Raw genomic sequence first — 60,757 nt, 5'->3', positions numbered from 1 at the left:
GGATGTCCCCATGACGTCACCAAGAGTATAAATTCCAGAGATACCTTTCCTCATCGCCCCTTAAGGCCCTGACACACCAGGCCGACGGTCGGCCGTCGGCCAATGTCGGGCCGTCGGCAAGCGTCGGTGTCGGTGCTCTGATTGGTAGTTCGTGTTTTGCCTCTGGATGATTGGACTGATAAATTCCTTCAACATGTGGAACTGAACAGGAAAGAGCCGAGCGAAATTTTTAAAATCGGAGGTTTCATTTATCTCCAGCTCTCGACACAGGTTCGGGAAAGCCCCTTGAGCCTGTCGCTGGAGTAACGTTATCCATGATTTCACCCATTTAGTGCGGTTTCTCCTTATTTTTCGCCTCCGCCTCTTCCTTTCTTCTTCCACAACCAAAAGACCAAGGGCTGACAACGCCAGTGCCATTTGCAACTTCTTATCAGACATAAGGTATGGAGAGTTATTTCAACTCACGCAGGCGCAGAACGTACGTGCTAGTTGGCCGTCGGGTGTAGTCTTTGCGGTGTGTTCAAGTGCAACTTTTTGGACCAGACGCAGGCGACGTGAGGCGACGCAACAGTCGGCCTTCGTCGCCGCTGGTTCTTTGAAGTCGGTTTGGTGTGTCAGGGCCTTTATTGCGACCCCGTTGCTAAACAAGGTGGTACCTGAAACGTTCGAACTGTTCTTTTGTTTAGCCGAGGCGCAGTCTTCAACTCGCGGGACGAGACCAGACTGTTTAGTGTTAGCCCACTGTTGGATCCAGAAGGATTAGATTAGCTGTTTGTGCATCTAACTCCTTACACGCACTGCCGTGTGTAGCAGACCTGCAGAAGTGGACTGGAAGAGAATACAGCTAAGGACACTCCTTCCCTCCAAGAAGACAACATAAGGATACGTTTCTTCAACCAAGTCGACTCCTGGCTGACATCTTCGCTGCCTACGAGGGAAGCCAGCTGGCCGGTGTTCCGTGCACGGAGAGATAATGGTCCCGCAGATTCGCCTGGGAAAACCCCCTCGGATCGATAAGACGGACTCAACCACACACCAATCACTCGAGAGTGATTCCCAAGTAAGAGGCTTTGGTTCTGGGCAGAGACTAGAATAGGTGTGTTAAATAAGCTTACTGATCAGAAGCTGTAATTGTGCGTATTGGGAAGCGCATCGGACCGCCGCATCCATATTTATGCTGTATGAATAATACCGCAATCATTACGCTTGCTGCTTAATTTGATTGTGTTAATGTAAAGCTGATTTGTGTTCAATTGCATGCCGCTGAGCTTGCATCCATGTTAGTAGCCACCGTATAGAGCCAATATACTGCATTTTACCAGTTCAAAGACCAGTAACCCGGCGTACTATTTCCAAGTCGTACCCCGAGTTCCTGTGTGGTAAAAGGCTATTGTTGTGTCTCTAGACGGCGAGTAGAACCTCTAGGTTTACCCTGAGTGTTCCCCCCTTACTCTCTCTCTCTTTCTCTCTCTCTTACTAACCCACACACACACACCCACATCTCATTACACATTCATTGCTACCTAAGAATTAGATGGTGTTGGTTTAGCTGCCTAACTCCAACTCCATCTTGGTTCCAAAACCCCCTTTGTTCAAACTGCGTGGTCACAGCCGCCATCTTGAACTCTCGTGAGACGTTCCACTCACGTGGTCACGTCCTAACCCATCTTGCCTTCTCTCTCTCTCTCATCTCTCTCTCTCTCTCACACACATACACACACACACACACACACACACACACACACACACACACACACACATACATACGCACGCATCCATACGTGCCATATACTGTTTGTGCCTTTATGCTTGCTAGTTAGACCTATAGTTATAGTTGTATAATAAGTTGTTGATTAACTGCAGTGTTATTGATTATTGATTGATATTGCTAAAGTTAAATAAAGTCCATTATACTTTTAAAGAGAAGTTGTCTGTGATTCCTTGTGCATGTGTGCTGTAATAACGGCTGGTTGTGAGGGCCTGTGTACGAATTCACCCTTCACTGTTCACTCATAAATGTACAGTGGTACTTAACCACTGTCATTTGGGGGTGAACAGCCATTTTGAGACTGTATTGAAGGTTCGGTTATTGGTCCCTGATTCCAGGGTGGTGCCCCGTTAATATTGACTCCCGTCAATAATTTTATGAATATTAATAATTTCACGATTATTAATTATTAATTGCTAATAACCAAACCTGCCCCTATCAAAGCCCAACAGCGACTTACAACGTTGAAGAGGATCTGGGATTGGATCTATGTTTATTAATGAGGTCATTGTAATACTTTTCTCTTGCCATTTTCACTGCTTGATTAAAAGTCTTCATTAGATCCCTCAGATTCTGCAAGTCCACAGGCCGACTAGAACCCCTCAATTTTCATTCAGACCTGCGACATAACTGCTTTAGGGATCTTATGTCATTAGTTAGCCAGGGCTGAGGTGTGGTTTTGGGTTTTCTAGCTCTTAAGGGAGCCAGCATGTCCAGAATATTAGTACATATAGAGTTAAAGATATTAGTGGCATCATTAATACTTGTGCAGAGACAAAACCTGTCAGAGGAGGCAAAGGCGTCGCAGAATCTAGCAGCTGAAGTGGAATTAAAAATGCGAGAATAGGACAGGTCTGTATTATTGATTGCATTATGGACAGAAGTGGTGGTCTGTATACTAGTATACACAATGTTTCCAAGGAACCTTTTAAAAGAAAGCACAGATGCTCAAAGGATGAGAATATGCCATGGTCAATCATCAAGCATTTAAAGCAGTTTTTATAAAACACTGCCACTCCTCCTCCCCTGCCTGAGGCTCTAGGCTTGTTTAAATAAGAGTAGCCAGAAGGTGACGTTTCAATCAGTGGCAGTGTCATCTATTACCAACCAAGACTCAGTAACCATAAAAAAGTCCACATTGTGGGAAGTAATAAAATGGGAGTTGTCTTCACTGCTCCTATACAAATTTTGAGTTCTCTACTGTCTATACTACTGTCTATACTCTATATTTATCTATCTGTTTGTAGATTGTATTTAGCTGCTGCATCACAGACTTAACATCCAGAGCCAAAGGAGGATCTGGTCGACGCTTGATATATGTATGCTTATCAATTACTGTCTCTCTGCTCCCCATTCATAACCTACAACTGACTATTACACTCAATACCTTTTTACATTTTGTTTCAACATCCATTTATACATGTCTTTATTTCATCAAACCATAAGCCAAGATACTTAAATACATTTATCCTTTCCACAGCATGTCCACACAAGTACAATTTTACGTTTTCAAGTATTTTGGTTTTCAAGTAAAGAACATATAACAAGATTTTGTTATAGTCTGAATTCCCACCATTGTTCAACCTTAGTGGCTTTAAGATAAGATAAGATAAGATAAGATAAGATAAGATAAGATAAGATAAGATAAGATAGCACTTTATTAATCCCCTTGGGGAAATTCAGGTGCCACAGCAGCAACTGGCAGACAGTACCAACGAAAACAAGTACAGTAAGTACAATAAGATAAAAAAAAAGAGGTACTAAGATAAAACAATAGAGGTAATGTACATAATATAGAGACTATGGAGACAGTGCAAAAATGCAAATAATAATAAGAATAATAAATGCATATTCTTACATATATATTCTGTATATATACATAATTTCTGAATACCTGAAGATATATGGTTAATGTTTTTCCCCCTTTTCCAGATAGCTCCATCATCTCCATATAATGATGTGTTAATAGTCAATCCAACATCTTCAAAAATATCATTAATCATTATATTAAACAATATAGGGCGTTTTGCACTCCCTTAGGACACTCCATTTTCTATTTCAAATTTGTCTGAGATATCAACTCCTACCTTTACTATGTTCGATAAGTGAGAAAATAATATCCAGTTATACATTTTTCCACCAATGCCCATCCTCTTCATTTTGATAAACAGGCCCTCTCTCCACTTTGTATCATAAGCCTTTTCAATGTCAAAATGGACGATACCATAATTTCTTTCATTCCAAGTCTTTTCTATTTTCTTTACTAACTTTAACTAGAGTTACGTTTATTTATATAGCCCTTCATCACAAGCATGTCTCATACCATATCATACATCTCATATTCCATACTATATTTCATCATATACATATCATATGCCATCCTACGGGCAATTTGAGTCTCCAGTTCACCTCACCTGACCTAAAGCATCCAATGTAGATCTATCTCTACGGAAACCACTTTGATAAGGGCTAATCAAACCTGTACATTCTAAAAAAAATAAGTCAATCGATATATTATTCTTGCTTTCAACTTACCTAAATGAGAAGTGCAATTGGCCTGTAACTTCTTGCTTTAGAGCAGGGGTCTTCAACCTTTTTCAGCCCAAGGACCCCTTGGTCGATAGAGAAACAGAGCAGGGACCCCCTAGATTTAAAAAAAATAAAATTGTGTTGCATTTTAAGCCTGGCCTATAATAACATATTTATAATCCCTTATTAACCTATTTATATACTCAGTTATTATGCTTACGGTTGCTAAAACGTTTATACATCATTATTATTGATTATTATTATTATTATGATTATTATTGATGAGGCTTATACTTTTTTTTTTTTTTTTTACAACGAAACATTTAGCTTAACTTTAGCTTCAGGATGACACATAGGCCTACCTCAGTGAGATGACTGACCCTGGTGAGTGGCACACAGCTTGTCTATTCTGGGGGAGATGGAGGTTGTCAGGCAGAGCATCATATCATCCTCAGGCTGCAGTCTTGAACGGTATTTACTCTTCAGGTAGGTGAGGGAGGAGAATCCACTTTCACAAAGATAAGTTGTTGCAAAAGGCAAAAGGCTCACCATTGCCTTTGCTGTCAGCTGGTGGAAGGCTTTCTGGCAATAGATCCAGAACTGGATGATAGGCCTTGACTCATACACATTCTTGTGCGTACTGTCTGTGGATAGGTCGATCAGCTGATCTTCCTCAGAGGCTGTCAAGTTTGAGCCGTCCGATGCATTGTGTTTGAATGGAAACTGTATCCATGTCTTGTCCCTTCTCCAGGACTCAGCCTCAGAAAAGTATTTTTCAAATTGACTTTCGAGTGCCTCCAAGTGTCCAGCAATTGCACATTTCACGTCAGGCGAGAGCACCGCAGAATCAGCCAACTCCTCCATTGACGGAAACATGGAAATGTTACCTCCCCCGATTCGATCTCTCCATCTTTTTGTTTTCTTCAGAAAGCCTTCCCTCTTGTCATACAGCTGAATGGCATGTGTATTGCGGCCCTGCATAGAACCGTTTAGTCTGTTCAACTCTGAGAAAACGTCCGCCAGATATGCCAGTTTAGTGACCCAGACATTGTCATTGAAATCTGCAGCCAGCTCTGCACGGTTTTGACCAACTAAAAACTCGTGGATACCTGTGCGTAACTCGAACACGTGTGCCAATACTGATCCACGAGAAAGCCATCTGACCTCAGAATGGTAAAGGAGTGCATTGTGTTCCTCTCCCGTAGCATCGCAGAGAGAAGCAAAGAGACGCGTTTGCAAGGCACTCTTCTTAATAAAATTGACAGCCTTCACAACAGTGTCCATAACGTCAGCAAATTCAGCACTCATTTCTTTGGCAGCGAGAGATTCTCTGTATAACATGCAATGAGTCCACAGAACTTGTGGGGCGACTTTTTTGACCAGTCATAGCTCGTGCACCGTCAGTGAATTGAATTGAATTGAAATTTTTTATTGACAATATAAAAAATATATGACCTATATATATATAAATAATATATGCACAGCCTCACCAGGAGGCATCATATCTTTGTACAATATTTGTCAAAAGGATAAAACACAATAAAGCCCAAGAGCCTAACCCGTAAAGATGAATTGTTAAAGCCCAGAGCCCTTAGCTTGATCAAAAGAATATCATGATTTACAGTGTCGAACGCCTTTTGGAGATCCAACATAACCATGCCACAATACTTTCCCACATCTACTTCTTTCCTAATGTGATCTGTTAGATAGAGCAGACAGGTATCTGTAGAATGAGATTTTCTGAAACCAGATTGGAATTCATACAGAAGATTGTGTGATGATAAATAACTGTTCGTGTATGACCCTTTCTATTACCTTTGATAAAGAACACAGGATGGAGACAGGACGATTGTTACCATGTTCTAATTTGCTTCCCTTTTTGTATAGAGGAGTTACTCTCGCCAGTTTGAATTTGTGAGGAAAATTACCTTGTTCAATGGACAAGTTTGTTATATAGGTTATGCAGGGAGTGATGACTTCAGCGGCATCTTGTAAAAATCTGGTGGCAATGTTATCATGACCTGTTGCTTTGGAAGGGTTCAGGGCTTTAAGCTTTTGAAGTACATTATTGTCAGACACTTTAACAAAAGAAAATGCATCAGCCTGGACTCCTTTCTGTTGGTAAAACAACTGTACATGTCTTTCTCCATAGCACCCTGAGTGACTAGACAACTTATTTACCAGTGTGTTGGCTATAGTTGTAAAATAATTATTTAAATTGTTTGCTACTTTGAATTTGTCAGATATAATTGTGCCTCCTATATCCAGGTTAAGGTTGTGTGTTTTTGTCATAAGTCTGTTACTGTACCCTAGCTGTTTCAAAGACTTCCATAGTTTTCGTGGGTCGTTCTTATTCTCTGCTATCTTCTCATTGAAGAATTCTGTCTTGGCTTTCTTTATCATTCGATTCACCTCATTTCTAAGTTTTTTATATTCGCTGAACAACTGTTCATCCCTAGATTTCCTATATTTGGTAAAATAGTCATTTCTTGACTTAATGGCCTTTAAAACATCAGCGTTAATCCAAGGTTCTGTTCTGATTTTAATTCTGACTAATTTAACTGGGGCAAGTTTGTCAACAACTGCCAAAAACAATGATTTAAAACATCCCCAAGCTTTATCCACCTCTGCACATTTAAAAACTGGAGACCAATCCATATTCCTTAAAGATCTAGTCAGTGCCTCACTACTGTAATCCTTTAGAGATCTGATTTTGATTGAGTTATGACAATTAAATACAGACTTCTGAATCTTCCGTGTGCAAAAAATAATAGAGTGATCACTTAGGCCATAGTCTATAACCCCGCTTTTTGAGATTTTGGATTGGTCTGATACAAAAACTAGGTCAATGATGGTTTGGGTAGAAGCACAAACCCTTGTAAACTGTGGAATCTGCTGATGTAAATCAAATAGATGGCAAAAATTCCTTAGAGCTTTGCAAATAGGAGATTCTTTCTTTAGGACATTGGTGTTAAAGTCTCCAATCATAATCACCTCAGATTTAACAAAGTCAACAGAGTTTGCGCAGGTCTCTTCTAATAGTTCATAGAAGTTGTTTTGATCCGGCGGTCTGTAACAGGCTCCAATTAAAATGGGTTTGGATTTAGGTAATAAAATGTTGAGCCATACAGCCTCTATGTTAACGTGATCTAAGTCAGATCTGACATTAAATCCTATGTCTGATCTTACATAAACACAAACACCGCCTCTTTTACGGTTCCTGTCTTTCCTAATGACTGTATAGTTTTCAATTTCTATCTCAGCTGAAAAGTAGTCGAATTTCATCTATCTTATGAATAAGACTTCTTGTATTGAGGTGAAGGATATGCAGTCCTCTGGTGGAGAATAACTTGTCCATATATTGTCCATCAGTTTGGAAAGATGATTCTTTGACGTCGGGGCACAGTCCAAATCCACTCGGGTTGTTGTCCAGCAGCGCTCTGGAGGCTTGTGTGCCCTACTCCCCGCCACCGTCCTCCGCTTTCGGTGTCACGCTGAGTCGGCCCTTGGGTCGGTTACAGCTGGGGCTCCCATCGGTGTTGTAATCTGGTGTTTCAGAGCTCGGACAGCAGATGCGAACAAGGGGATTAGGTTGGATGTCATAACCAAAGCCAGGGGATTCACTGCAATTCATACATACCTGTATAGCAGGATCAGTGCGCGCGTCCCCATAGCTGGTTCTTCCGTCAGGAACAGGGCCTGGCCCCGGGCATGGGTGTATGTCACCCGATAATAGCAGGCAGAGGGTTATAATAAAAACTCCTCCGTCAATTTTATGTTTGGTTCCTTTCTTGTTTTCTATATTCCTACTGTTTAACCAGTAGGGGTACACAAACGAGTTGAGGAGCGCATGTTTCCTGAAACCAAAGTGTTTCGTTCCAACTTGCTTATCAAATCGAGCCAGTTGATTTAAACCATAAACCTCAAAAAGAGATTTTCCTTGGTATAAATTGCCTGTTTCAGTAAACGTCAGAATCATCGTATAACCAAACAACGCCAAACTTTCCTGCACCAAACTTTCCTGCTGCCTTTCCTGCTGCCATCTTGGCACGTGATGATTGGATGCAACTTGATTGAGCTAAAATGGAGCTTGAGAAGGAAGAGCAGCTCGCAGCTCTCATTGTGTTTGTAGTCATTTGTGCTTTGAAAACCAGAATGACCAGTGTGTCTCTTCTGTTTTTGTACAAATCGCAACACATTTTGCCCAGATTATGTCATTTTCTCTGAAAAAGTAATCAATCACTTTGAAAATTTCAGAACTTGTTGTGCGTTCAGGAAGCTTCTTACAAAACAAAAATTCCTCACACATTTCATTTTGGTCAACAAAACGCGCAAATGCCAAGAGCTGTGCGTCTTTGGACATGTCCACAGATTCATCCAACTGTAATGCAAACGCCTCTGCCAATTTTAGTTTCTCGATTAATTGCACCCTCACATCAGATGCCATTTCACCAATTCGCCGAGCAATCGTTGTGTCTGACAACGGGATAGTCTTCAGTTTATTGTCTTGCACATATCACTGGCCGCGGGCAATATCAAATCTTCTGCAATTGTATATGGCTTTTTACATTGAGCAATGCGAAGAGCAACTTGATATGAGGCTTTCAAAGCAAGCTCTCCAACTTTCGCTGATTTTCTCATCATTGTCTGTTGGCATTGGAGAGAGTTCAGACGAGCCTGAAAGTATTCTAGTGTTTTATCTTGCAAGTGGCTGTGATTCTTCTCCAAGTGTCGCTGCAGCTTTGATGGCTTCATGCTTTCGTTTGAGAGCGTCGCCGAACAAACAACACACACTGGCAATTCAATCCCTTTGGTTTCTTTGAAGGTAAATAAATAAAGGTTTCTGAATATTTTCAGGACTTCTCTCTTTTGCGTTTACCCTCTGCCGCTGGGGCAGGTTCACCTGTGGTCTCGGACGAGGTGGAAGGAGTAACGGTAGGATCCCGAGCTCGAGGCCTAGTTACTGTTACAAAGCGATCCATTCTACTTCACATATTAACCTAGTAGTAGGCTAGTTATTAATTATTTTAGCACCGAACTGCGTTTTAGCCAACACTTAGCTTGCTAGCAAGCCAGCTATTTTTTTTCAATGGCGGTTGGTCACGTGTTAGGTTCTGCATCACGTACCGTGGTTGCATGGGAATTATTCATTTTTTAAATCGTTTTTGTCAAAAGTAGCTTATTATTGCCTATTAATGCTTGGAGTTTACTCAATATTATTATTTTTGTCTAAAATAAATTTTTTAATTTTTCACATAAATTATTTTGACAAAAATTGGCGGACCCCGTGCAGTACCTCCGTGGACCCCCTAGGGGTCGCGGACCCCCGGTTGAAGACCACTGCTTTAGAGGAATCTTTCCCAGGTTTCATAAAAGGTAAAATTATTGCATTCTTCCATCCTGAAAGTACTACTCTTTCATCCTAAATCTTAGTGAAAAGATCAACAATACTATGGTGAATGCTTAAACATAATATAACACAAATGATCTTTTCCTGAAACTGTGATTCCACATTTAGAGAAAGCTAAATTGAGTTTAGATGAGCTGAAGTCAACAACCAGAGCATATTCTGATTGTTTATCTGTCTTGTTTCTTAAGTATGTCCTTGTTTAAATAAGAATTTCCCTTCTCCTTTGTCTATATTTTTCATCAAGATGTGACCCCTTATGAACATGTTTTCTTTCTCTATCACTACCCATTTATCTCCATCAATTAAAACCAGTAGCCTACTTGCTTTTTTGTTCCGACCATTCACCTTTTGACAGACCATCCATCTTGTGTACATATTTCAGAGTTAATCAAACCAGAAAAATGATCACTCCATATACTGGTATCCATAGACATTCCATTTACATTTCTCTTATTACTTGAGTTTTCAAAGTTTTGCTCTTTGACTTAAAAAAAACTAATCTGAAACAGTTCATCAGCAGGTTTAAGCATTTCATGAATTTGCTCACAAATATTGTTCTGTTCCCAGAAACTCTTTTGGCTGCCGCTACTGTTGTGTTTATCCTTGCACTTTTCGTTTTCTGGTGGTAAGTTACATTGCTAACCTTTTCAATAAAAGAAACAATCTTGGCCTTATCTACAATCAGACATTCATTCGTTACAGGATATTAGTGTGAGTGTCAAAAATGGCAGGGGCTCTACAAACTGATAATGCCACCTATGAGTTTTTAGAGAAATTTCTATACTTTCACCAGTTCTATGGACCCCAAAGAGGACAACAACTAGAGTAGTTTAAAAAGCAAAATATTTTACAGTAAATCAATGAAACAGTTTAAAAGAATCAAATCGAGTCCCTAAAAGTTCATAAGAAAATACTCAAGGTCCGAACTGAATTCGGATCTTGAGTATTTTCTTATGCATGCAGTGTCAGTCCTGGCTCATCTCAGATGAGTCACCCAAAGCAGTCCAGAGTTCAGCACAGACAGGATGAAGGTCCTCCCAGGGGCAGTGTGGTTCCTTTGGTCCACTCAGCCTAGGGGACAGAAAACAAGTCGCGAGTAACTGTGCTTAAAGAGTAACTAAACCCCAAACCCAAATCTTTGGTGAAGCCTGACACCTAATGGTGAAAAGTAGGGTACTGAACTGGCCTTCTCCTATTGTCTTTGTGCCAGGTGATGTCACCACCTGTTGTACTCTATAGAGGGTGACATCACAGGGCACAGAGACCAGCCAATAGCAGATGACCAGTTCAGTACAGATTTAGGTGGGGTTTAGTTACTCTTTAAAGCTACACCAAGCGATTTTTTCTGACCACTAGAGGGTGACAGAAACTGCAACACATTTTGTAAACACACACAGCGACGGAAGCCCTTAAGGACAAACCGTGCATAAAGGCTAATGGCTAAAATAAACATAGAAATATCGCCGGTTACCAGCCTTGCTTTGCCAGATTTTTCTCCCACTGAAGGTTACATGTCCCACAATGACAAGTGAAGAGGTAGGTAGTAAGTTTACTAGTTGAAAACATTTACTCACTCGCTTCATCGATTTGCCATTACTCGGGCCGACTTTGACAACAAGCTTTAGGAAAGAGGTGAAAACAACAACACAGCTGGTCCGCGTGTGTGACTATTTGTTTATATCATTACATCTCATGGAAATCTCCACGTAGCACACGTTAGTTTCAGGATCGGTTACAGGGTCTAACATCACTTATTGCAGGTTTAAATGAAGGGCTCAAACTTCTGCCCAGCTAGCCTGTCAGGCCCAACCAGGTCAATCTGTCTGGTACCGCTCTGGAACAACTGCCGCAGCAGCACACCACTAGGGCATTACCAGGACTCGCAGCCGGCACCTTTGCAGTGTCCCACCCACACACCCATGTCCCAAATCCACTACTCACAATGTTCCTGGGAGATAGGCTCCAGCCCAGGGTGTGTGCCAAAGGCCTTGGTAGGAACACTATGCTGCTGCACTTCTGCTGCCCCTCCCTTGGCTGCAGTCCCTTGGCATGGCAGTGGTCCTGAGGGCTTACTATAGTGCCCCCTATGGACCAGTCAGTACCATTCTTTGTGTCCAAGTAGCAAGTGACCAGGACTATGTGCCAAATTAGAAAAGCAGTTACCAATGTATGGCCAAATTATTGGACCAAAATTGCAGAGAAATAATAATAATAATAATAATAATGATAGGATTTCCAGCAATAACAATTCCATATTTTATTTTACATCATATTTAGTAGACCTATTTCAATAGTGCTAATTCTAAACAGGTCATAATTTGAGTTGTATTGTAAGGGTAGGTGAACATTTTGACTGTCTATGGTGAAATTAGAGAGATTAGATTAAAATATCCGAACTATAAGAACCATTTCAGATGTAGGCTTGAGCTCATATGAGAAAAACGAGCAATAACTAATGAAAGAAAGAATCAAAGTTTTGTGTGCACCAGAAGATGACGCTGTTTAACCAGTTTTGTCTTCTCACAACTGAAATGATATGCTAACACTAACATTAATACTAAAATATTAATAGCCTACTAACATCAGTAGGCTACTAACACATACACTGATAACACTAATAAAAATAGCCTACTATAATTCTAACAGTAGCCTACTAATACTAATAATACTATTACAAATATTAATACTAGCACTATAGTACATAATACTAACGGTAATACTAGGCATACAAATTAACAGATTAGATCCGTTCAATCCATTTATCTAATTTTAATATCTAGGCCTCTCACCATCACCACCAATCAATCTCTCTCTCGCTCGCTCGCTCGCTCGCTCTGTATAGGCTATATATATTTCCAGCTGACACTCAGTGAGGCTCGACACTAGCCAGCCAGTCAGACGCCAGCGGAGCCGGAGCCAGAGGAGCGCGAGCCTGCACCGCCACCAGCTGTCTATTCGTTCTTTATGTTGTGATATTAATAACGGTAACCGACGTAAACGGTGCGCGGTGTGTTGCCAGGCAGATTAGCTGAAGCCACAGAGGACTGGAACCGAGGCTGGGACTTAATTACATCACTTTCTACAGGTGTTAGTCCATTGGAATACTGGGGTAGGACTGAATAACGGAATCGGCTACCAAAATCTGAATATCAAGTATAAGGACTAGGCCTAGGGCCACCGTTTGCCTTGAGAACATCTTAAGTCCTACTTGTCCTGATGTCATGAACTGTAGTGGAATATTGGAGCTTTCTTAAAGAAGGAGAGCTTCCGATTCTTTGAGGGATGAAAGAGGAGTTGCCGTAAAGGTTCAATGATGTTGAAATCTGCTGTTTGGTGAGGCCATGGAAAGAGTTTGATTTCATCCTGCTGTTCATGAAACCAGCAGTGTGTATGGCGGCATTATCATCTTGAACAGGAGAACATCAGCTCCAGTCCTCCCTGGACTGCTGTCACCCAAGCCCTGAACTGTGTTGTTATTGAGACTGGGTCAGTTTTGTGGCGTTTACCAACTGTCCTGTGAAGTGCCGTCTAACCCTGTCGGTGAGCTTCCACTTCTGACTGTTCCCCTTGACACATCGATTTTTTTGTTTTGTTTGTTTTTGTGACTAATCCATCTGGAATTCAAACACCAACTATTCGTCTTCTGTGTAACTCTGTTGACCAAAAATATTGGACACATACCCTACTGCTGATTGGTATTCAACTTAAGATTGGTCAGTGTAGCTGCTTTTGGAATTGTGATTTAGTTACTTCAAAGTTTAAGTTCTTTTCATGTGGTGTTTCCGTTATTTTGTCCAGCTGCTGTAACTCCACTGGAGCAGCTCTGTGCTCAGTGTGTATCAGTGTGGGTTATTCACAGTGCTGCTATGCAGACTGCCTGGAGCCACACTCAGACTGCTAGACTGTAATCCAGAGTCTGAACAGAGGCTGGGACTGCTAAAAACAGACAGAAACCTTTACAACTAATAAGGAAAGAGCTTTCTGCAGGTGTCAATCCACAGGGACAATTTGTGCGGAATAGCAGATGCTACACAGCTTTGTGTACCAGTGTGGATTATTCAGAGTGCTGCTATGCAGACAGACTGGAGCCACAGAAAACCTGCTGGTAAAGTTACAGCAATGTACAAAGCTCTGCAGCTTCACTCAGTGCAGTTAAATAGCTTCTGTTTTACAGCAGGGAGCTGAAAGTTTTGTGATTTGTCATTAATGGTGGGTTGAGACTTTTTTATTGAACAAAATAAATACTTTGCTTGTATGTAAAATTGTGAAGACTCACCATATAGACATACTGAAGCCAAAGGTTGAGACTGAGACACTGTAAGCAACAGAAGCCCTTAGATTATATTACCATGATGATGCTAGCAGGTGAAAATTCAGTGAAATTTCTCTTCTGTAGTAAGTGAAATTTTGTGGAATTGAGACTTTTGTTGGAACAGCTCTGTGTTTGAAGCATAGGCCTGTGCTAGATGGAGCTAAATGTCTCAATGTCAATGCAAATGCTGTTTGCAAGATATTCATGATGCTATACTTTTTATAATAGGCTATTAGCACAATTATCATGTCTGCATTGCTATTGCAAAACCGCAGTTTCCTTTAGCCTCTTAAACTTAGTTAATTGAGATACATCAGCTGTCAATTAGGCATAGAGTGACATAGAATCAACTTTAAAGTTTAAGTTAGTTGAGTTATTGAATACATTTATTCAATAAAGAGGACTATGGATGAAAATTGGCTCATCTATGATGTAAGCTTTTATTATTGATATGTGTCATAAATATAGGCGGGTGCAACATTTATTGTGTCTAGTAAGATGAAAATGTACAGGTTTTTATTTTTTATTTTTTCATATTATAATCTGACACATGGTACAAGGACCACAGTGAATGACATAGAATAGACAGCAGGCTGTACATTTGACAGTGAGTAAAAATTAAAAATTAGTTTAGCAATTGATACATGTATTATTATTTGTTTTAGTTTTATTTAGCCCAGTTTAGATTAGAGTAGTTGTTAGTTCTGTTAACTTTATTTCAGTTTAGTTTTGTTAGTTTATACTCGGTGTTGAAAAATGAGGAACCCTCATCTGTTGACCGATTCCTGGAATAAATCAATTAACAGCAACAAAGCAGACCCGGTACTGATATCTGTCCCAGGCATTAACAAGAAGTTCAAGAGGAAGTCTCGTGAGCCCAAACGGCTGTACAACAGCACCACAGACCCTGTGGGTATGAAAACCTACCGAGCGGACATTGTGGATGAGGATTCAGCAGAGGAGACCCATAAAGAACCATCTAATGTCAGCAGGTTGGCTCCAGTACAGAGACAGCTGATGATGCCACAGGAAGAAATGCCCAGTACTACCGGGATCCTACCAGGATTACCAGAGGGCAAAGTGGCTATATCGTCACATAGCACTCAGAGTGGTGCTATAGACATGAGGATTGGTAGTAATGTTCCTTCTATCACGGCAAAACTGACCCAGTTACCTGTCTCTCAGTTCCCTAACACACAGACATCCCACTGGCCCTGTACCATCTCCCAGCCCCAGTCAAACAGACTCAAACTGGGCCTCCAGTCCTCTTTCCCCCCTCTGACAACAACCAACACCAGTCACAACCATCCATCCATCCACCATGTCTTCCCCCAGGACTCCTCTCTGTCTGGCCAAGCTGCAGCCCTGTCTGTCCCTGGAGCCTCCCAGACCTCCCAGTGTAATGGTCATGTTATGGAGACCCAGGTCCATTCACCCAAGGTCAGCTGATCTCTGATCACCGACTTAAATGATGCATTTTACCCAGACTTTCTGGAAGTGCACAGCAAGCAGAATCAACACTGTATTGAACGGATTATTCTTATGGCTGGATGACATTGCTGTCTAACCCTGTTGAAATTAATAAAAATTTTTACTCAAACACAGTTCTTACATTTTAGTGGGTGCTTGATGAGAAAGGTTTTCATACTGTTCAATACATTGAACTGTTTCTAATCATATAGGCTAAAATTCTTAAGACAGCATTAGAAATGTCAGTGTTTAACAGTTGAAAATAGTGAATTAATCTTAATCCTAATTATTAATTAATATTTAGACTGTTGAAAAAGCAGTGAAATTAAATGACAATATCTGTCTCTGAAATTAAAAACAGCAACAACGATTTATACAACACCAATTGATTAGTGCATCACTAGTCACAATTAAAGTCGTAACAAATGGGAGTCAATGAACCTGACATTGAAAATATTGTTGAACTGTCCTTGTTTTCTACTCCTACTACTGTTTTCTGCTTATATCAGTTTGACCCCTCCTTGTTTTCTGCTCCTAGCAGTGTGCTAAGGTTGAGTCAAGCTTTATAACCCTGGAACACAGTGGTTTTCAATCATGGTCCATCGTGACCCAAGCGTCTGCAAGTTTGCATCACAACGAAACGCTACATCAGCTGATTTTACTGATAGGAGTGAATTAGGCAAATCAGCTGCTGTAGTGTTTGGTTGGAATGAAAACCTCTACTGTTGGACCTTGATGGGACATGGTGAAACCAATTTGTCTAGATCACAAGTTCAATCCTAGTCTGTTGTAGTTTCTTCCTGTAACAACAGTGAAACAGAATAACACGTTAATGACATCATTGTATAGTCGTCTTTTGACTGGTTCTATAATCTGACCCTTCCTTGTTATCTGCTCCTAGGACTCTCCTAGGAAGCGGGCGGGGATGAGTGCTGATATTCCTGGGCGTCTTCCAGAGGTCAAAGCCATCCAGCAGACCAGGAGGTTGCTGGCCAATGCCAGGGAGAGGACCCGCGTCCACACCATCAGCGCTGCCTTCGAGGCCCTGAGGAAACAGGTCAGGCATCTCTACTGAAAATACACACACACACTCAGCCACACATGTATACACCCAAATATATGCATACACACAAACTCTATGTCACAGCCTCGCAGAGAACTGTGCAGTAAGTTAAAAGGAAGTGGTTTAAAACGGTTCACTAAAAAGTGGGCCACGGGAGGAGGCCAGGGAACAACTGTTGATGTGCTTTCCCAAACTGATTAGCACATTGGTGCCATCACTGGGGATGTGTTGGTCTCTGGCATTGTTCCAGATGGGGACAGTATCATCATGCCCAGCACTGAAACTTCTCACCGGCCAACGGGCTCAAGGGAACAGACCTCGTCAGATTGTGGGTTGACTGGTCAGCACATGAAAATGTGCTAATTGTAGATGTTGTAGATGCTATTTCAATGAGCTTAATTGAAATAGAATCTACAACAAATTGTTACTTAAATAACAAAAATATTTAAAATATTGTTTTATTTATGCTGGGCATACGTTCAAAACAGCCTATTTAACGTCCAGTTTCATCAATGAATGAAAAACATTTTGACGTAAAAGACGAACTGTGAAGTTTACACACTCTTTACACCTACAAAAAAAAATTGATGAATATCCAAACGTGTAAAATTTTCCCTCTACTAATGTTTATTTATTCGTTCTGCTCACATTTCATTAATTAGACCCAGTCACTCTCAAACAGAAACAAACATAACACACAATGTCAACACAAAAACCTCTTGTAGAGAATATTATGCTATGAAGCTGTCAAAGAAAAATCTCTCAGCCTTCCACCTCACCGGTCCACCCCCTCACCAAAACCCAAATGATTATCTACATGTGAATGTCCATGTAGGGTGAATGTAGCGTTTTTTCCAGCTTTTTTTTTTTCAACGGCACTTTGGGAATCTCACTCAAGGAAATAGCACAAATGTTGAGTACCAATAAATTTAACCAGGTAATATTTCATTGAGATTAAAAAGGAAATCTCTTTTACAAGAGCGACCTGGCCAAGAGGGCAGCATTGAACAACAGTACAAAGTTACATACACGGAGAACATAACAGCATAACAACAGCAACAGTTAACACACACATACATATTCATTTAAAACAGGTCAGGTAGATTAGATGCTGTCTTGTCCAGTACATTTTAGGTATCCTGCAGTATGTTTCGAGAACACCTGGGTCTATGAGTGGTTTGCAGCTTTGGTGCTCCCCAGCTTCCACAGCAGTTTGTGTAGCAGTGACATACTTTTTGATCACACCTCAATTACTCATGTTCCAGACCCAGGGGTATACCAGAACCAAGCCTAAAGGTGGCAAGATGGTAGTTTAGTAAAAGGAAATTTAAAGCAGCAAGTTAGTTGAGTTGCTGCATACCTTTCTTTGATGCAAAACTGCAGTACCAGGGAGAGAAAATCCTGAACCCATTGCCTACATGCAGCCTATTTAAAGGGGAAAGTCAAATCGAGTAACCTTACACACCTGGTGTGTGCCAATTAGTGGGTGTGAACCACCACCAGGGGTAGCCTACAGTATGTCTCCCTGCTACAATCGGAAAGTTGCCTAATAGCGCTGGTCAAAAAATAAAGCCTCTGTGTGCCTGTAATGGTCATGCATATGTAAATTATATGTAAATCTCATTATTTTGGCCACATCATATTTATTTGTAGGCAAGCAATGCAAATCGAGATTGCACCCAATTCGATAATACACCAACTCCCCAAAATTCATGAGCTAAAGGACCACACCATCAACTATGACACTGAATGAGGATGCGGTGGGTAGTTAATTGATGAAGCATGGACTGTCTTGGTTGCAATGTGATATCATCATAATGGAGTTGGCTGTGGTTTTAGGAAGGAGTTGGGTGTAGGATGTTGCCGGGTAGCTGCCAGGTACAGTGACTCCCCCAGTGACCCACATGGGCAGCATTCTGAGATTGCTTTAAATAAATAGAATTTGCCAAGGGCTCAACGGAACTTAAGTAGGAATTGAGTTTGAAATAAAAACAGGGGATTGGGTGGCCTGTCTGGGTTGTTGCGCATCGTTTGAGGCGAAAAACTAGACAATAATAGGATTGGAAAGACAGGTCTGAGATGCTTGGCTGTCAAGATGGATCAAATTTGATTGAGGAGGTAGTCAATTTGGAGCATTGTAGAAAACTGAAGAAGATGAGCAGGAACATAGTTTCCAGTGTATGATCGACCTGGGGAAAGCTGTATCAAGAACAAAGGGTTTAATACAAAGGGAAAGAAGATCTGCAGTTAGCGAGAGCCAGTGGGGTGAAGTGATAGACTCTTGATGTTGAAGGCCTCTAACAAGCAGAGACATTTGAGGATGGTTGGTTGGGGAACCAGACACTAGTTTTGAGAAAAAGTTATTTCTGTCAAGGTACGCTTTGATGGTAGGAGTCATGAGTGATCATGAGGAGTTTTCGTAAGAGATGAAGCTTGTCAAAGTAACAAGGTCAAAAGACAGGAAACAGAGGCTGAATCATTGGTGAAAGGATTGGTAAAATCCTGTACTATAAGAGGAAAAGGTACTGCAGGCGAGACTATTGGTGATTGCGTATTGAAACTCATGGATCAGATGTCCTAGCAAGGGAATCAGATGTTGAATATTGTTGCTCAAAATGGTAGAACCAGGATTACCCTTTGAATGCAGAGCCAAGCTTCTGAATTTCTGAAAGGAGAAATGAGAAAGAGATTTCTTCGACCATTCATGACTCCACAAGAGAGCAGCAATGATGACTGGATATGTTGAGTATAGTGCAGAAGAGGGATGAAGAGAATCGTGGGAGAGCAAGGAAAACTCAGGTGGCCATTTGGCAAAGAAACATCTATCTCCGTAAAAAACCCTAAATCCAGCAGAAGGCGTAGCATCTGTAGAGACCTGGATATCATTTGGATGGTGGTCGTCATAAAAGAAGGTGATGCTATTCCAGCTGGCAAGGAGGTGTTTCCAAAAACAGGAGTGAGGTGGATGAAGATGCAAGAGTGGCCTTGTGAGATGATACACAGGGTGAAGTTGACATGGCAGAAGTGACAGCAGTTGCCTTTTGGTGCATTGTGGTGCAAGGAGGAAGTTGGAGACGAGTAGATTAATTTGGTTTAGCTTTTTGATTGGCATTGGCTCAAGTTCATGGACTAGGGGAGAGGAGGGAGGAAATATGACAAAGAAGTCATTGAGGAGATGAAGAAGATATGGAATTTTGTGGTTGTTTAGGAGGATCCAGCATAGTGCTTTGGAAAGGAAGTCAAAAAGGTTGTGGTTGCTTTTGCAGCCGAAGGTGAGCCTGACTGCAAAGGGATTCAACTGTTAATGCTGGGTGGAATCCTTCTGAAAATCCTTTGATGAGAAATTGGACAAAGTTTGGATCTGGATGATGACGGAGGGCAGCTAGAGCTGAAACATTGACGGGAGTGGACAGGTGCAGAGGTGTGCAGAGAAAGGATATGGGCACTGTTGCAAGAGTGAAGTTGGTGTTTGCTTGCTGGGTGGGTGGCTGGGCTATGGAATGGAGAAGATTAGAGACTGAGGGCATATTTGGGGGGTTCGACGAGGTTGGCATCCCGGTGCCAATGACTATGGTTGAAGGAGGAGACTGTTGGGGGAGAGTAGGATGAGTGTTGAGCTGAGAGAGGGGACAGAGGTGAAAGAGAACAGGGATCCTGGTGCCTGGCAATTCTGCTGGGAGAGAGAGCACACATAATTCCAGTGTTACTGTAGCTGACATCCTGGTGCCAGTACTGTAACCATGCAGTGGAGTTTGTGTGATGACCTTGTGTGAAATTGAACATTATTTTTCTCAGGGGCTGGGCCTCTGCTGTGTGGGACACATGGCTGTGTGATAATGCCCTTCTATGCGTTATCTGGCATGATCACCCCAGGGAGATTTCCTGGTTTGTTTACAGCCATGAGTGTTTCGAATATTTTGGCTTTGGAGCGCTGGCATTTGATACCATTATTTTTTAAAGCCCTTTAGAGCCTAACCACTGTCCAGTCAGAGATTTTTGATGGGAGACAACCCGAGGGAGACCTGGCTGGAGCATGGGAGTGGCGGCTCCAAGTGCGATGGGTGGTGGTGTTCTGCACAGCGATTAGTTTGGCGTGCTCTGGAGTTGGGGAAGAGTGGCAACTAATAGGGTTTAATTGTCTGCCAGAAACTTCTCGGGCAGGCTACTCTAAGGGAATGACTTGGGGACGGGGGTCTGAATCTTGGAAGGAGAATATAGACCAGGGATAGGCAACCGTGTGCTATGGAGTGCTGAGAGTATGCAAGTTTTCATTCCAACCAAAGACTACACCAGTTGATTTCATCGATTAGTTTGTCCTCTCTGGTTGAAGGTGTGCTAATCAGTGACCTGTTGTCTGTGAGCACGGAAGAACAAGGGAATGGAGAGGTAGGACAGGTACGTATTTTAAAGGAGATGGTAGGAGGAGGAGTTGAAATATGTTCCTGCTATTAAAGCTCCAATTATTATAGCACATCCTCTGAAAGGAGGCGTAAAGAGTCTGTCCATTCAGAATGGCTGCTATCATTGCTGCAAGACACTGCTGTCAGCAAATCAGACAGTAAGAGAGATAATTTTCCATCCTAGAACCTCAGATAAGATCAGAGAATACTCTAATTTTAAAGGGGCTTAAGGTTGCAAGGATGCCTGCCTTGGTGGTTTAGTCTTACAACTCAAACACGCTATATGTGTTTGCAATTGGTGATGAAGGGGCTATATGTAAGATGAAAGCTCTGTGCTCTTAGCTAAAGCAACTGAGAAACAAAAAATCTTATCTCTTATCATTTGAAAAAGCATCATTTACCTCCAACCCTCTCCCTCCATCTCTCTTTTTCTAGGTGCCATGTTACTCTTATGGGCAGAAGCTGTCTAAGCTGGCTATATTACGTATAGCCTGCAACTACATCCTGTCACTAGCTCAGTTGGCTGAACTGGACTACAGTTCAGACCACAGCAGTCTGAGCTTCTCTCAGTGTGTGGAGCAGTGTACCAGGACCCTGCAGGCCGAGGGCAGAAGCAAGAAGAGAAAGGTAAGGCTGCACTGGCTGTGTTAACACACATGAACACTTCCCTTCTTAACTCGATTACTCAATAAACCTAGCTTTGGGTTGACGCATGCAGACGTCATAATTAGTAACTTACTCCCATATTAAATGGGTTACTGTAGCATGGAAACATCTCACTGCTTTCACTTTGTGTCAATGTCAGACTCCAGACGTACTTTTGGGATCATCATTTCTTTCCTCTTTATTAGAAGTAAGATGCTATTGCTCATAGAGGGTTTATTTTACTGGTTTATTCATAGTAACAGGGAGACTCAATCACAGGTTAACAAGGGCTCATGTAAACAGCATAACCTGAATAAGACCTTAACCAGTGTATGGCCAGTAGCCAGGTTACTCTGGCATGGAAACATAGCCACTGTGTCCACAGCCCACAGAGGGATCTGCAGAGGTGACAGAGTTGCACTGTGATGAAGCTGATAGGTACTGATCGAATCAAATCAATACTACCGAGCACTGAAAAATTCGGACATTCACGACTAAATCATCAAAATTTGTTGTACTGTCGCTGTTCTCAGCCAGTTGCTGTCAGTGTTATTGGATTAGCTTTGCTTGTGATTTGCAGAGCAGCAACGTGCTATGCAATAACCTGCATGGCTATTGGCTACATGGCAGACATAACCCAGTCAAAACAACTCAAAACAATGACCTAGCATTTCAATACACATAAAGTTGAAATGAAGGAAACAATACAATGGCTATGCCAATTCATGTGATGCAACATGTGATGACTTGCTATCTTGTTAGTTCATGCATCTTGTTGCTGGCTATCCCAAATTCCATTAACATTAGCTCAGTCACATAGCCAGACCCTTTTCCACTTTGTGGGGGTCTGTTCATTCATTGGTCCATCCCTCCATCCATCCATCACACATGGTACCTCACATGGTAAACATGGTATTTTCAAAATGACACTGATTTGCACTAGGGGGGTGCTACAATTACAGGTCAAAAACAAGGTGACATATTCATTACTGATTGACCCAGAAGGACCATTCCGTCATTGGTGGGGGACGAGATGGATATAAGTATATGAGCCCTTATATACCCATAAACAACATAGGTGCACAAGCCTAAAACTAGTTTCAAGCACATTTCACATGCTAATGTTTTCATGTCCCAGACCACACCATTGGTGCGGCAGCTAGATATTTAGTTTCAATTACTGTAAGGGGCGTTTATTGAAAATCTGGAGTGTTTACTCCTTTAGTTTAGTTTGTTTGGCCAAGTGAGAACAATGCCATTTGAACTCAGATGACAGCAAATAACCACACTGAAACACCTGAAAATGCATCTCTCGGTCTTCTTCCAAGAGAACAGCAGGGCCATCACACAGTGCTCTCTTTCACAAAACTTTTTATCAGTTTTTCCTAAACAAACTGTACTTAGGAAACCAAACTTTTTTGCAATTGCCCGTTTTAAGGTGTGACCCACAACAGAGCATCAATAGCACAACATCACCATCATGGAAGGAACTTTGAATTGACGGGGAGGTATCTATTATTGTGACTATTATTGTGTCATGTTATAGCTTGTGTGTCAAATACTTGCCTGGAGATTTTTTCAGCCAACAGAATTTGTGTGTGCCGTAAATTGCCCTGTAATGCTGATCTGAGGTCAGTTTTACAGTTTTCATCTAAATGATTTATGCCAGGAGAAGCTAATCTTATTTGATAAGCAGGGCTTGAAATTAACTTTTTTGATCACCAGCCAATATGGCTACTAGATTTTAAAGTTACCAGCCAATCGGAATTTCCACTAGCCAAAATGTTTTTCTTGAAATAAACCAGATTATGAGTGCCACTGGGTTAATTTAAGCATAAGTATTAGTAAAAATAAAAGATATAGCATAATAAATCTATAAATTAACAGTATTTCACTGATATTCATAAATTGCGTTGATTTCAAATTGTGTGGATTTCATCAATACAAGGCTCTTAACGGTGACACTGTCTTGGCCTGCTTGATTGTGAAGCTCTGGAGGTGGCTCTTTGCAGTTTTCGTGGTCTTTGACACTCACGACCCGATCGCCATTTGGCATTAAATGTCCTCATTTTCACCTTCTCCCCTCGTTTGTTTTTATTTTTATCCTGTGTTGCCAACTCTTTTCCAAGGAAAGTTGCTATTGGCTGCTCAGAAAGTCACTAGAAGTCGCCAGATGACGTCGATAATTTGCACATCAATAATGCTGCACTTGTTATGCATGCCGCGGCGTAGCCTGTTTTAATATAAGTGCTGACTCCGCCCACCCGGGCCAGTTTCAGTGTAGGCCGGTAGAAATTACAAGTGGACCCTATCCTACAGTCCCTGCTCTCAGCGGAGGGAGGGGGCTACGCTCTGTGTGGGAAACGCTCATCAGACTTCTCTGGATTAGACAAGCAAGTAGAGAAAACCGGCATCAGCCGTACCAATTTATTGTCAAATGCTTTTTGGATTCAACACATTAACATTGCTTCCCATGGTCAGAAAAAGTTGCCAAATTTGTCGCTAGTCGCTTTTGAGAAATAAAGTCGCCAAGTTGGCAATACTGCTTTGTATACTCGCGGTCTTGCGCAATCGATTCTACCGCAGCCTGCTTCAAATATTTAGAGCTTGGTTCATCACCAGCCAAATTGGCTAGTAACTTTACAATGTTACCCGCCACAGTAAATTTTTACCCGCATTTGGCGGGTTGGCGGGTGTTAATTTCAAGCCCTGCTGATAAGCCCACTTCCTTTGTAAACAAATGTCATGTTCCAGACTATTGATGGCTAAGGTTTTGGTATAATAGAATTACAATGCACATAGAATCAAAACCTCTTGTCTGTGCCTTAGATGGATTTTAGATGTGCTTTGAGACTTTATTTCAGTTAATAGGAATGTTAACAGACAACCAATACTAAACCTGATACCCGATGAGTTACTTAACAGGTGAACTCAATGAGATGAGGGAAAAAAACCAAATGACACTGGCATGCTCCTTTAATTACATATATACAGTACATTGCATAGTAGAAATGTTTCATGGCCAGAGACCAAGACCATTGAAAGTATTTTGTAAAATGTTAAAACATATGGATGTAAAATAATTACAATCAACCAAATCCTGAAGGTTACGTCTGAAAATAAAATGTGTCAGATTTCTCCTAGTTGATGGTGGTACACATCCACTGTTCCAATACTGTCCCTGTTCAGTCTGCTTCTACATAAAAAGTAGCTGCAGTGTGTGTGTGTGTGTGTGTGTGTCTTCATCAGTGGTCTGATAGGAACAATAGATCAGCAGGGTGGTTAGACCAATTAGCAGCCAGTGCTGTGTTCCTTTGACCAATCAGAAAATGATTAGGACAAATAATCAACAGCTCAGAACTGGATGTATTGACAATGGAGTGTGTGTTTGAGAGTGAGAGAGAGAGAAAAAGTATGAGTGTGTATGTGCGTGCGCATGTGAGAGACAGAGAGAGAGAGAGAGTGTGTGTGTATATATATGTGTGTGTGTGTGTCATAGTGTGCGTGTGTGTTTGCCCCCCTGTCAACTTCCTCCCTCTCACTCACACACACCATACAAGTTGTACAACTTGCTTTTCATCACACTGTCTTGTCTCATAAATCAACATCATTCTCAAAACGCTTTCCACAGCAAAAAACACAACATCCAATTTATCAAAGCATCTAATATTCCAGCACAACAATGTGAAACTCCGACCTCCTTGTCGGTGGCGGCCTCTACTGCCAACGAAATGGAACGTAATGTAACAAGTAATGTGATTAATTTTATAAGTAGTAATAAGTAAAGAGTAATTGATTACATTTTCCGAGTACCTTGCCCAACACTGTACACTACAAGTAGTGCTGAAAGTTGCTAACCTATCGGCTGCCTTTGACATGGTTACCCACCAAATCCTCCTCTCCACACTCACTGAGCTTGGCTTCTCAGGATCTGCTGTCCACTGGTTTGAGTCCTACCTCTCAGGGAGATCTTTTAGAGTGTCTTGGAGAGGGGAAGTGCGTCTGGTCTTCAACCAGCCCAAAAGAGCACATGTCACTCCGCTGTTCATATCCCTCCACTGGCTCCCAGTTGCTGCCTGCATCAAGTTGGGCAGTGGTGGCCTAAAGTCCTACCTCTCAGGGAGATCTTTTAGAGTGTCTTGGAGAGGGGAAGTGCGTCTGGTCTTCAACCAGCCCAAAAGAGCACATGTCACTCCGCTGTTCATATCCCTCCACTGGCTCCCAGTTGCTGCCTGCATCAAGTTGGGCAGTGGTGGCCTAAAGGTTAGAGAAGCGAGCTTGTGACCAGAAGGTCGTCGGTTCAATCCCCCGGACCGGCAGGATAAATCTAGGTGGGCAAAGTGAAAAGCAGCGCTTGCCCCTCCCTCATTACCACCACTGAGGTGCCCTTGAGCAAGGCCCTTAACCCTAACCGCTCCAGTGGAGCTGCTCAGTGGCCAGCAGATCAGACTGTGGTTGTACTGGTCAGCTTCCAGGTGTGAATGTGATCAGGGCGTTCCTGAAAAAGAGAGCATTGCTCTCAGTGAAACTCCCCCTGAATAAATAAAGGTGATAAAAAAAAAAAAAAAAAAGTTCAAGTCCTTGATGCTCGCCTACAAAGCAGCAACTAAAACAGCTCCCACCTACCTGAACTCCTTCATTCAGGTCTACGCTCCCACCCGCCCACTACGCTCTGCCAAGGAGCGGTGCCTGGTGCTGCCACCACAACAAGGCCCTAAGTCTCTAGCCAGACTCTTCTCTTCTGTGGTTCCTCTGTGGTGGAACGAGTTACCAAACTCCATTCGATCCGCAGAGTCCCTCTCAATCTTTAAGAAAAGGCTAAAGACCCAGCTCTTTAGCGAACACCTTCTCACCTGATAGACTATGTAATTAAATTAAAAAAATAAATAAATAATAAAAAAAAAATCTTTATCTGCCTCTATGCACTGCCTCGTGGCTCCTATGTCCTGTCGAACTACAACTTAGCTTTATGGCACTTACTCTTGTTGTTCTCTCCTGACTAGATCCTTGCTTGTGTTGTATTAAAATCTCATCTGTACGTCGCTTTGGATAAAAGCGTCTGCCAAATGGGAAATTGTAATTGTAATTGTAAGTACTACTACAACTACTAAAAAAAACCCTGCTGCAACTGCCTCTAGTGCTACCTCAACTACTTGAAACACTTCAACTACTATTAGTACTACTAGTACTGCTACTGCTACTAAACACTCACACAGACACACACACACATGCATACAGAAACATGCAGAACACCCATCAGCGTCCACACACACACATACGTCCATAAACACACACACAAACACACACGTCAGCCCCCCCACACACATGCATATAGAAATACACTACACACACACATACACACACACACACAAGTCTAGTCTCTAGTCTAGCTCTCTCCCTTTGTCTCTCTTTCTCTGTTCTCTTTCACTACTCCTACACCCGAAGACTGCTTTCAGGTTATCATGGGCTGTTCTCTGGTCTCAGCACTGTACGCTTGAAAGATGTTATCCCCTGTCATTTTAGCTTTTGTTAACAGTTCTTTAAGCACAGAGACTGTACCCTCACATTTTAAGCAGGCCGTTGGTCAGCCGCTTCTTAAAAAGCCAAATTGGGCCCAGATGTCGAGCAACTATAGACCAATTTCTAAACTCCCATTTCTGTCTACAGTGTTAGACTACACAATTTGACAGCTTTTGTAAGTAATCATTCCCTCTATGAAAAATTAAAGTCTGGTTTCCGAGCTCATCATAGCAATGAACCTGCCATACTTAAAGTGTCAATTTACTGAGCTCTGACAATTAGTTTTGTTAGATCTCTCTGCTGCTGTGGATTATACCATTTTAAAGCTGGGGTAGGCAATTTTCTTTTTGTATTATTTGCCGAAAATGTCATAACACCTTTTCAGCTATCAGCAATTAAAATGGTCTGAGATAAGATCAGGCCTCTGTGATAGCCGCTGCCTCTGTTTTCAGGCTGTCCATAATCTCACCGCTCCCGGTAATAGAGGTCTGCAACCTGACCCGAACTCGACGGGACCCGAGACACGAGAGTGTTGTATGTCGGGTATTGGCCGGGTCAGGCTTGGTTTTCAAATAAATAATTTGGGCTCGAGTCGGGTCGGGCTCGGTTGTTGTTTTTTTTCATTTTTGTTTTACTATTTCATTTTCTGTTTTACAAATGATAAAGGGAAAATCAAGTCATTTATAAATGTTGTAGTATCTGCCGTTTCTGACCAGGAAAATGAAAAATGCCTTCTCTTTCCGTTTTTCATTTGTGGATTTTGAAAAGAAAATCAAACCACCATTCGTTTGTAATTTTTTAATTTCTGTTTCTGAAAAGAAAATAGAATGACCAAAAAATACACGGACCATGAGGCTATGACTTTTAAATAGGAACATTTTGATTTTGGGTTTCGGGTCGGGTTTGGGCTTCAAATGTTGCATTACAGTCGGGCTTAGTTTCGGGTCGGGCCTGAACGTTGTGGGCTCGGGCTGGGCTCAGGCTTAATTTCCAGGCCCGTGCAGACCTCTACCCGGTAGGCCTCAACCAATCAGGGGAGCTGTCTGTGAGGAGGCGTATCTACTGCCTGTCAAATCACACACGCATATAGCTCAGTCTAGTCCTGACCTCCCTGCAGAGATAAAACAAATATATTCTCAGACGAGATGATGTGAAACAGCCATAATCAAAACTGGAATCCAGAAAATGGATACAAGGAAAACGGATCACAATGCATGACGGGGCCATGTTGTCATCCCTTATGTAACGATTGATGTAATGATTTTTACCTCATACTGCATACCACATACTAAAACACCAATGGGTCGAGCTTCACTAAACGGGGGGGGGGGGGGGTGGGGGGCTGTGACATCACTTGTCCGCTACATACAACGCTGTCATAACTTCTTTACCTTGGCAATTCACTCAGTCAAAAATACTTATACTATTGTAGATATTCATCCCTCAAAGGAGAATTCAAGGCAGCAAGCACAATATAAGTTCAAGTTCAAGTTGAACTTGAACTATAATAAATAATAAATAATAAATAACTATGCAATTCTGTTCCGTCCAGAGTCCAGAGGAAAGTGAGAGTGCATTTATCAGTCTATATGCTTTGTGAGACTAACAAACACACCAGCTTACTCCCATTCACAACCTGGAGGAAGGGCATCACCATACGGGCAGTTTCACACCAATTCACACTCATGTGACTCTTAACAACTCACATGACTTCATGGTGTGAATCTCCCTCAGAGGTTAAATGCTGGGGAATTCTAGCCTGATATTCAGACTGAATGGCCATTTCATTACCACTCAATTATTCAGCCTGAAATTGCCTCCTTGTTAGCCGTTTTCTGTGTGGGGAGGGGTTGATTTTCCTGATGTATCTGGCCACTCAGTGACACTGAGTGACACTGATGCTGGGCGTTTTTACTAACTTCACCAAAAATGTTGGTCAACCAAAATTTTTTATTTGTTACATTCTGTATCTAGTGCTAGTAACCATTACAATTTTGTTGTTTTTGTTGGATTGGTTTGTCAATAAGTCGCAAAAAGAAATTTGCCACAGGAAGTTGTAATGCACCGGTTTAGTTGTTACCATGATGATGTGAAAAGGGCAAATTTTGGGCAGGTTGTGGAGCGATTTAGTGAAGGCCAGAGCTGGCAACAGGAAGTTGTAATGCACCTGTTTCTCAATGCAGAAGCTGTTACCATGACAATGTGAAAAGGGCCTATTGGCCAAAAGGGGGCACGGTGGTGGGCGTGGCATATCACAAAAAGGCGTATAACTTCCTTGCGGGGTGTTGTCAGACATGGCAGAGGTCTGTGCTCTACTGAGCACATTTTCTAGTTATTAATATTATTTTTATTGTATCCTTGTACAAGCACTTAGAACACTTTGCTATTGTAGTATTCATACAATACCATTACAGTCATAGTTTATCAGGAGTCTGTCAAAGCAAAATTTCTACCTGGTTCACTTCCCTACGCAGTGGCCTCAATTGCCCTTGTTTAGAAACATACACTAGCCAAACTGGGTGACCACAGGCCCGGCTCTGGCCTTTTGCTGCCCTAGGTTAGATTGTGGATTGCCTTAGGCAAGATTGTGGAAAGCTTACTAAATCGAGGCCTACTGAAAATCTGAAACTAAATAAATAGGGAGGTTTTTAAAAAAGAAAAATCATATAATTTTAGATGGGCTAGGACTAGGTTGTCCATGCCAAATAACTTTGTGGACATGAGTAAGACTACTAACTAGCCCCTGTGGTTTCAAAGCTAATTCTGATATTTCCAACAGCACCTTGAAGGCAGCATCATTTGTTAGGGCGACTCAGCTGCAAATTTATGCACAACACAGTCTGTCACTGTCAGCTCAGCATATAAAAGGTGCAATTTACCAATTTACAAAGTAAAGTTGGCAGGAGGAGATGGGCCCCCACCTAGTGGGGGATGGGCCATTTCACGAGCAGCCAGTCGGGCGGAATGTAGTATCACGAACTGTTACAACGCATTCTGATTCACATGGATTTCTTTTCTTCTATATATAATTTCATACATACATGGACCATACAGTTGCAGTTATGAAAATTATGAAATTAGAAAAAGCTTAAAACATTTATTTGAAAAATGAAAAGAACACAAAGATAAATTACAAACGAAATCCAAATATTATGAATGGCATGTAATGTTAGACTAATTGGGTTCGCCAAATAGATCTGTGGAATACAAGTGAAGCAATAAAAAGGTGAATGTTAGCTAACTCACTGGCTTCATATTGTATATGTCATGAACAAGCACATAAAGCACACCTAACCCGAAACCTCAATTTTCTGTGCTCTGTTCTTGTCTGCACATATTAAATACCAGTGGAATACTCTTGCAGAATACTATTTTGATAAAAGCAAGCCGGCACTGTACGTATAGATCTGCACGCTCCCGAAGCAGTGCTCAGATATACGTACTTTGCTTATGCTCTGAGATGACGTCTCACAAAAATATCAGCCTTTTTTTAAAAAAAAATCATCCTTCATGATTAACAATTTCATAATTCAAAGAGTAGTTTTTGGACTTGTGCAATGTCAAAGGTAACTTCTAACAGTTTTAGAGGAGTGCCTTTTCTAATGGCCTGCTATGGGGAACAACCTGATCTCACACAAATATGTGAAATGAACACAGATTACATGTTGGTGGCACGTAAAGTGTGAAAATTCTGTGTTCCCAGCACTAAATTGAGTTATATGAAATAGCAACCCGTTCTCATTCCCAACTTGTCCTATGTTGACTCTGTCAAATCCCTTGGCGTCGCTATAACAACGCTAAAGGTACCCTTTCGCGTCTGTATAGGATGCACCGGGTGTTCCAGAGACTCCATGGTAAAACCTCTCGCCGCAGTATTGGACAACAACTTTCTCTCCTAGACCACGGAACACATAGTCTAGCCTACATTTTCTGGCCAAATAAGGGCAAAAAAAAACAAAAAAACGCTTGCATTTTCAAGTATTTGATGTCACCTGCTAGATAAAAAAATAAATTTGGCTCATAACCTATATATCAAGTTATTTCAGTGGCATCTCAATAAACTCCATAAAAGATAGCACTTTATAACGACTGTATTGTTACCCTCTACTTTACAATAAGCATAATTTAAATAGAAGAACGCAGCCAGGAGTTCCGTTTCTAAACGTTGCATAATCCGTTTCGTCATTGAACATACCTCTTTCTGCCCATGAAACACAGCTGATGAAATCGCAGCAAAATAGCATCAACAAAAGTATATTTTTGTAATTTTTTTTATTATATCCTCTTATAATATCAACCCTTTGGTTCAGATTGTATTGAATCTTTGTAATATTGAGCAGTTTGCCTTTTTATAACCGTAACCTTCCACCCAAAAAACTACAGTTTGCACTGTTTGGCACTTCCTATGATCACTTCACAATAAAAGCCCTGCTGCGTAGGTTTTCTAGTTTTGTTGTTGTTTCTCCCATAGTTGACGTTGTAAACATGGAATTGACAATCTTTTGTCAGATTTGAGCCATCTAAATGGGAAGCAGGAGAATTTCAGAAAATATTGCATTTCAACCCAACTCAGTCCCACCTGCCATCAATAACCCCACTCCCATGAAAGTGCAGCTCAATAGCTTTCTAGAAAAGTTGACCCCATGTCTCTAGCCCCTTCTGTTGCTGCATAATAAGCCTTCAAAAGTGGCCCGGGGTCAGAGTTCAAAGGGCAATATTGCAGTGCAGGAACCACCCATGTTCTTCATATTGACATATGTTACTCTCCAGGTCAAGGCCTTTCCAAAAATGTCTTTAATGTTGTCCTATGGCAAAGTTTAATTTTCACTTCTGTCTGGCTCAAGCCTCTTTCAGGCGTAGTTTCTGAGATCCTTTGAGACTCCAGCCTTCCCTTATTTGGGCAGAAAATGTAGGCTAGACTATGTGTTCCGTGGTCTAGGAGAGAAAGTTGTAGGCGTCCAATACTGCCGTGAGAGGTTTTACCATGGAGTCTATGGAACACCCGGTGCGTCCTATACAGACGCGAAAGGGAACCTTTTGCATCACTATCGTGACGCCAAGGGATTTGACAAAGAGTCAACATAGGACGAGTTGGGAATGAGAACGGGTTGGAAATAGACACGACTATAAACAGGAAGTAGTCTCACATTGAAGTAGCGCAGTGGAAAATAAGGGTGTCGTGGTTGGGGTTTTGGACGGGCGTATGCATTTGCCTTCAATGCCGGCAACCAGGGTTCAATTCCTAGCTTTTACGAAGGAGATTTCTACCGTGAGTCAAATTCAATTTTTTAGCTAAAGTTTTTCTTATTTAACCACGACCAAAGCCTTTCCCTAATCTAAAGTTGTTTTACTTGCCTAAACCTAACCGTTAGCCAACCTTTAGCTGGAAATGCTGTGTCCAATTTGTGCTATCGCCACAGAACCAATTTGAGTTATTGTCACAGAATCCAATTCGTGGTGGAGGAATTTAATTTTCAGAGTTTCAGAGTTTGCGCTCATTTCACGACTTTTTATGAGATCATGTTGATGGGGAAAATGCTTTCTGGGCTGCATGAGAATTTTAAGCTGCAGTACTAACGTCAGCCACCATGCCAAATTGGCAGCAAGGCTTAGATCCGACCCACAGAGGCTGGGTAAGACCAAACAGTGCTCTCCTCACCTTGTATTGACTGATGCTTGCTCACTTGGTGTTATAGTCTTGCTAATATGTGCAAGTTTTGCAACTGCAGTAGGTAATTTATGCGTGAGAAAAAAATCCCAGCAAATAGATATGGAATTTATTAAGTTTGGGTAATGCTAACAGGGTATTATGTTATGATATTGAAAGACAACTAACCTACTGGAGCATAGCAATATAGTATAGTGGATTTATTACCTCCGCCAAGGAGGTTATGTTTTCGGTGCTGTTTGTTTGTTTGTTTGTCTGTTTGTTTGTCTGTTAGCAGGATTACGGAAAAACTACTGGCCCGATTTTCATGAAACTTCATGGAAGGGTGTAGCATGGGCCAAGGAAGAACCCATAAAATTTTGGAGCGGATCCGGATCCGACTCACGAACAAGTAATAATAGCACGAACCTTGGAGGAGGTCTGCGCAGTTGCTAGGTTGCGAGGTTCGCGCGCCACAAATTTTGCAATTGCAAACCTGCCTACAGACCCGCGCGAGGTCGCTTCGCTTGGTCGCTTCGCTTGGTCGCTTCGCTTGGTTGCACACCTCCCAGATTTTATAACTTGTTGCGAGCCGCGCGAGTGTCGCTCAGTTCAAAATTGGTGAATTTGAGGGAAGACTTGCTGAGCTGGTACGCTCATACCAGCAATTGTACAACCCATCATTGAGAGATTACAAAGAGCATCAAATGGCCCAAAACTTCCTGCTTTACAGGGTATTTTCTCTCTACCGACCCCTGTCTTTGTGGAGAGTACTGCAAGGGAGAATGCGCCAAGTATAAATGCCTTCATGCTCTGTTGAAGTGTGCGCGCCATCCACGAAAGCACCCGGGCGAAAGTATAACCAAGCTTTAAGAGACACTATGGACTCGCTGTTGGAGAGTGTATTGAATTGTATTGAATTGTTGGCTGCTTAAAATGTATCTTAGGTGCATCAAATCATTGATTTTGTACCGAGATGTGTATTAAATCCGTCTCAGAAGGAGAGATACACACTCTTAGATTCTGTACTTTCATTGTCTGCTTTTGTTAAATAGAGCTGATTGTATTAATGTGAATATAGCTATATATAATATTGATTTTTATTATTTTGAACTGCTGACATCAGTGGATTCGCTGCACTCTTTGCTGCCTGTGTTGACACACTTTTGGAATTTGTGATGCCAAGTGTGAGATATCAGAACTTACAAAAAATTACCACTAAGAGGCTGATATGAACTTTTTTTTTTTCCAGTCTGCGACTTGTATTTATGGTAAATCTGATATGTATGCGACATAAAAGCCCACTATGTTACAAATTTTGGACAGTCTGGTCTTCAGTTTGCAAGGGATATTTTTTGTCTTAGGGATCTGTTTGTGTAACAGTGCTCAGAATGGAAAACAAGTCCAACATCAGCAAATCATAAGATAACAGGATGAAACTTTATTGATCTCTGTGGGGAAATTGGGTCATCACAGCAGCAAATAGTAAAAGGATACAGCAAAGAAAAGTAGAATATGAATAAGAATAGAGCCAATGGGGAGTATTAAATATAATGCAACTGAGAATTACAACACTACAATGTGTTAGGTTAAGTAGGAAGCAGGAGGGTGTGTAAATAACAGCAGGAGATCATACAGTTAAGAAAGTTTCTGTCATTTTTTTTGTCGACTTGAGTTGAATGTTAACATGGTTGTATGGCCCAAAGGGCCCATGAAACACAATCCCATTGGAAATAATCCATGTGGATATTTCAAAAAAATATTGGAAAGTGAGTGTCTTTGTACAAAAAGGTAAAGTCGTAGTAGTTGTGTGGTAGAAATGAAAAGACATGGTGGACTAGGTGTGTACAACTCTCAAATCCAACTTCACACTAATACAGTCATGCTGCTCTTTTAGAAGGAAACTAGCTGAGGGCTTTTTCCCCTGCTGGCGGGCTGTTACTGTGTGTGTGTGTGTGTGTGTGTGTGTGTGAGTGTGAATGTGAATGGGTGTGTGTGTGTGTGTGTGTGCTCTAGAAGTCCCAGACACCAGATGTTTAGAGTGAAGGGGGAAGTGGAGCTGGCGCCATGAAGGGCAGAGGGCAGTGAGAAGGCACGCGAACTGAAACCACACACACACACACACACACACACAGACACACACACTTGGCACATTCCCCAGCAGCCTCTCCAACACATTCCCCTACTCTGCCTCCCCAGGCCATCTGCTCCGACACACTTTGAAACAAGGAAGGAAAAAAACACGGTGATCATCAGTCTGTCAGCCGGCAGCAGCTGCTCAAGAGACAGAGGGAGAGACAGGGGGGAGAGAGGAGGGGGATAGTGGGGGCTGTGGGAGAGGGGTGGGGGTGGGGTGGATAAAGGAGGAGTGCAGCAGAGGGCTAGAGGGTTTCTGGCTAGAATTAAATGCTTTTCTTTCTCAGAGCAGAGCCACTGAGTCTGACAGGAAAGTTTCCAGGGAAAAAAGAGTTTTTTTCTACTGCTCCAGCATGCTGATTATGCACTACTATAGACATAAAGTCACACAAGCAACAGGAAAAATAACTGAACTGGAACCTAACCTAACTGGAAGAAAGTTGCTTCTTCTGTCGCTTTTACACAGTTATAGGGCGGATCTCTGAGCTGTTTCAAATGGGAATAATAACTTATTTTAACTTTAATAATCTACCACTCACATCATTTTGGGAGAAAATTTTGAAGATTAGATTAGATGAAAGCAAACAGAGGTATCAGTACAACTGAGGCAAAACAAAATGTGAGGTATAACATTTTGTAATAATGTGCAGTATAAAATAAGTGAGAAATTAAAATAAGGGTTCATTATTTGAGGCCAGCCTTGAACAGAGTCCACATGTGTTATTCATAAGGTTGTGGATTAAGTGGATTAAATCAGTATTTGTGAACATCAGCAGCCATGGCTCCGGTCTGTCCTGTTGCTTAGACTGTTCTTGAAGCTGTTTCATAGACTGACATTGTGGAGTTATAGAGTAGTAGTCTGATCCTTTACAACCAATGAGTTTCATTACACAGTGTTCTTGCTTAGATCCAAGTTTAAAGCAACTATGGCTAAAAGTTAGGAACACTCTCGCTTTAGATCCAACACACAAAAACACTGCAATCCGCTGGATGATTTTGAATTAACATTAAATTTACATGAACTAATGCAAAATGAACCATTGAACGCAAGTTCAATGGTAAATGGACTGCATTTATATAGCGCTTTTCTAGTCTACTGACCACTCAAAGCACTTTACAACAATGCCTACATTCACCCATTCACACACACATTCATACACCGATGGCGGCTAGCTACCACGCAGGGTGCCGGTGCAACCATCGGGAGCAATTTGGGGTTCAGTATTTTGCCCAAGGACACTTCGACATGCGGACTAGAGGAGCCGGGGATTGAACCACCGACGTTCTGATTAGTGGACGACCCGCTCTACCTCCTGAGCCACAGCCGCCCCCTCAATGGTCCGGAACAATGCCAGTAAAACGCACCGACATAAATCAACGTCCATAACTTGTCCATAACATAACTTAAACATAACTTAAAGTACACACATTCAATAGTACAGCATGGTGGTTTGAATCAGTGGGAGAAATGGCACTGTTTGCCTGTAACCAATGCCTTGAACCTGGGCACAAAAGGTGTGATTGCCAGGCGGCACCCAAGTGTTCATTGGTCAAACTGCTGCGGTAGGAGTTTTTCACAATGTTCATTGTGGAAAATCCAGATATGCGGAATGGCAATAACGTTCGCAGGTCCTGGGCCTCTGACTGACAGTGACAATTCGTTGTCATAGCAATGACATTACGCTTTGTATGATTGGACCAGAGCGAACGCATCCACAGAAACTGATGACGGGCGTGCGGCACACACAAACATACACACAAGCGACTCCGTGAAAGTAAAAATCAAGGATGGTAACTTGCGCTCTGCAATGCACTCGCGGACACAAGTAAATATATGCACGTTCAATCACACAATGTGTCGGACACAAGAAAATATATTGCTACATTAACTAACATTACATTAACTTCTGTCTAATGTGACACAAGGTCCGGTCCAGATTGATTTGTAGTTCAGAATCACAATCAGAATCCGATCCTTTTATTGGCCAAATATATTTGCACATACAAGGAATTTAGCTTAGTGGTTGCTTGTGTACTTGTGTACTATGACAGAAGGAATAAAACACAATATAAACCAATAAAAACAGTTTATACAAAACAAGAAAAACAGTATATATATAAAACAGTATATAAACAACTCAAAAACAAAATAGAAACAGTAGAAGAAAAGATGAGATCAGAAACAAATACAGAATATAGTTATTGTTCGGTCCGGATCTGGACCTTGGTCCGGAGATTGAGAAGCCCTGGTCTATGCTTTAGCTCTCATATAGCCCAGGATCTTTTTGGCAATGTATAGCCCAGTTTTAGAGCTACTATTACATCAAAAATATGCATCGGAGAAGTACAAAATAATGCTGTATTTTTATCATTTACCCCAGAAGACATAGTCTACTAAACTTTCACTTTTAAACCCTATGAAGCCTAATTTTAGCCTAGACGTTATAACCACTTCAACGTCTTTTAAAAGGCAAATCAACGTAAAATAGCTAAGTGCAAACAGTTGAAAGTCAGTTGATTGCTTTAAACTATAACTAAGGCTACAAAGTTTCAAGACCTTAGAATGAAAATAAAAAGACCACCTTCAATGCTGAAATGAATGTGAAAATGTCTTGTCAGTCTGGGTCCACATGATGGGCTGGACTGGGCTGGGCTTCTCACTAGAGACACAGCACAACCTTTTAAGACCAGTAAAAATGAACTGAACACTTAAAGGCTATATTTAACAGTATTCAAGTATTTCTGAGGCTTTCAATATAGAAAATCAAATTCAGTATTTTAATTACAGGACTTTTTGCCTTTGGTTAACACCGTACTGAAATTAGTGGTATCATTATAAGACAACTACATACATTAAAACCAAAAAAAAACAAACCATAATCCTCAAGAATATATAATTGTGCAACAGTTTAGAGGTCAGTTGATTGTTATTTACTGATAGTTCCGTCTATCTATCTATCTATCTAGGTGCCCTGAAAATGCTACAGGCACTAGTGTCCTGGCGGGCTTGTCTATCCGGCCACTTACAGACGTTTTCGTGGTGAACTGACCAGCAGCAAATAAGTTAGGTTGCGCTTTGTTCAACTAATCAAGTTTGTTTACACACAAGTTACACTCTTTTTTATTTATTTTTATGCTGTAATGCAGCCAATACAGATGGCAGGCTTGGTAGTCTACATAATCAGTAAACAAATCTTTTGCAATATATAAGCCAATGTGCTTGCATATTTTATTCCACCATATTACATTATGTCATTTTTTTGTAGCCTAGGCTTACTGAGGCTGCAATTCAACACCTATTTGTCCATTACCACAAGACGGAAAAGGGTAATAAAGCTTATCACATGGATTGATTTCGGAGGTGTCACAATTGATTTTATCATAACACTTGTAGCCAAGCTGTTTTGGTTGTATTTTAGTTGTTAAAAATAATTCAGAAGTGAGAGCTTATTGGTACACTTGTTAGTCTGAGTTCATCTCAGGGTGCCACTCCATTCGGTCAAACTGATGCATGAGCATTTTTAAGGGACGTTTTTTTTTACAAATTATCGGCCGTTTAAGCATTTATTAGTATATATAATTAAACTTTCTTCACAAAGAATATCCTCATTTAGCTTAATAAGTAACGTGTTACGTGTGTTACGTGTGTTACGTGTGTGGGTTACGTGTCCTAGTTCACAAAAAAGCTGTTGGCTAGCGTGTTATCTACCAGTTGATATAAGAAGTTTTGGCAGCGAAAAAATATCTTTGATTTTATTTATTTAAAATAAGCTTGTGTAGTTTTCTATTTTGTAGACCATTAAATAAAAGTGGAAAATACAGTTAAAAGAAAGATTGGCTGTACTGTTCATTTAAAAAAATTAATTAATTATGAGACCAGAGAAACAGGCCCGGATCTACTAAAGGTTTGCGCCACTGCAAATCGCATTGTGGGTGCTAAAACCTTGTTATCTGATCTGCTAAGACAGCGCACAGGGAATTTGCGCTTGAAATCATGGGTTGATCTGGGTGCGCCGTTTTTTGTGATTTGGTCTCATTGCATATGCATTTGTGGGTGTTTCAAGGCTGAGGCGCAGAATAAAGGCAGGGATTTATGGAAATTAGCAGTGGACGGGATTTATCAAGAGGCGGTGGCTGTTATCATCTGTTGATTGCGCACAGAATTTAAGACCTAGGAAAAGCATGTATCATTTTGTGCATATAGCTCCACCCAGACAGTCTCCGGAACCGGCTCCAAGATCAAAGTGACTCAATCATCTCCACAGCAAAACATGCAGTCATTAGATTGCATCCCTATTACTATTCCAATTAGGTTTAAACGAGTGTGCTGACTTAAAATGCTCCAATATTCCAGTTTAAAACTAAATTGAGGTAAGGTGGTAATCTCCCAAAGAGGGCTTTGTAAATAAGCATATACTGGTCTTTCATAATAGAAAGGGAGAGCCAACCAACTTTTTCATATAGAATGCAATGGTGAGTACTGTAACTATCACCTGTTATAAAAGAGCTGAGTGATAAACTGCATCTAATGACTTGATGGAACATGCATTTCTGTAGATTACGTCCCCATAATTCAAAACAGAAAGAAAAAGTGACGCTATTAGTCTCTTTCTAGCAGACCATGGAAAACAGGAGCTGTTCTGATACAAGGAGCCAAGTCATTTATTAAAATATCAATATGTGTTTTAAAGGAAAATTTCTCATCCAACCAAATTCCAAGGTATTTATAATGGGGAACTCTTTCAATACATGTGCCATTGAAAGTGAAGAGCTGAAGATCATAAGCAGCGTTTGTTGCTCTAGAAGATAACATATATTTAGTCTACTTTTAACATCAATTTAAGATCTAACAGTGATTTTTGCAGATCATTGAAGGCATTTTGCAGATGATGTATGACAGCTTGTATAGGATTTTAGAATGTGAAAAACAATAAAGAATAGTGTCATCTGCATAAAGGTGTACATTACAGGCAATTGTTGAGGAAATCACTCAAAATCGTTTTAGGAGTTTGCTGGAGTAGTTATTAGTATACTAGTACAGGGGTTCTCAACCTTTTCTACTTCAAGGCCCACCTATTCATACTTGTAACGGGCCAGGGCCCTTTAAAAAAAAGATCCCAAATTATTTTGGCTAATCTATTCTAATAATCTAATCTAATAATCTATTCTAAGTGTATTAATGAACTACAACAACACCACTCGCTGTTATACAGGCGGGAGCCCTCGAATTAAATAAATACAATAAGAACAAAGGGTTCTTTAAGGTTCTTTAAAATTGTATGGGTGTGCCAGAAGCCAACATAAAACCATAAAAGCAGGGCATTCTCAGTCAAAAGGGATTTATTATACAAAAGTGGAGTCTGGCCTATTAACACAACAAGAACTAATGATTAAATAATTGCCACAGCAAACAAGGAAGTAACCTGTCTTTAGGCCTACTCAACAAGTTACTCAACCAAGCATAATTCAAAAGAGTCGGGACCCCCGACAACAGACGTCAGTGTTACCCACAGGCTGAAAATGTACTTTCTTTAGGGTTCATTACTTTAAATTGTCTTTACATTGTGTCCAGCAGAACCTAACTGGCGGAATATGCAATTAAGTCTCTGCACTGCACTCATGTTAACTTTCTGAGTGTTGAGCAGTGTTGGAACTGTCCGATTGAAAAGTATCAAGTTACTCTTTACCGTTACAACACATGCGAGTTCAGAGAAATTGTGGAATTTTATATTTTTTTACGAACGTTTTCAGAACGGGAGACGGACTGTCAGGTTGAGTACAGAGCTACTGCATCGCCAAATGACAGACATGATGTGATGCGCACATTAGACGCATTACAGAGCGATTTAGATCAATTTCTATACATTGATTAACTGTTTATGTTGTGCCGGCCATGCCGATATTGTGGCGCTGCCACAGTTTATGTATCGGAAACAATCTACTGGTTTATTTAAGAATATGAGCGTATCTACGTGGTCAGGGATGAGTCCAGTGCGCAGCCTGGTGACAGTCAGTCCATCCGCTGAAACACACGCAAAAAGTGAGCTTCAACTTGAAAACATTTCGCGGCCCACTAGAGGGCGCTCACGGCCCACACATGGGCCGCGGCCCAGTGGTTGAGAAACACCGTACTAGTATACAGTTTAAGCTACACAGAGAATAATGGTACAGGGAAGTAATTTATACAGTGGACCACATGGTTGTAGCCAACTGGTATGCAAACTAAGTTGTAGTAACAGACTAAAAGGGCAGTATGCTTATTTTCAAAGTGTTTCTGATGGTGGCTCATTGTCTCTGGTTAGTTCTGAGGTTGTTTGCTGCTTCATCAGTGCTGTTTTTCATCTTCATCACTATCAAAGCAAAATCATTTATGTAATGTATTACATTTATAGTTGTTTGAAATCGTACTGCCACCAGCACCAATCACTTTCTTGTCCACCACTGAAGGTGACGCATGTAGGTTATGCTGGCATCTCAGAATGTCTAGTAGCCTATCGGGCATCGAACACAGCCTGAGAATGGCAATAGAACATTTTTGTTTTTGTGGCTTTTTGCCTATATTTGATAGGTTAGTGGAGAATGACAGGAAAGTGAGGGCAGAGGGGGGATGACACTCAGCAAACGGCAACAGCCGGATTCAAACCCATGCTGCTGCAGGAAGGACTTTGCTTTAATGGTATGGGCTCTACCAGTTGAGCCAAATAACCCTAACCCTAAATAGTACATCTTTAGCATGTTTCGTAAGTCTGAACACAGTCTGATGTGTTTACATCAGCTCTGCTTCTCCGGGATTTCAAAGAGGACAGGAGAGAGACACAGGCCACGGACAAGAGAGAGATATACAGAGACAATACGATGATGAGAAGGAAGGGACAAAGATAGAAAATGTGAGCAAGGAGAAAAGAAAGAGGACAACAAAAGAAGAAAGAGAATGAGCAATAGCCATGAAAGGGAGACAGAGCGAGAGACAGTAGATAGGAGAGAGAGAGATACAGACAGAGACAGCTTTTGATATTTAGCTTGGTGAGCAGCCAGATAGAGCCAAGGAATGCAGTTTCCTTTCAAATGACACACACGCACGCACGCACGCACGCACACGCGCGCACACACACACACACACACACACACGCACACACACACACTCTTCCTTCAAATGTACACCATGTGCATATATGGGAGACTCATGCACTAGGGTGTGTGTGTGTGTGTGTGTGTGTGTGTGTGTGTGTGTGTGATGCTGTTTGAGTTGATTGGCCTGCACTACTGGTGTGTCTCCCTGTTTATTCCAACTTTGCTCAACTCTCTCTGTCTCTCTCTGTATTGGTGGTTTTTTTCCGCTCTGTAGCAGTGCTGTATGCTGTATGTAGAGGTTGTTCTGTTCCACTCAGCAGCTCTGTCATTACATCCATACTGTTTCAGATAAATTCTCTGTACCCTTTCACACTGTTTATATTGTGTGTTCTGTATTGTATGCTATGTCCATTTATGCAGCACATATGCACATTGTCTAAGTTCAGTCCCGTCAACTGACCTACAAAGTACAAAGTTCAAACCATTTCAGTTGGGCCAGTGGAAAAAAGATAGATACACATGCAATATATACATTGCCATTGTATTATTTCCTTTTTAGAGTCAATTCTGCAAATCCTGATATTAGTACTTGCAACACACGCTAGAAGTGCTGGTTTCTTTTTTCTGTTTTATGAAGACTCTGCTCCTGTAGTGCTCTAGAGATAATTTCGCTGTGGCTTTGAGAAGAATGGAGGCTCCACTTGACCATCAGGAACAATGGCAGATGCCATAAAAACAGCACCAACAAATTTCAAGGCAGATGGTTGGGCAGATTTCAGATTGAAAAACCAAAAGCAGCAACATGAACTCAATGAAAGTAACATCATCTGTAAGCTCTGACATTAAGTATTAAATTACTGGATACTGACATTAAAATACTGTGGTAACACCATTTGTAACACCATGAATTTACACACACACGCATACACCTTACTAGACAGCAGTTGGATGTTAAATCTGACAGAACCGTTTATTAGTGTGTGTAGCTCACAAAGAGTTATTTTCAGCATTTACGTTCCATGTTATTACCAGTTATTTCAGTGAGTGTTTCCATGTTATTACCAGTTTTTCAGTACACTTAAAGATATAGAAGTCGGCCTTTTTTACATTTTAGTCAATATAGGGAAATAAAATCTTAAAAATCTGCATCAATACTGCACATAACCATGTATTACAATACAAAAAAGAGACACGGTATAGTTTGTATAATTTCACTGCAATTTCAGTCATGTATACTGTATGTAATACACTGTGATAATATTGAATCGTAATGCATTGTATTGTATAGTATCAATATTGAATTGCCTGGTGAGCTCCTTGACAATACCCCAGCCTCCAGTGTCTCTATGGCTATGTACACACTGCCAAAATTTGGTAGTGACAACCAAATTTATGAATGAGAGTGAATGTGCATGTATGGTACACATTTAAGCAGACCAGACTACACAGTCTTGTCATTTTAGTTGGAGAGAGAGGGAGTGGAGAGACTCCTGTTACCCGTAATCTCGCAATGGCTGTAAATAATGTCTGTAACCATAGTAACGTTTACTTCAGACCAGTATGGCGGCTAACGTCGCCTGTGTTTTTAGTTCAATTTATCCATTAGATCTTAAAGGCATACTGAGGAGGATTTTCCCCCTTGAAATAGCATAAACTCATCCAAAGATTATCCTACTCAATCATTACTTATTGGTAGTCTGTGACAGTGTCTGTGTCTGAAGAGACCCTGCCTTCTGCCTTATTTCTGAATGTTTGGGCAGTTTCTGGGCGCCAACCTTTTGGCAGTGGGTTTGTACGGCTGCAACCAATACCACTGCTAAATCGTTTTATATCTAAAATCCACGCTGGCTACAGTAGCGATCCCAAACTCTAATACAGAGTAACTGGAGTTCTGGTCAGAGCTAGTGTGTGTCGTGAGCTGCCAGCTAGCTACCGTTGTTAGCGTAGCTTCTTTGTAGTAGAAAAGCTGATAGCTAAGCTAACTGGCACCTGCCTGTCCAACAGAAAACAGGCCAACTTGCGTCATTCTTCAGCCCTCATCCTCTCCTTCAATACTCGCCAACGGGTGAAAGCCAAACCCAGATTCACTCTCGTTTTGGAACGTACCTTGTCTACAAATTTTCTATCCATCCTGTTTCCTCAATGTTGCAGTTGTTTCTACCAGTTCATATCAACTATCAAGTTCATGGCGTGGAAAACTAGACAATATGACACTACCGCTATCAGTGATGGTTTGTTAAAGGCATACTAAGTAGTGTTTTGCTGGTTGTGGCTTGTAAACACAACTTTCAAAGAAACCAGTTTTTCTCTTGTCAGTTTCAGTTTGGACTGTTTTCATGGACTGATTCCTCCTTGTGTTTCAGGAGTGAATCCTGATGGAGGCGAGCAGGTCCAACACATACAACCTCTCACAACACTATGTGGACTTTGGACACTGGGAGGAGAGGAGGAGAGGAGAGAAGAGAAGAGGATAACTGGAGAATGGAGAAGAGGATTTGTTACTGGACTATACCTGTCTTGCTATCAGTCATAGATTGCTCTCACTGAACATCAGCAAATGGACTTAAGTCAATGCCTATCAGGGGTAGGAGCTGTGACACAAAGAAAAGGATGTAGAGGCTTTATGGACAACTACTGAGCAGACAAATAGGCAGCAAGACAGACTAAAGTGGGCCTGAAAAGGAGAGAAGTGAGAGATGAATCTGTAGAACTTGAATTAAAAAACAGATTGAGCAGACCAGAAGCTCATTGATTGAGCAGCAGCCTGCTAAATACCGCAGTAACTCTCTAACACCCACTTAACTATGCATACTTTGATTATATTTGATATAGGCAAAAGTTGCAGTGCTTCATTTACTATGCCCTGCTTATTTGAGCATCTTCACTGATGTCAAATGTCATGGTGTGGGGAAGAGGAAGCGTTGGATTGTGTGAATATGTGGTGAACAGACAAACATAGTGAGAGCCTCCATGTTTGAACTTCATATCAATACTGCTGGAAATCACATTTTTGCGATGCTGAAAGCCTAAAGGGGCATAACTGCTGTGTCTGTTGTTGAAACATGCAGTGTTTTTGAAACAACAGGCTAGGCCCTAAAATGAATGACAAATCTGTTTCTTATGCCTCTCCACGTGACAAGAGTATGTCAGGAGTATGCTGAAGAGAATATTTTCCCCAAATTTTAGGGCTTTTAAGTTTAAGGATTCACTGAAGTATGGTTTAAGGGAATTACTTATTTACAGCTCATGGTAGGTCATTGTTGCAAATATTTATGTTATACATTGGACTTTAACATTCACTGTTATACACTGATTATTAGATTTTGTTAAACTCATCACATAATGCGCTGTAACATTCTGTCAATGGTTTCACATAGGACTGTAACATTCTACCAAATCTGTTCTCAGTTAGCCATGCTTTAACTTGTACCCAACAGATGTGAATGTGTCATCATATTATGTATTACCCAGCAGTTGTTCAAACAGGTATGGATAAAGTGGCTTGTTGGTATTTTCTATTACTCGTCCAGTATTGTTCATCTTCTGTTCACCTAGTTGTAACTTGGTATATTTTTTAATCAAAACATTAAACTATATTTTCTAATTTTAGTTACCATTCAGTATGTTCTTCATCAAAACATCAAGCTAAAATTACCTGTTACTAGTTGCTATTTGGGATGTTGTTTACTGGAATATTAAAAATGTCCTATCCTGTCCTGTCTCTTTTCCTGTCCTGTCTTGTGCTGTTCTGTCCTGTCCTGTCCTGTCCTGTCCTGTCCTGTCCAGTTCTGCTCTGTTCTGTTCTGCCTGTTCATGTCTTGTTATTTCCTGTCCTGTCCTGTCCTGTCCTGTCTATCTATCTATCTATCTATCTATCTATCTATCTATCTATCTATCTATCTATCTATCTATCTATCTATCTATCTATCTATCTATCTATCTATCTATCTATCTATCTTCTTATTTGTGTGTTGATCTGATGGGTGTGGGCACAACATGGGTGTTCCAACTGAATGCAACAGAAGCAGGCGGTCAAAACATATTAGTAGGTGTTTACACATGATCAAATGCCATTGGTCTGATGAGACATCATGACGTGAATGTAACAATGGCTTCAGTCATAAACTAGCGAGTGGTACACTTCCCATCAGAACCGCAACAGCTCAAATTTGAGCCACAGTTTGTTATATATAATGTTATGCCAATTACGCCAGCTTTTTACTTCTGTTTTTCAAAAGTTAAGCTTAATTTGATTGAATTCCTAGTCCAACATGCAGTTCAGCTAATGTTTCATCGTATGCATTCAGTCATTAAGAGAATTACATATATCATATAGCCTATTGTTGAAAAATGTGTACAGGATCATGGGATGCACATTTTCATGATCATTCTCATTGGTGCCCATCATAACAATTTGCTTTCTAAAGTCTTTTACATTTGGGAATCTTAACAATGGTCAATAAATCAATCTGAAATTATTTTAATATAATTAAATCATTAATAGAAGCACAGATTCTTTGCTGGACCCTTTTCTTCAATAGTCTATGTCTATATGTTCTATGTTCAGGTAAAATGATGAATCAAGTCATAAATTATTGCAATCATTTATTAATAAGAAGCATTTGCAGATGGATTTTCACAGCTTATCATTACAGCAAAAAATGGAGAAGAACCACTGCTTGAGTACCATTCCCGGACATGACAGTGAGATTACCCTTACACCATATGCTGTGCAATTGGCATGCCACCTGACCAATGGCATTCAATGAGGTGTAAACACTTATAATATGTTTTTGACCAGCATGTGGGTGTTCCCAATTCTGTGGGAACACCCTGTTGGAGCGCCCATGCTGTGCCCACATGCCTTTCTCCAGCCGTTGTATACAAATCTCTACACTCCATCTGGTGGACAGAAGATGTAAATGCAGTTGACTTGAGGGTCTACTTATATGAGGGGTATAAGTAACAAAAATTAAATGGTTAAAATAGATGTGATGAAAATGCCAATGAATTGAAAACAAGAATGATGAAAATTCATGTGAAAAATTTAGTGATAAATTGTCAATTTATTTGATAATTCCAACAACGATTTGATTAAAACACTAGTGATTTGATAAAAACAGACCTTTTTTTTTTTTTTAGCATTTATCACTATCATTCATTATTTATAATTTAAACAACAAAATTGCCATTTATCAATTCAGGCAAGCCCTAGAACAGTGGAAGTAACAAAAATTAGTTTATAAAAAGTAGGTGATGAAAATGAATGTGAATTGAAAAACAGATGAAATTGCATGTGAACTTAAGGCTGATAAATTGTCAAGTGACTTCAGAAATTCAAAGGTGATTTGAATAACTAGCTCTGTGGTTTATCGTTTAGCAAGAGTCATTTTTGTTACTTCCGCTCTCGTACCTAAATGTAAATCAAAAACCATGCCTATTGCCTAACTGGTTCATGTGCTTAGTGGCTGATCAAGTTCTGTTATCAAATCATACAAATGAAAAACTTTTTTTGAGCTTTTTTTTAACTGCAGCTAACATTGCATTGACTACTATCAGAACTTCAATGTTTCAGCAGCTACTGTAATAGTTCAGTATGTGCCTTTTCAGATTCAGTAGAAGAATATATGGAATCATAACATGGTGTGTGAGTGAATGAGTGAGTGAGTGTGTGACAGTGCTGTCACTGTCTGTCTCTCTCTAATCTTTTGGTACATTTTCATTTAATTTCCTGTATGAGTGACACCTCTCATTGATAGTGAAAATGTTCTCCTCAATCTTCAGAGGACCATTTTAAGAGAACAATGTGGCAGACCAAATGACTGTGTGGAATCCACAACTGATCAAGTCGAGGCCAACAGGAGGAAGAAGGGAACACAAAGTTTTGTTTAACTTATTCTTAACTTGCAACGAAAAAAAAAATCAATGTGAAATTAAAATGTGATGTAACTGTATACTGCAATTTATGAATATGCTAAATAGACTAAAAGGGGAGAGTCACTGATGGTGTCTGCAGTACTGTGTTCTATGTTCTACCTGATTAACATATTGTTCAACATGTCTCACTTCCCTCTGGCCACATGTTCCAGCCTACTAGAAAAAACAGCTTAATTTTCTTTCATTAGCCTAGCTATAGATGAGTTTCCGAGCAACGTCACATAAAGTGTGTGTGTGCATCTCAGGGGGAGAAAGGCTACCGGTAGCCACTCAGTTCAGGTTAGTTAGTTAGCAATCTGAGTTCCCAGAAGTGATAGCAAAGATTTTAGTTTAGTAAGTGGCCATATATTTTAACATCATGCCTCGCAGTTGCTAGTTGCTAGTCGCAGTTGCACCCTAGACTGGAAAGAATAAAAGCAACCCCACATAAGATTACAATATTTTTTACTAACTTTGAAACTGTTTTACAGCTATGAAAAAGAACAAATTGTGTCCACGCCAAAGAAGCCTGCTCATCCACCACCACCTCCAGCATTTCAGCTGATTCAAATCGCGGCAGGTATACCAACAAATCCAAAACACAGATGAGCCTCAGCCACATTTTCACAGCTATTACCATGGATGCCTTTGGTGTGCTTTGACTTTATACTTTTATTAGGGGGCCAAGCATCACAGGTGCATAGGCCACCTATTGTTATTTTTTCTTGCTCCTTACAACTTTTGTTATGTGTCATGCAAGAATGAATTTATGAAAAGGTACAGTGAAATATTTTTTATTTTTTATTTTTTTAAAGAGGGGTTATGACTTTGCTGTTCCTGGAGTACAGACACTTGTGGAGGAACAGGAGGTGGTTCAATCAGGACAGACTAGGTTGAATGCTCAAATGAAAACTTTATTCAGAAGAGAAACATGTTGGAAACTTTGGCGTAAGCTCCATGGTGAAACTCCTCCCATTCATGAAGTTAGGAGTATATCCGTGGATGGACGTAGGAATTAGGATGCCCCCCTGGAGAGTTCCTTTGGAGCCTTGACATTGGTGGTGGTGGGGTGGAGGAGGGGCGAAGGTAACCACAGCGACTGGAATGACAGCAGCATACAGCATAGTTCTGTGAGTAGTACAATAGCATAGGTGATGTGTATATACTCCAGGCCACAGAATGGCTCTCTGAAAGAGAGGGAAAGTGATGGCTAATTCTGATTGGTTTTCTGGAAAAAGAGGGAAAGTGTTCGCCAACTCTGATTGGGTAAAGAGAAAGCATGAATTAAACTACAGAGTGGTGGGTAGTTTTAGGTAGTCTTCTTGATTGAACTTGCGTATAAACTTCACTTGACATTTTACAAGACAGGTCACATAGCACTTCCAGTATTATCAATTCCAGTGCCAATAGATTAGTATCTGAGTCTTTCTAAATACATTTTTCTATGTCACATGTTCCACATTTGTGTCTGTTGTAGTATGAAATCGGTGAGTATTTGTGAGGAAACCCAAATGGTGGGTGACCTCATGAACAGTGTGTAAGTGTCAAATTACTTTTTTCAAAATATATTTTATACTGTGTGTGCATGTATGTTGTTGTACATTTACATTTTTATCCAAAAAGGTTTACCACACGTCTTGTCATGCAGAATCGACTGGGAGGATGACGCAATATATCATAAGGAGACTTCAGGAAATGAGTTTGTAGCAGAGGAAGATGACAGCACAGACGAGAAAATATGAAAATATAGTGTGATTGTAGGGTGGTGAGTAGCTACATGGAGAACATTTTTCAACATAGTAATCAGCCAAAAATGGAAATCGAGTGTTTTGCTTCTGTACCTACATAACTCCTTCCACTCTAAATGTGTTTTAATTCTTGCATCATGGTAGGGTACAAAAAACCTTATTACCACAAGGGGAAATGCAGCAAGGTATCACTTTGCAGGTACGGCATACTACTGGGGCCAGCAGCACTGTGTGTCATACCAACTGTTATGTTGCTGGCTGTATTTGTCTTTTTTCTTTGAGGTACTCTTAACTCATCACGTTCATTCATTCAAGGTTATGTTTTTATGATTGTAGAAATAAGAATGAAGTAAAATCATGGAAACTGGGGAACTCTTTACTTTCAATGAGTGCCTTTGTAACCTGGCGGTTCTATCATGCAGTTGCCCAGTCAGGCAATTTGCTCAGTTTTTGGTTTTCCTCACAGTCATTTAATATTTCTAGACCCTTCACGTAAGGCATAGCCTGCAGGCAAGCATTTAAGAAATCTGAAAAGTTCCTTAGTCCTTCGGCATCCTTAGACTGTATTTTTGGCCAGCTTGCTAGCTTCTCCCTAAATGCTCTCTGAATGACAAATGCCTGGCTGGTTGAGTTTGTTCCAAGCATCTTGGTATGCCTCTTCATCATTCCAGTAGAAGGTGCCCTCTAGGCATTTATGAGCTGGGCCCCCCAACATATTTCTTAAGCTAGTATAGTTTATCAGCAGAGGAAATGCCCTTTCGATCTATAAGTGACATAAAGAAGACCTTCCATTCTATGAATCAAATTGGTTCACCATTAAACGCTGTCGGCTCTGGCATAGGAAGTCTATTCATAGCTATGCTGTCCTGAACAGCTTGTGCTAGGTAAGACACAAGGGGGAGGCAATATGGCGACATTGGAGGGACGTTGTGTAGCAGAGGGGGATATGTAGCGCTAGCCATCAGGATCACACTTAATAGGCAGGATGTCGGTTTCCTGCTGTATCTCTTTGTTATAGACTTCCAACCTGGCCCGAGCTGCCTCCAAGTCCTGTTCTGCATGTAGACGTTCCAATTCAGATTCAATTCAGCCGGACAATATAAGCGGGAAGACACTGAAGTTCTGTGCTGAACAGCTAGGTGGGATGTTTCAAGCCCTGTTTCAGAGCTCCCTGTCTAGCGGTACAGTTCCTCAGCTGTGGAAACACTCCACAGTGATCCCCATACCAAAAAAGTTGAACCCTAAAATGCTCAATGACCTGAGAACAGTTGCTCTCACCACCCATGTGATGAAGGCCTTCGAGAGCATTGTGAAAAGCCACATCACCAGGATAACCACTGCACAGCTAGACCCTCTTCAGTTTGCATACCGTGCTGGCAGAGGAGTTGATGATGCAAAACTATTCATTTTGGACACAATACATAAACATCTAGAGGGTCCAAACACAACAGTTAGACTCCTGTTTGCTGACTTCTCCTCAGCTTTTAATACCCTCCAACCTCACATTCTGGCAGATAAACTATTCAACCACTTTCATTTAGATCATCAGTTAATTATTTGGATAATGAACTTCCTCACTGATAGATCACAAAGAGTACTGGTCAACAACACATATTCAGATCTCTTGCACACCTCCACTGGCTCCCCCCAAGGTTGTGTCCTCTCACCTCTGCTCTTCATCCTCTACACCGATGACTGCAGGACTACACATCCCAACTGCCATCTGGTGAAGTTCGCTGACGACACTGTGCTCCTCTCCTTGCTGTATGGCCCTACATATAACCATGGGACTGCCCTCCATGAGTTTGTGGAGTGGTGTGACAGCTCCTGTCTGGAGCTTAATGTTTCTAAGACCAAAGACATGGTGGTGTCCTTCTCCAGGCAGCACGTGGTCCAGGCCACATCAATGATTACATCCATCCATGGGCAGCCAGTGGAGCTGGTCGAGCACTACAAGTACTTAGGCACCATCTTTGACGATAAATTGAAGTTTGATGCCAATACTGAGGAGATTCTGAAGAAGTGCTAGCAGCGTCAGTACTTTCTGAGGAAGCAAAACAAGAGCATCCTCACTACCTTCTACTACTCCTACATAGAAAGCGTATTAACCTTCTCCATTACTTGGTTCCATTCCCTGGCCATTCAGAACAGAAAACGGCTACAGAGTGTCGTAAACACGTGCTCAAAAATTATTGGGCACCCCCTGAGATCTCTGTCTTCTGTCTGTGGTCAGCAAATCATGCGGACAGCGAATCGGATCATACATGACTCTGTCCACAGCATTCAAGTGGCTGCCATCAGGCTGGCGCCTACGCTGCCCTGGATGCAGGACTCAGAGGAGAGGGGCAACCTTTGTACCAGAGGCTGTACGCCTTCTGAACTCTGACTCCTCCTTAGCCCATCCCCACTTATGAGCCAACCTCAGGCCCGATCATCTTTAAAGGATAAGGCTGGTGTTTTTTAATGTATTTCTTACTGTCAACAAATCTTATGAAAATAACAAAATCAGCAATGAATTTGTTTTGCTAACAAGTCTCGTCCATGTAGCCAATGCCCAATAAAGCCATGTCTCAGAAGCCATAGAACTCCATTGTATTAAAAAAACGATCAAAGAGCCATGCCGTTGCTCTGGGCAGGATATTTCATCATTGCGATGCACCGGGCCAGCCTACTTATTGCTCAAACAACTTAATAAGCTGGCCGCAAACACGTTGTAATGAAGAATTTGTTCCCATTTGAATTTGATTTGGTAATAACTACAATAGCTTGGCTTTTCATGGTAATGGTTACCGATTTTTATAATTGAAACTATGTCTTTGTGAGCTGTATTTCAAGGTTTTTAGCTTACAATTGGAGCCAGTGACTTCCGGTTTGAAGGCTAAAAATGGTGGGAAGTCGGAAAGTAATGGGAGTAGAGCAAACGCATTGTTGATTTTGTTATTTTCATAGGATTTGTTGACGGTAAGAAATGCATTAAAAAACACCAGCCATATCCTTTAACTTGCATCAACCCATTTATTTGCACATTTTGCACATAGTGCCGATTTGCACTTCATTCTTGTTGTTGTATGTGATTGTATTTTATGTCCTACTGTGCAAGCCCTTTTTAATTGCCCCTCGGGGATAAATAACTGGTTAAACAGTGTCTTAGTTAGGTTTTCAAATGATTTTCATTTTCTTTAGTCAATATGACCATCTACAGTGTATTTTCACTGTGTAAGATACACACACAGCTCTGTATCTCTCTATTTGGCTCTCTGTGACCTAGTGCCAATGATAGTGCTACTACTACTGCTGCTAGCTACTACCACTACTACTACTACTACTACTGCTACTACTATTACTGCTGCTACTACTACTACTGTTGCTACTACTACCACTACTCCTACTACTACTACTGCTGCTACTACTGCTGCTGCTACTACTATTACTACTGCTACTGCTACTACTAGTATTACAACTGTTACTATTACTACTGCTACTACTATTGTTATTACTACTACTATTATTGCTACTACTAGGCCAACTATTACTACTACTGCTACTACTAACACCCTAGCAATTGTTAGCAAAATGCTAACAATTGCAATGCTGCACCGCTTAGCAAAACTAGTGAACGCCAAGTCTAAGGGACTGTTGCAAGGGCAGCAAGCACACTTAAATTTTCTTTAGAAAATTTTGCCTTTTCTAGTTATTGTGTGATTGCTGACTCAGCAATCTTACTTAATAATTAATACTTTTTTCAACTTTATAATGGGACTCTATGGAGCCAAGCTAGAGGGCGTGATGTCATAACTCACTCTAACCACTCTACAGACTGTAGAGGCTGTAATTTTCACTAAATATTCAATTTTCTTAAACTGTCATGACTCCCACATTTGTCACCCTACATACACATATTACACATCAAACTGTTCTGCTACAAATGTTTGTTTAACACTAGTGCAAAACTGTGTTTTACAGCACTTTTCTCTCATTTGAGCAGCTGTGTCCTATACAGATTTTTAAACTGCCACTATTCCCATAATTTTCACACCACATACATATATTTTACATCAAACTGTTCACATACTTCTTTTCTCTCACACAATGTAAATGTCTAAGTGATAGCGTTTGTAGTTTTTGAGTTAGGAACGTTTGTTCAACACTAGTGCTTTACAGTAATTTTGCCTGCTTCCAGCAGCTTTTTCATTTAGCACATACAATATTTGATCTGTAATAGTTCCCACAATTTTCACACTACATACACATATCACACATCAAAATATTCACACACTTCTTCTCTCTCTCACAATGCAAATATGTAAGTGGGATATGTAGTTTCTGAGTTAGGCATGTTTGTTCAACACTAGTGCAATACTATGTGTGTCTGTTTTCAACAGATTTTTTCCTTTTAACTGTAGTCATTTCCACAAATTTAACACTACATAGACATATTACACACCAATATGTTCTCCTACTTCTTCTGTCTCTGACAATGTAAATATCTAAGTGATAGCATTTGTAGTTTTTGAGCTATGGACGTTTGTTTCAGAGTATTCCACTTTCAAAACAAGTTCTCAGTCTCAACACTTGGCCCTATTTTTTAACACTGTCTCCTCACGCCACCAAGCTTGTGGTTTGGGAAGTTTTCCCTTGTCTTCTCTTTGTGGAGTTTGTAAGTTCGCCCTATGTTTGCAGTAGATCGTTATAAATCAGTTAGCAGAGAATAGTATTGCAGGTTATTTTTGACAAAATGATATTCTTCGACATTAGACCAACAAATATCTCTAAAATGCATCAGCTTTTCAAGCCATGTGCTCGGAACTAATCATAATGTCTGAAGTTTCTCATTTTTTGATGAATTACCATATTGTGCTTGGACCCCGCAATTGCCGCTTGCGGCTATATTGGCAATTATTTTTGCTTCCTCCATTTCCTCTTCTGCCCTAAAAGTATCTGGATCTCATAAACCGTAAGAGCTACAGCAACCAAACTTGGCAGACAGGTCCAAAGTCTCAGCTGCTACTAAGGCATCAAAACCCAAGTCAATTGGCCTCATGGTGGCACTATAACAAGCAACTTCATGTTTTGGTCTATAAGTACTGTAACTGTAACCGTAAATCGTAAAGAACAACACTAACAAGTACTACTACCACAACTAACACTACTACTGCAACTTAGAAGTCCTACTACTGCTGCTGCTACTACTACTACTACTATTGCTACTTCTACTGGTACTAATACTGCTACCATTTTAAACTACTAATTCAACTACTCCAAACACTTAAACTACTACTACTATTACTGTTGTACTGCTACTGCTGCTACTACGGCTACTACTGCTACTACTACCACTATTGCTATTTTTACTGTTTCTAATACTGGTAGTCCAAATACTACTACTGATAGAAGGCGTCTCTCTGCAGACACTGTCGGAAGAGCTCCCCCTGGTGTCCTATTCATGACACTGTTGATTCTGCCTGTACTGTAGTATCACGTTTATGGCGCCAGGGGGAGCCCCACAGACACTGTCAGTGGTGTCCTATTCATGACACTGTTGATTCTCCCTGTACTGTTGTGTCATGTTTATGACATCAGGGGGAGCTCTACTGACATTGTACCCTTAACATTGAAGGCTTGTATTCAGTCATTTCTTATAGTCACTGCCACCTAATTATTCTAAAGTTTTTCTAAAGTGATCCAGTCATTTGCTGCAGTCAAATATGACCACCTACAGTGTATTTCACTGTGTAACATACACACACATCTCTACTACTACTGCTACTGCTACTACTACTACTACTACTACTACTACTACTGCTGCTGCTACTGCTGCTGCTGCTACTGCTACTACTACTACTACTACTACCACTAGTGCTACTTCTGTTTCTAATACTGATAGTCCAAATCCTACTACTACTGCTAATTGTATTACTTCTACTCCTGATATTACAACTGCTGCTTTTACTACAACCCATAATACTACAACCTTTAAAAACATTATTAGGCCTACCAATCCTTTCATGTATTGATAACGACAGGAATAAATTGCATAAGATCCAAATACTCAAAATTTAAAGACATTTAAACTCTTTGTAATGAATTCAACTGTCTTCAACCTTCCTTGCTGAAGCAAGCACACAAATTTTCTTCAGAAAATTTAATCTTTTCTAGTTTTTCTTATTCTTCTTCCGGACAGATTTTTGTCCCACGTCTCCTCCTACAGTTTTTACACTACATGGGCGTATGAGACATCAAAACGTGTGGCTCATTGAGGAATAGTATGCTATTAGATCAAGATCCATCTTGAGGTTTTTGAGATATTAATGAAAATAATTCATAAAATCCCCCTTTTTTGACAAATCTGGCATCCCGAAATCCCCCTTTTTTGACAAATCTGGCATCTCAGGTAGCAGAACTGTCTCTCTGCTGCGGTCCACCAATCAGGCAGGGCCAAGCAGGGGTCAGGTGTCAACTCCTAAATCTCCAAAACTAGTTTCGTTTCTCCTCCATCTTGTTTCCCCGCTACAAGCGACAGATATCTCGTTTCTCTCACGGATTCTCTGATCAGTAAGCAGGGTGACCCAGCATTGTGAACTGAAGCTTGAAAAGTAAAATCTATACAATTATCATTATATTACATATCGCCGTTTATTTCCATGCATATGTGCGCAGTGATCGGGAGGAGAGAGGAGAGAGAGCTGCCGCGGTAGCCCGGTTCTGTCCCCGTGACAGCCGCTGCTCTCGCGGAGAGAACTACAGAGACGCGGCGGAGGGGACAGGACAGCCACGTCTCTGCTGAAAGCCGTGTATGGCAAGCCAGATGGGTCAAAACGTGTATACCTTTACCCATTTCTCAGATAAGAAACGCGTTGATAATGGCCAATCAAAACCATTTCAGCCTAGGACAGACCAATCACATTCGATTCTATACATTCCTTATTATACGCGTCCCATATGTTATTATACGCACATGATAAGCAACATATCATACGTGTAAAATAGGAATTATGTGTTTTCATACCCGTGTTATATAAAATGGAACATGTATGATAAGAGAGCCAATCTTGTTTTATAGAAAAATATAGAACACTGGCTTCCCACCACTTTATTCAAGCTGTTGTATAGACTTATTTCTGGCCAAGCAGGCTTCGATACACCACCTACAATAGCCTACTTTTATGATACTACTTAATGTTAGACAAAATCTAGACCTACTTTTGATAGCTATTAACTTATAAGTAATCTATAATATGAATCAGGCTACTGTGAGTCGTATAGTCAGTAGGATTCACGAGATCGCTGACTTGGTAACCCAGAGGCAAGCCTTCGGTAACGTTAACCCGAGGACTGCTGCTTCATCAGAAATCATGACAGAGTATGTATGTAAATTATAAGTGAGGTAGCCATATTTATAAGTCGTGGGTAATATAGGAAAAGATTACAGTGGGATCAGCATTACCACATCAATTCGTCAAGTTGTCAAGAAGAATAGATCCACTCGTGAAGCTAGCTACTCAAAGCTGTCTTTCAGTAAAGTTGCCGCTTGTTAGCCAAAATGAGCACTGATAATGGTCATTGATAACGGTGTATTTTTTGGTCATTCAATTTTCTTTTCAGAAACAGAAATTATAAAATGAAAAACGAATGGTGATTTGATCAAAATCCACAAATGAACTGAACGGAAATAGAAGGCATTTTTGTTGGTCAGAAAAGGCAGATGCAGTTATAAAGGACTTAATTTTCCCTTTATCCTTTGAATATAAAATTGCAAGGAAACAAAAATGAAAAAAGCCCGTTTTGGACTGAGAAGCTACCGTATTTCCTCTAATATTGGCTTTTTTTGGCCTTTATTTACGTCAACTGCAGAGGGTACCAGGCCTTTATTGGAAGCAGGCTTATATTAGAGACAGGCCTTTATTTCTAATTCCCTCTGTTTGATAAGTATATTTGCTCCTATTTTAGTATGAAGCCTCCTTGTTTTCTGATCTGCTTCTGTTACGGTACGTTAGGTAGACGTTTTTTTGTTACTGCAATGCATTACGATAATTACGGTAATCGACGACGGCATGCTCCAGAGACTTCCGCCGGCCGAGCCGTCTTGTGGCACTTGTACGTTACTACAAACTACAGTTACAAACAGGCACCAGGAGTTTACCAGTATCCACCGTGGTTTGCATGTAAGCTGAAGCTAACTGAAGCTAACTGAACCTGGGCACCGATGTGTTCCCGGTGATCCGGCCGAGATTTCGGCGGGGGTCCGGGGCTTGGATCGGGAGGACCAATGCGGGCCGTGGGCGCGGTGGAGAGGCAGCGGCGGAGAGAGGAGACAGACACGGTCCAGCCATGTACTAGGTTTTGACCTAGTTTTTTCCCCTGGCCTGTATTTGAGGCCGGGTGAAAAATTTAAACTTTATTTGTTCGTGTCGACCACGGCCCCGGCCATTATCGGAGACCCGGCTTTTAATTGACTACAGGCCACTATTAGAGGAAATACGGTATGCATCTTTCAGAACCTTGGAGAGCGGAAAGGAGAGCGAGACAGAGAGGGAGCAAGAGGCACTGTTTAATTCATTAATAGAACTTGTAGAAAGAAGAAAAATAATTCTATGCAACAGTTTAACAATCTCGGGGATGCCTGAGTTTCTGTATTTGAGATTAAAGAACTGGATTGTGAAACGTTTCAATCATTCATCTGGTCTAAATTTAGAATTGCTTTATAAATTCAATAATCAGACAAATAAAATTTGGAGATTATGTAAACCTATTTACTCTTGCTAGAATAAAATCCTGCTTGTAGAAAAAAGGAGAAGGACGAAGATGAACTTGTTGGAGCTTTCGCAGCATTCCTGTCTTATGATTATGATTATGATTATTATTATTATTATTATTATTAGCCTATTCTTCTTCTTCTTCTTCTTCTTCTAATAATAATAATAATAATATTATTATTATGGCAGCAATTATGGCGCAAGATGGCAGCCACCCTGATGTTTTGCTAGTACAGTTGAGAGAGTTTTAAGAGGTTTTTTTTACCATTTCATCCGCCTATGGATTTTACCGATCTTAGTGGTTTTTACTGGTTTTAGTCGGTTTTATCATTGGCTGCCTTACCACAAAGACGCCTTAGGGTGTTTTACTTGGACTGATCTACCGCTACGCCGACCAGCTGACACTACTTCTCAGCCCAGGCTGGGAGTGCCTCTGCTAGCTGTGAAACATGATTTGACTAAGAGTGATAGGCCTATTCAGTTGTCTAGCATTCCTGTTAGGATTACTCCCAGATGAAATGCTAAATATCCCAAGTGTTCTGTATTATCATCAGATTTAATATCAGTCCCCCTCTATCCCACTGTCTCCATGCCTTCTGATCCACTCCAACTTGCCTTAATAATCCTCATTCGTTTAAATCCAGAAATGGTTTGGGGTTCCTTCATCAAAATATGAGAAGTTTGCTTCAGCCACATAAACTAGACCATCTGAATATATTAGCTTCGCAGGCGAACCCTAATATTTTAGTGTTAAATGAAACCTGACTAAAGAAGACTATTAATGATTCTGATGTATCCCTGAACGGTTTTAGGATGGACAGATCTGGAAGGGGAGGTGGGGTAGCTATATATGTAAAATCTCGGTTCTCAGTCATTGTACTACATGCTGCTACTATTCCAAAATGTTCTGAACTCTTAGATCTGAAGATTAACATAGGGTCTAAAGACTCAATCACTGTGGTGGAGGTGTATAGACCCTCGTCAGCAGATTCCTCCGCCATAGATAAATTGGCTCAACTAATTCCTCAATTCTGTAATTCAGAGTTGATAATCTTGGGTGACCTCAACCTAAATTGGCAGACAACTGTGTCTGACCAACTGAAAGATGTGTGCAATAACCTTAACTTAACACAATTAATTATTGATCCTACCAGGCCAAATCTGAAAGATCATACAAAGTCGACCCTAATAGATTTAATCTTTTCCAGTAGAGATTATAAAATTGTAGCCTCTGGTGTATTTGACCTGGGGATCAGCAATCATTGCCCGATAGCTTGTGTTAGAAATACAAAATTGAAAAGAACACATCTCGAGTAGTTTCCAAGAGAAATTTAAAAGCCTTTAATGAGCAAGCCTTTTTAAATGACCTTTATCATAGTGATATTCACTACACTTCTGTTATTCCAAATGTCAAACTAGCTCTGGATTACTTCTCAAAGACCTTTCTCTCAATCGTCAATAAACACGTACCCTTTAAAAAGTTCAGAATAAAAAATAGATTAAGTCCTTGGTTTTCCCCTGACTTATCAGCTCTCTTTAAGGAAAGGAACGAAGCCTGGTCGCTAGCCAGACGCACAGGGGATCAAATCCATTGGTCAACATTTAGACGTCTAAGAAATAAGTGTACAACCGCAGTTAGGACTGCCAAGTCAAGATACTATTTGGACTTAATCACAAGTTCCTATTCGGACCCGGCCAAGTTTTGGAAGGCAGTCAAATCAAATAAAAACAAGGCCTCTACCCCCAAGTGTCAAATTTGATGGTTGTTTAGTGTCAGGACAGAATGATGTCTGTTCAGCTTTTAATAAACATTTTGTTGCTATTGGCCACTTATTTGAGGATAGACCTACAGGGACCCCTTCCACAGTTAATGATTGTGTGCATATGGCTAGCCCCGAGTCCCAGTTTTCCATTCAGCCTTTCCCCATTGATCTCGTTCTAGAAGCACTGCAGGCCATCGATATCAGGAAGTCAGTAGGTGAGGATAATTTGGATCCTTTTTTCTTAAGATTATCTGCACCTTTTATTAAGGAGCAAATCACATATATATTTAACCTTTCTATTTCATCAGGCATAGTTCCCAGTGTTTGGAAATTGGCCCACGTGGTCCCTTTGCACAAAGGTGGAGATAGTAGCGATCTCAATAACTATCATCCAATTTCCAAATTCTCCTGCCTTTCAAAAATCCTGGAATCGTTAGTGAATAACCAGCTGAAATCATTCCTCTCAGAGCACTCTATTCTAAGTCCACATCAATCTGGTTTTAGAGCTAATCATAGCACCACTTCAGCTGACACACTAGTATTAAATGATTTAGTTACCGGCCTAGATAGCAGGAAACATTGTGCCGCCATATTCATAGACTTAGC

General features: G+C 40.8%; 1 protein-coding gene across 1 annotated transcript; it reads left to right on the top strand.

The window, feature by feature from the left end:
- The first annotated feature begins 13,235 nt into the window (after positions 1-13,235).
- Positions 13,236-45,580, top strand: atoh8 (atonal bHLH transcription factor 8). The gene is made up of 4 exons (XM_071902904.2): positions 13,236-15,459; positions 16,391-16,546; positions 21,388-21,579; positions 44,335-45,580. Exons 1-4 carry the CDS (start codon positions 14,776-14,778, stop codon positions 44,338-44,340), a joined length of 1,038 nt encoding a protein of 345 aa, XP_071759005.1. The 5' UTR covers positions 13,236-14,775; the 3' UTR covers positions 44,341-45,580.
- Positions 45,581-60,757: the final 15,177 nt, after the last annotated feature.

Source organism: Centroberyx gerrardi, chromosome 16, assembly GCF_048128805.1.
Source record: "Centroberyx gerrardi isolate f3 chromosome 16, fCenGer3.hap1.cur.20231027, whole genome shotgun sequence".
In the NCBI taxonomy this organism is placed as follows: Eukaryota; Metazoa; Chordata; class Actinopteri; order Beryciformes; family Berycidae; genus Centroberyx; species Centroberyx gerrardi.
This window is presented reverse-complemented; position numbering and strand designations above follow the sequence as displayed.

What these genes read in the sequence shown, in the direction of transcription:
- atoh8 (XM_071902904.2), top strand. Translation starts at nt 14,776, where the DNA reads ATGAGGAACCCTCATCTGTTGACCGATTCCTGGAATAAATCAATTAAC. An exon ending in CCCAGGTCCATTCACCCAAG is followed by an intron (nt 15,460 to 16,390) that starts GTCAGCTGATCT and finishes ATCTGCTCCTAG; the next exon opens with GACTCTCCTAGGAAGCGGGC. An exon ending in TCGAGGCCCTGAGGAAACAG is followed by an intron (nt 16,547 to 21,387) that starts GTCAGGCATCTC and finishes CTCTTTTTCTAG; the next exon opens with GTGCCATGTTACTCTTATGG.